Source organism: Rhinopithecus roxellana, chromosome 6, assembly GCF_007565055.1.
Source record: "Rhinopithecus roxellana isolate Shanxi Qingling chromosome 6, ASM756505v1, whole genome shotgun sequence".
In the NCBI taxonomy this organism is placed as follows: domain Eukaryota; kingdom Metazoa; phylum Chordata; class Mammalia; order Primates; family Cercopithecidae; genus Rhinopithecus; species Rhinopithecus roxellana.
The window spans coordinates 103,589,804-103,659,526 of NC_044554.1; the positions used below are offsets into that span (position 1 = coordinate 103,589,804).

The 69,723-nt window shown below is 55.7% G+C and overlaps 2 protein-coding genes across 9 annotated transcripts in view; one reads left to right on the forward strand and one right to left on the reverse strand.

The window, feature by feature from the left end:
• Positions 1-12,260: 12,260 nt before the first annotated feature.
• PLCXD1 (phosphatidylinositol specific phospholipase C X domain containing 1) lies at positions 12,261-54,640 on the forward strand. Of its 8 annotated transcripts, XM_030932856.1 has the most exons (8): positions 12,261-12,652; positions 15,302-16,508; positions 42,050-42,197; positions 45,157-45,293; positions 47,643-47,771; positions 48,625-48,780; positions 50,027-50,210; positions 54,302-54,640. In XM_030932856.1, exons 3-8 carry the CDS (start codon positions 42,071-42,073, stop codon positions 54,538-54,540), a joined length of 972 nt encoding a protein of 323 aa, XP_030788716.1. In that variant the 5' UTR covers positions 12,261-12,652; positions 15,302-16,508; positions 42,050-42,070; the 3' UTR covers positions 54,541-54,640. The 8 variants fall into 8 exon arrangements, with proteins under 8 accessions (XP_030788716.1, XP_030788717.1, XP_030788720.1 ...); XM_030932857.1 differs by lacking the exons at positions 12,261-12,652; positions 15,302-16,508 and adding an exon at positions 28,898-29,055; XM_030932860.1 differs by lacking the exons at positions 12,261-12,652; positions 15,302-16,508 and adding an exon at positions 36,341-36,383.
• A 4,603-nt stretch (positions 54,641-59,243) lies between these two features.
• Positions 59,244-69,723, reverse strand: part of GTPBP6 (GTP binding protein 6 (putative)) — an 11,696-nt gene continuing 1,216 nt past the window's right edge. Inside the window, exons 2-10 of the mRNA XM_010366621.2 lie at positions 68,850-68,987; positions 67,445-67,515; positions 67,114-67,244; positions 66,374-66,441; positions 64,780-64,938; positions 63,076-63,284; positions 61,494-61,642; positions 61,122-61,274; positions 59,244-59,852 (exon numbers count right to left, since the gene is read on the reverse strand). Of these exons, the coding sequence (XP_010364923.2) occupies positions 59,729-59,852; positions 61,122-61,274; positions 61,494-61,642; positions 63,076-63,284; positions 64,780-64,938; positions 66,374-66,441; positions 67,114-67,244; positions 67,445-67,515; positions 68,850-68,987 (1,202 nt within the window). The 3' untranslated portion in view covers positions 59,244-59,728. The remainder of the gene's footprint in view (positions 59,853-61,121; positions 61,275-61,493; positions 61,643-63,075; positions 63,285-64,779; positions 64,939-66,373; positions 66,442-67,113; positions 67,245-67,444; positions 67,516-68,849; positions 68,988-69,723) is intronic.

Consider the following 69,723-nt stretch of genomic DNA (forward strand, 5'->3'; position numbering starts at 1 on the left):
GGTGGTCAGTGTACTGGGCTCTGTGTCTCTGCCCCTACCTGCTGTGTGACGGTGGGCCAGACACCTAATCTCTCTGTGCCTCTGTTTCTTCAATGGCGAACAGGGGCACTAGCAGTCCCCACATCCAGGCACAGTGGCCTGAAGGATAAAGGCAAGGGTGGCATGAGACCTACAGCAAAAGCTCTGAGCAGGGAGAGCAGGGAGCTGCCCAGGGAGTTCCACCACCATCTCTCCTCTGGCCGCCAAGGAAACCGAGGCTCATGGTGACCTGGCCCAGGTCTGTTGGACTCAGGGTCCTTCTCATCCCCAAGATCAGAGGGCTGTCACCAGGGAAGGAGCTGGCCCATAGACACAGCCCAGGAAGCACACAGGGAAGGATGCCCTGGGGACTTCAGTATGTTATTGCAAAAAACCGTTTATTGCTATTTGAACCCTGCTTTCATGCCTCCATTTCCCACAAAATGAGACACGGGAGACACCAGGAGAGGCAGGAGACCATCCTCCTTGCACAAAACCCACTCCCTCGGATGCTGTCCTCAGCAAAGGTGGCTGGGGCCAACCAGTGGTCCCACCCGCAGAGTGGCAGAGGAGGCAGGTTGACCCTGCAGACGTTGAGCACTGTGGTGAAGGTCCTGGCCTTCTGGTAGAAGAAGAGCGACTTCTCGCGGTCCAGGAGGAAGTTGTGGGAGATGGTGGCCGGCTGCGTGTAGGTCTTTAGCTGTGCCCTTCTTGTTGCCCAGGTCCACGGCGGCTGCCAGTGCCAGCTGGTAGTACCCGGCTGCATCAAACGGATCCCGAAGGGGACAGGCCATGCTCAGCAAAAGGGGGACTCTGAGCTTGTCTTCCCAGAGGCTGTTCCTGTCTCCAGGTCATTCCACATGCCAGCCAATGCTGGCTCACCCCATGAGCCCCGAAGCCTGTGACACTGCTGTGGTCTCAGCTGCAGGAGGTGGGGACAACCCCGAATCCCTGGAAGCCTTCCTGACTATCCCTATGCTCCACTCACCCCAAGCCTCTTGCTCCAGTCCCACCCTGTCTGCAGGCAGTGGCTGCTTTCCCCATGGGCTGAGGTCAGGGCAGATCATGCCTGCTCTGAGAGTTCCATGCAGGACCCGTGGCTCCAAGCCACAGCAGGGGCACAGTGTTGAGTGACCCAGGCTCCCCTCTGGCCCCTGTCCATGCTGACCATTTCCAGGCCCTCCACGGGCCAGGCCAGGCACAAAACCATCTCACAGGTGTCCTCCCTGGCAATGTTCCTGGAAATATTGACGGAGTGTGACTCCCCAGACATCCACTCCCATTTTCAACGCATCTTTGGCTCAAACTCACCATCCCTGGGTTGGGATGCTGCCTCCCAGACCTCCACCTTGACCCTCCCATCTCCCCCCCGGCTTCTCCCCAGGCGCCTACTCCACATGGGGGACACCCAAGGGACCTCTCTAAGACCCAGGCCTGGCCTGTCCCTCTTTACCGTCTCAAGATGGCTCCCAGGGCCAAGGACAAAGTCCAAGATACAGCAGTCCATTCCCTCACTGCCCCACCCCACACACGGAGCAGGGGCGTGAGAAGGCCCCGAGTCACCGCCACTGCTCATCCAATGCCCCCCGGCCCAGCCGAACACTGGACTCTGTGCTGGGTGCATGGCTGAGCCTAATATCCTTGCTCCTAGTCAGAGGGACCTGGGACTGAACACTGACCACAAAGGTGGCCCGGGCTGTGGCAGAGGGAAACCCAGGAGCCTGTCGGGGGCCCAGGAGGCCCCTGACTCAGCTGGAGGTGGGAGGCAAGGGCGTCCTGAAGGGGTGGGGGCATCCTAACTAAACAGGAAGGAGCCAGCCAAAGCATGTCTCTGCGTGTACCTGTGCGTGTGCATGTGTACCTGTGTATGTGGTTGTGTGTGCACCTATGCCTGTGTGTGCGCACCTGTGTGTTTGTGTGCCCGTGTGTGTGTCTGTGTGCATTTGCATGTGCCTGTAGTGTGTGCAGCAGCTAGTGAGTGGCAGGCTGAGCCAGGACACACCTAATCCACCCTATTCCAGGGCTCACTCTCACGTGTAGACTAAAGGGGACCGCATTTTAGAGGCAATCAGCAAGGATGCCCATTTACCCCTGCCTCTCTGCCAGCCTTTCAGGCGCCATCCAGCCCAACTTTCTCTCCCACTCCTCTGGGCCCTCAGTCCAGAGCCTCCTATACAAGGAGGAGGGTGTGGCCTTGGAAAGACAGCCGCCCTTGGGGAATTCCGAGGGGGCCTCCCTTTGGGAAGCTGGCCTGGGCTGACAGCATAGTCACGATGAGGCCCAGAGGGCTGTGCACTAGAAGGAGGTGAAGGAGGCCTCTGCCCCTCAACCCCAACCATGGACTTTGGCCTCTCAGGTACTACTCGGCCCTTTCATTCCTCGTGGGCAGGCGGAGTGGGTGGCAGGCTTGACCAAGAGAGATAAAGGCCCACTTCTGGGAGGCCCATCCCCTGGGTCCCAGGCGAGCCCCTGAGCGGTGAGCAGCGTCCCTCTGGGCCTGACACCTGGCACCTCCCTGTCTGGCTGGGACTTGGGAAGTCACAGGGACCGCTTCTGACCACCAGGTGTCGCCAGCACTGGGCGTGGGCCTCCCAGGCAGCCCCAGGCCTGTGGTGAGGGATACGGGGCGGGGTCTTAGGGCTGCCCCAGCTCCTCATGTTGTTCTAAGGCCAAGATCTCGGTCCCTGGACTGGAGCGCCCTGGCCCCTCAGCCCATAAGGAGTACTGACGTGGTGCCAGTGCGATGCTGAGGAGGGGCGGGTGCCTGCTGGGCAGAGGGGTGGAGACACCCTAGGTCTGAGTCTGCCAGTCCCAGCTCTACTACCAGGTTCACGTTCACGTAGTAGAGGGTCTCCTCGTCGAACTCCAGAGGCAAGTTGCGGAGCTACAGGGCCTTGAGGTAGAAGTGCTCCGCCAGCTTGCCATGGTCCAGCAGGTGGTGCAGGGTGGCCAGCAGGTGGTAGGCCACGTGCTCATTCAGCCGGTCCCCTGGGGTGCAGGCCAAAGGGGCAGGTGTGAGGACGTGGCTCCCTGGGGCAGTCAGGGCACAGGCCCCTCAGGAGCAGGTATGCAGACCCCGGGCAGCACCTGGCTTGCCTCCAGGCACCTGTGGTCACCTGGGCAGCTCTGGCCAGTGATTTGTTTTTCTAAGACCACCAGAGCGGGCACAAAAGAACCAGCGACTAGGCAAGGGTAGGAGCAAAACTGCAAGTTTATTTTGGTCACCTAGCTTCAGGGGAAGAAGGTGGGTAGGGAGAGGTCTGTTGGCCTCCAGCAAATGAGGCCAACAGAGTCACCCGTGCAGCTCTCGGACGGAGTTCCAACAGTCCCGACCGCAGTGGGGAAGCTGGGAAGTCCATGCGTGGCGTTCGTCCGGAGCCGCTTTTCTAGGAGTGGGAGGGCAATAGGCGGGGCACGGGCGTGTCGGGGGGCGTTCCGCAGGTGCGACCAGGTAAATCTTGGTCTCTTCAGATTGACATCACCTGGCGCATGCCTAGTTGGTCTGCACCTTCCCGGGTCGCCGGCTGCATTTTCGCGCATGAGCGGGAAAAGTTGGGGGGGATGAAGAACCCGGAAGTGCACCATCTTGCCTCCGTTCATCCAAACAGCCAGTCCCTGCCGGGTTCCCAGACTGACTTTCCCATCTGCAAAGCAGAACTAATACGGCCTGCCCCTGTCTACTGTGAGGCTTTGGCAAAGTCGAACTTGGATGGCCCAGCTCTGCCTACACATAGCCACCTGCCTTTGCTCACTGGTTTTAACCAGGGGAGCCCAAAACCCATGCAGTCCAGGTGCTCCCGGGAACCCCGGCTCCATGCAGCCCACAGACGTGACATCTGACTCCTCCTGGGTGTGTCACGATCAGAGCCCCTTACCTTGGGGAGTCACCGCATGCCTGAGCTCCAGGTCCCCCTACAGATGCACAAACCCACCTAGGCTGTCTCTGATGTCCTCCCCTTTTCAGGGCGAGTGCTGTGGAGCCTGCATTCAATACATTCCCACACAGCTGCACACCTACTGTGTACTGGGCCCCAAGGCACAAGGCGTTGGGGCATGCGGCCCGCCCAGGGTTCCCTGTCTCTGGAGGAGGACAGACGACCTGGCACAGCACCAGGGGATGCCCGGCCTTAAGGGGCAGGCTTCTGGAAGGGGAACTGGGATTTCATCAGCCAGAGAGCCGGGTGGTTGATGAGGGTGGGACGGGCACAAGACAAAGGGAATGTGCCACTCAGCCTGGCACATACAGGGACCGAGATGCCTGGCATGTCTGGAAGGCAGAGGGCACACTGGGTGGCCCTTGTGGTCAGCAGCGGGAAGAGACAGGAAGCACAGCTCAGCACTGCGTGAGAGACCTCGGGCTGTGCCGCATGGCCGGACGGGGAAGCCAGCTAGGCAGATCTGCCTGCCTGGACAGGAGACCAGGAAAATCCAGCAGCTGTTTCAGCTCCTGCCCTACAGACCTGGAGGCTGGGCTCTGGCAAAGTGTGGATCCTGGCAGGGCGGCAGCTCAGGGGACTTACCCAGAGTGATGCTGAGTGCTAGGGCCATGTGGGCAACCTCCAAGCCCTCCTGGGGCTCCTGCAGCATGGCCAGCAGTGCCACCAGCTTGTTGCACAGCTGCAGCTGCGGCTCCGCCTTGCGGTTGCCCATAGTCACTGCCAGGGGCAGGGCCCGGTCCTACCACACAGGCATGTGGGGTCAGGCTTCCCACAGCACCCACCTTGCCCAGCACCTTCCTCAGAGCTCAAATATGTGCTTGGAGCATCCCATGCCCCAGTTACCCCTGCACCTCCGCAGAGCTCTGTGCTCTGGGATAACGCACGGTTCAGACACCCAAGTTGGGTTGAAGAGTCACCCGAGGCCCATCTAGCTACACCCGGCAGCCTCAGACCAGCCTCTCCCACCTGGGCACCGGGGGTCTGGGGGGAGCCAGCACTCCTCTCTGCTCTAAAAACACATTTATCTGTGCCCAGGGCTGAGCCACACCGTGAGATCAGAGGAAGGGAGAAGCTGTCCCCGCTTCGGGGTGCTGGCAGACTTGGGTCCTGGCCCTGGGCCTCCCACTGACATGCTGTGTGCCCTTTGACATGTCCCTGTGCCTCTCTGAGCCTCAGCTTCCTCATCTGGAAGATGGGGACAGGACTTCCCACTCATGGTTGCTTGAGATCATCAGGTGCAAGGGTAGAGCCACTGTCATGTCCAGACCCGAGCGTTTGTCCCGGGCAGGGGCAGAGTCAATATCATTCCCGGTGAGACAACTAGGCAAGGGTAGAGCCATTGCCACGTCCACGGCCCAAGCGTTTGTCCCGGGCAGGGAGCACAGTCAATATCATTCCCGGTGAGACCACTAGGCAAGGATAGGGCCATTGCCACGTCCAGGCCTCAATCGTTTGTCCCAGGCCAGGACACGGTCAATATCATTCCTGGTGAGACCACTGGGAAAGGAAGCATGTGCATGGGTGGCCCTGCCTCCAGGTGGGAGGCCTCTGCCCTGCCACACCTGTGCCTCAGCCCTCCAGGTGCCCCCCTGAGGCCCACCCACATCAGCCCACAGACCAGCTCACCCGGTAGAAGGACATGGCTTTCTCCCGCTCCCAGGCCTCGTTGAAGAAGAGACCCACACCTGGCGAGATGGCCACACCCACCTTCGCCAGCCTCCTTCCTCTCACACACTGCAGGTACACCTGAGCATTTTTCAGACCTGTGCATTAGGGCTGCCCCACCACTGGCATGAGGACAATGAACTGAGGCACTTGAGTGCCAGGAGGTGACTGAGCAGATGCAGCCCAGGAGCCCGACACCTGTGAATCCTACCACCAGGGATATAGCCCTAGCCCCCCCCGCCCCCGCACTCAAACAGTCTCCGTGGCCCCCAGATTGCTGGGAGCCCATCACCTGGTTCCTTTCTGCGTTGCCACATCCCTGCCGCAGCTCAGGGCCGCACATCAACAGTGTTTGTGGGTGGGCCTGGTCCCCTCTTGGCCATGAGCTCTTGATCCTTCTCCTCAGCTCAAGGAGGTATACAGCAGGTGCTCAATAATGAAAGCTTCACCAGGCTCGTGGGCTTCACAATTTGTTCCAGATCACACTGTGTTTGGGAAAGCCTCTGAAAACAGCCGCTATGATAGATTCATTTTGTAAGGAGATGTGCCACGTGTCACTTGGAGCACGTTCTTCTGTGCTCCTACTTCGGGAGAGACCCCTCATGTGGTCCTGCCATCACTCACCCTTCCACCTCCATCCTCCATCCTCCCACAGGGATCAGGAGGACGCCCACTGCACAGAGCTGTGATGAGCATGAACAGAAGATGGCAGGAGCTCACGCCAAGGTGCTGAGCACGGGGCCTATGGAGTCCTTCTTTCTGCTGTGGCTGACATCGTCAAACAAGAGGCTGACACGGCTTCCGGAGAGAACGTCACTCGCTGAGAAACTGAAATGTGTGACCTAGGAGCCTGTGAAGGTCTAAGAACAAACCAACAAACCAAATGGTTTTGTTTGTTTTTCAAACACCATAGCCTATTTTTTCTTTTTTTTAATGCTCTACCTTGGGTATCATTTAGTTTAATTTCAAAGTAAGTCCAATAAATACACAAAATCACAGGACTGAGCATGGAGCATTGTTTCACTTCATATCTTCCAGCCTTTAGGACACATTAAGGAAAGACATGATTCCAGGATTCCCATTAGAAAGACTGCCCTGAGGCACCTGCGGGGGCAGCCAAATTGCAGTTGTTGATGCTGCCCCCAAGCTGCTTGGATGAAGCAGAAGATTCCGGAGGTCTCTTCTCTTCTGTGCCTCACCCAGGAGAGAAGGTGGGGGGAGAAAGGTGAGAGAAGACAGGAAGAACAAGGGGGAGGGAGGGAGATAGGAGGGGAGAGGGAGGGAGAGAGGAGGGGGGAGGGAAGGAGGAGGGGGAGGGAGAGAGGAGGGGAGAGGGAGAGAGGAGGGGAGAGGGAGAGAGGAGGGGGGAGGGAGAGGAGGGGGAGGGAGGGAGGAGGGGCATGTTCCATCCACCAAGGCAGCTACACTGCAGAGAGAATGGAGGGTGTGTTGACTCTCAGGACAGCAAGTTCAAGCTGTTTATAATTGTTAGTATAAACAGTGACCAGCTGAGGACAGGGCTGTAATTGGAGTTGACAACGTTTTATTTTCATAGTTGATATTGGGGACCTGGACCTAAAGCACCGTGCCTTGCCCTTTCGCCAGATGGGCCAATGCCTCTCTATACTTGAATCTATTTGACCAAATACCCGATACTGACTAGGAATTATGACGTGTAGAATACCCCTTACCACAGTAACGTCAAACTCACGTTCTCAATGCAATTTGTTCAGGGACTGGCTTCTAACTCTAGGTGGGAATGTTAAGCTCAGTCCAGTTCAATTCAATAAGCATTTATCAAGAAATTCCTAGACCAAGAGCTGTGTTAGTCACTGGCTATGGGGTGCTGGGGATACGAAGATGTGGAATTAGAACTTGACAAGCTCAAATGCTCTCATTTAATTCCCTAATGCAATTACCTAGCTTCAACCTGATGGCTGTAATGTCTAAATTCACTTCTTCTTCATTCCAGTTCTACATAACAAAGCATCAATAATCACAGAGGAATGATTCCGTGTTGGACTATTCAGTGGACAGAGAAGAGCATTCTGACCGGCGTGAGACCCTGTATCCGTTCCCAGGGAGCCCGTGAGATGGCTGCATGGAGCACATGCGTGAAGATTCAGGAGCAGGAGCGTCAGGTGACGGGAGGGGCATGGAGGCAGCACCAGACAGATGCCTGCCGAGGGGCCGCTGCAGCCGGGCTGGCCGGGAAGGTCACGGGAGCAGGCACAGGCGTCTCCCTCCAGCCGCACTTGGTTTTCATGAGGACGCCTGCAGGGAAGGGGATGACACCGAAATGCTCTGGTGCTGAGGACAGGAAGGGAGGGACGCAGGGCTGAGGGTTGGCCACCACCCCTTGCGTCCCTGCCCCTATGAACGCTGCCAAAATACGCCCCAATGGGGAGAAGTGAGGTGGGTGAAACAGGTGGACAGACTTGGCTTCCATGGAATTCACAGATTCCAGTCATTAAAATTCCCTTCTGAGTTTTCATCTGGAAAACTTTGCAAATGTATTTAGGGACAAGAGGCAGAAGATGAAGCCAACACAGTTGGGCTCAAACCGCCGCCCTTCTCCTTCTCTCTGCACCCAGCACCCGCCCTGAGCCCCTGAGTGCGAGGACCCGGAGCTGCCCAGCTCAAGGGCGCGGCCCCTGACCAGAGGAGGCCAAAGTAGGGTGTTGTTACTGAGGAAAAAGGAAAAAGCTGGCATCTTCTTGGCAACCCCATGACATCCAGCCACTGGTTCTCACCACCCCAGAGATGTCCATCCAGGGCAGACAGTGTCTTCAACCAAGCACCACTGACCCAGAAGTGCAGTAATTAGTACACTTTCACCACAGTCACCCACTCCTTCACCTTTACATCCAAGAAAAACATGTTTGTCAGGCAAATTGATGTCCAGGAGGTGTAAGGAAACCCCAAGCCTGCTTTAAGCCTCAGACTTTTGTGACCATTGAGGGCCGTGCACACAAGAGCAAGGCTGCACCCGAAAGCTCTGCTCCTGCTGGACGTCATGGACAGACCACAGGGCTCAGCCACATGGACCCTTCCAGGACTTCACGAGAGGGACCTCCGTGGTACACGCAATGACGTACACTTCGTTCAGCCTCGAACAGACCACGCCCTCGTTCCAGGGTCGGTGATCCACCTTCTGCCATCAGCCCCCCCACCTCACCGAGGTCTGCATCTGCATCTGTAATAACTTTGCTGTTTTACCCGGGTACTAAAAGGAAACATCGGAATGTTTAAAGGTCTTTAAATATCAACCCTCCGGGTGCAGTTCTTGGCACTTTAATGTGGTCACTCGATGCAGGCCTCACTCACAACTCTGAGGTAGCTCATACCTTTCCTACCTAACCAAGGAAGAAACGGACGCATGGAAGGTGCAGCTCCTAAGGAGCAGATTAGGATTCAAACCAGTGATCTTCGTCACATGCTGAGCTACCTCTCAGGCTGAGATAACGTTCAAAATTAACCAGGTAGAACAGCATTCCATAAATCAGCCAGAAATGGTTCTTGTGGATGGGCCTGTGGTTATTCCCTGAAGAACAAGACCATTCGCCCAAAAATCCACCTGTGTCACACTCAAATGTTTACATATCCAATTATTTTTAAAATAACCCAATCAAGCATGTTCACAGCCATTTAGAGCCATACAGATTGTCTGCTTTGCTGACAATCAACCCAAGACCTCTGTCGACAAAGGGCACAGTGCCAGGTCCAGAGAAGGTGGGACAGAGACACAAACAGGAACCACTCCGTCCCTGGGAGCCTCGCTCTGATGGGCCGGCGAAGACATGGCGCAGACGGTGGGGCACAGGCAGACGGCAGGCCAGGAGAAGGGGCTGCGCTGCCAGGAGGCAGTGCTTTGAGCTCTAATGGATGGAACACTGCTAACCAGTGAAGGCGGAGAGAGGGCACCCGTCTGAGATGAAGAGGCAGCAAAGCACAGCTGGCCTCGGGGAACCGGAAGCCACAGGGACATCAGGCTGGGTGCTGCTGTCTGCTGGCCACCGGCTGGGGGACTGTACTGGGCCTGGAGGGACATCCCTGACACTCCCCACCGGATGCCAGGGGCACCCCCAGCCCCAGGTGAGAACCACGGATCCCATGGCGAATGAGGACAGCCTGTGGGAAGTGAGGCTGGGACAGCTCTGCACAGCTTAATAGGAAAGTTGGGTACTATTTTGTGGGGTTTTGGTCACGCCAATGGCTGGTCAGGGCTGTCCGTCAGGAAGTGATTTGAGGACAGATTAGAGAAGGGGCTGCCAAGGCCAGCGGGGCATTCGCTGCCTGAGTCCAAGGAAAAGGAAATAAAGGCTGGCGATATGACAGTGTGGGGGAGCACAGAGGGAAGGAACTGGTGGAGACACAGGACTGGCTCCGCACAGGGCCACGAGCAGCTACCCGGGGGTCATCCTATTAATTCTCCTCAGGGCCCCAAGAGGCAGCTGTGAGGATCCCTCTCCTGAGGACAGAACTGCTCCAGAGCCACACAGCGAGGATCCACAGAACCAAGACCCAGGCCAGCTCCAAAGCGGGCGATCTTGACCCCTCACCCGTGGTCCTGAGGCAGGAATCAGAGCGCCCTGGACACACAGACCCTCCCAGGAACTGCAGAAAGGGGAAGCAGACGCCCCGGACCAGCGGCAGGACCCAGGGTTTCTGCCCTCCAGGGCACACTGGGACCAGCCACTGCCCAGGTGGACACACGGTGCTTTTAACCCGCGCTGGGGAAAGGAGCCCTAGCTCTCAGGGTAGAGACCGCAGCTCGATCGGGCCGGCCTCCCTGCTGGGCACAGCCTGAGCCACATGACCAAGGCCAAAGAGGATTACCAAGGTACACCTGGCCCAGCTTCCGGCAGCCCCCGACAAGGCCACTACCCTCACTCGAACAGCTGCGTCCATCACCAAGCCCCACCCTCTTTTGCCAGCCCTGCCCCCACAAGGCCCCGCCTCTCGCATGCAAGTCCGGCCCCCAAGGCGCAGCTTGCCTGCAGCCCCGCCCCACTGGCTCCACCCCATCACCTGCAAGCCCCATCCCCAAGGCCCAGCTCACCTGCATCCCCGCCTACTAGGCTACACTCCTCACCTGCAAAGAGCCACCCCTCACTAAGCTCCTCCCATCACTTGCACAGCCCCGCGCAACATAGCAAGCCCTTCCAGGAGCCCCTCTTTTCACCTGCGCAGCCCCGCCCTTCACCAGGCCCCACGCCATCTGCATAGACACGCCTCTCGCCACGCCCCACTTCTCCCCTGCCCACTTTCCCCTCCTATCAACTGTCCACATCCTGCTGCTGGCCGTACCCCGCCCCTTTCGGGAAGCCGGCCGCGCCCCTTTTACCCGTGAGTGCGCTTCTCACCTTGCCCGCCTCCTTCCGCATGTCGGCCCCACCCCTCCCGCCCATCTCCCTCTGTACCGCCCTCCCGCCCGTCCCAGAGCAGTGGAGGCCCGCCCTTTTCATCTACAGCCTATCGCAGAGGGCGTTGCCGTTCGCGCTGACCAATAGGAGTGGTGGCCGTCACGGCAAGCCCCGCCCCGCGCCCTACGTCGGGTTAAGCGGGGTCTCTCGCCAGCCCGGCGCTGATCATACGCCATGTGGCACTGTGGCGCGCGGCGGGGGCTGTGTACGCTGAGGCTGCTGAGTGGCGGGTGAGACGCTGCGCACGGGCGGCTTTGAACTCACTGAGATCTGTAAAAGACTTTTAAAAATTTTGCCAGAATGAAAAAGAAGTTTCCTCCAGTGAGCCTCGAGTACAGCCAGGGAAGGCAGCTACTGAGCCATGCCCATGGCCAGGAACGGGAGAGTCTGAGGTGTCCCTTCTCCTGTGGATGGGGTCACACGTCAGAACCGCACCACGAACCCCTTTCCTGCCCCCTTGGGACCAGGCCGCCACTCCTTCCTTCCCCTCACCTTGGTCCACCTTCTGCCCCACCTGTCCGGATCACAAGGACCCCCAGCTCAGCAGATGGGAACAGGACCAAAAAGAGAAACAGCCCTGTCCCTCCCATAAGTACCTCCCCCAGACCCCCTGCTCCACCCTCCGGACCACAGAGAGACCCCCATGCAAACCACCCCCAGACCCCCGCTCCTCCCCCCGGGACCACCCCCAGACCCCCACTCCTCCCCTCGGGACCACCCCCAGACCCCCGCTCCTCCCCTCGGGACCGCCCCCAGAACCTCGCTCCTCCCCTGGGGACCGCCCCCAGACCCCCGCTCCTCCCCTCGGGGCCACCCCCAGACCCCCGCTCCTCCCCTCGGGGCCACCCCCAGACCCCAGCTCCCCACCATCAGTCAGGCCGGGTAGCGGGGAGAGGCGTCTAGGGAGGGATCAGGCCACTCTCCCAGGAGCGAAGGGAGGAAGACAGAGTCACGGGCCGAACAGAAATCACCCGGGACCCACAGAGACAGCAGCGTCGGAGAGGGACGGAAAAGGGCTAAGAGCAGGCAAAGGTCGTGAGGCTTTCTGCAGCCGGCACGCGGGGAAGGGAGCAGCCGGAGAGCGACGGAGAGCGACGGAGAGAGACGGAGAGCGACGGAGAACGACGGAGAGCGACGGAGAACGACGGAGAGCGAAGAAGACCGACGGAGAGCCACGGAGAGTGACGGAGAGGGACAGAGAGTGACGGAGAACGACGGAGAGTGACGGAGAACGATGGAGAGTGACGGAGAGTGACGGAGAACGACGGAGAGTGACGGAGAACGATGGAGAGTGACGGAGAACGACGGAGAGTGACGAAGGTAGACGATGCCTGACGGAGAAGAGCCGAGCGGAGCTGAAGGGCGGTGGAGAGCGACGGAAAGTGGCGAGAATTGACGGAAAGGGACGGGGACTGACGGACACTGACGAAGCGTCACGGAAATTATCCGAAGGCGACAAAGAGGAAGGCAAACTGGTGAGCTGAAGCAGGCCGAGCCTAATCGGAGATGACGGAAAGTGACGGAGAGGAACGAGGAGTAAAGAGGGGTGACGAAAAGAGCCGAAGCTGTTGAAGGCCAAGAGCTGAGTGAGGGAAGAGAGCAGAGGTGAGCTGCTGCGCTGCGGCGGCCTGTCCCGGAATGCACGGGACCCCGCGGAGTTCCCAGCGGGGCAGGACGCGAGCGAGGGAGGGCGTGGAGGGCCGTGGGTCCGCCTGCCCTGAGGCCGCAGGGTGGTGGGAGGCGCACCGCGGCCCCCTGGCGGCCTCTGCGCGGAGCCGCAGCCAGTCTTCTGCGCCCCTCTGCGGGCCTCGGCGCCCAGCCCGGCCCCTGACGCGCACCTGCTGCCCCAGCCAGCGCCCGGGCCCGCCAGGCTGAGGAGCGGGGAGGCTCGCGGCCCCCGGACCCCAGGCCGCGTCCCCGGAGCCCAGCCGAGCCCGGAGCGGGGCCCTTGTGCGGACCGAGAGGGCGGCGAAGGGGCCCACGGAGCCCGGCCCAGCCCGCACCGCGCTTGCTGCTGCCACCCGTGGCTGCCTTGGCCCAACCCCGTTCCCGCAGCGGCCCAGCCCGGCCCGGGGGACGCCCGACCCTGCGCGAGCTGCGAGGCCTGGACGGGGCTGCACGGCGGGGCGGGGCGGGGCCGGCGCGGCGCGCTTGCTCCTCTCCCTCCCTCTCTTCCGACGACTGTTTCCTCCTGTGGCGCCGTATACAAAACACGGAATTGGCCATGCTGGCCGTTTTCAGGGCGCAGTTCGGTGGGACTGAGCACATTGGCGTGGTGCACTCGGCACCACCGTCTGTCTGCAGAACGTTCGCATCTTTCCATGAACAGCTCTCCACTCTGCCTCCCCCAGCCCGTGACAACCTCCCTTCTACGTTTCGTCTCTCAGTTTGACCTGCTAGGTACTGAGGTCTCCTAGGCACTGAGATCTCCTAGGTACTGAGACCTCGTCGGTACTGAGGTCACCTCGGTGCTGAGACCTCCTAGGTCCTGAGACCTTCTAGGTACTGAGGTCTCCTAGGCACGGAGATCTCCTGGGTACTGAGACCTCATTGGTACTGAGGTCCCCTAGGTACTGAGACTCGTCGGTACTGAGGTCACCTCGGTGCTGAGACCTCCTAGGTACTGAGGTCTCCTAGGCACGGAGATCTCCTAGGTACTGAGACCTCGTTGGTACTGAGGTCCCCTAGGTACTGAGACCTCGTCGGTACTGAGGTCACCTCGGTGCTGAGACCTTCTAGGTGCTGAGACCTCCTAGGTCCTGAGACCTTCTAGGTACTGAGGTCTCCTAGGCACTGAGATCTCCTAGGTACTGAGACCTCGTCGGTACTGAGGTCCCCTAGGTACTGAGACCTCCTCGGTGCTGAGGTCACCTCGGTGCTGAGACCTTCTAGGTGCTGAGACCTCCTAGGTCCTGAGACCTCCTCGGTGCTGAGACCTCCTAGGTACTGAGACCTCCTCGGTGCTGAGGTCGCCTAGGTACTGAGACTTTCCAGGTACTGAGGTCTCCTAGGTACTGAGGCCTTCCCCTGTTGGAGGTGGGAAACTACTCGGTGGTGGAGCAGAACCAAGACCTTCCCCTGAGGGTGGTGGGCTGAGCCGTCTCATCCTTTCTGGGGGTCTTCTATTCATGCCATCCATGAGAGACCCCCGTACTCTTCTGACACATTCCCATGTGGCTGAAGACACTTCGACTCAGTGTCGTCTTTGTTACTGTGACGTTGCGTGTTCAGGGTGTACTGCAGTATTCCGTGTTTCCAGGGTATCCAAGGAAACGTGTAGTGCCTAAGAGCATGAGTGCTGCAAAAAGGGTGGTTTGTTCCAACCCAAGCTTGACCGTTACTGGTTCTCTCCTATGGGTCCAGTTCACTAAACTTCTCTGTGCCTCAATTTCCTTGGCAGAAGAACAGGGACAGTAAATGTACCCGTCTGTGTGAGTGTTCAGGGCTGGGCTTAACTGAAAATTACCTTCCCATAGTCCTGGAGGCTGAAGTCTGAGAGCAAGGTGTCGTCCCTCAGGCTGGTTCCTCCCGAAGCCCCTCTCCTCGGCTTGTGGATGCCATCTGGTGTGTGCTTATAGGGTCTTTTCACTGTGCCCAAGTATCCCTGGCATCTCTTCCCTCTCATGAGAACAGCAGGTTGCTTTAGGGCGCACCCTGACAGCCTCGTTCTAACACTATGAGGCCAAATACACCCTCTTTTCCTGCCTCAGACCCTCTTCCCCTGCCTCAGACCCTCGTCTCCTGCCTCCAGACCCTCTTCCCCTGCCTCAGACCCTTGTCTCCTGCCTCCAGACCCTCGTCTCCTGCCTCAGACCCTCGTCTCCTGCCTCAGACCCGCTTCTCCTGCCTCAGACCATTGGGGAATCAGGAATGAGACGGCCCAGGCCACCCAGTGTGGGGCTGGAGTGGACAGACACTTCTTCCCGGGAGCAGGAATGGGGGGGAACGCGGGCTGCCTGGGAGAGCAAAGGACCTAAACTCAAAGGGCCAGGAAGAGCCCGTCCGGAGCAGGGTCACCGTTCGTCCCCTGCCGGTTTGACTCCTGTTCCCAGTTCATGCCCCCAGTTGATAGATGAATATTTCTCCGAGCGCCTGTGGCCACTGGGAGCTGGATCGATCCTGGTCCCCACAAGTGACAGACGGATATTTCTCCGAGGGGCCTCCTGACATCGGCCTCGCTTTGGAGAACCTGCATTTAGTCAGATGAGAAATTTTTTTTTAAAAAAATCTCTCCGTCCATGTGTTGTTTTCCAGATGACGTCAGCTTGAGGGAGTCATCGTCCCACTGGAAGGTACTTCAGATGCTATTTCCTGGAATCCTTCAGAATAAACCGCAGCACCACCAAGTGCGAACGCAGGCGTCCCTGGGGGACACCTCCCACCGCCCCCCCAACACACCGGAACACAGGCCTCCGTGAAGAACGAGACACGCGACACACCCCACTGCACACACACAGGCACACACACGCACACAAAACCTAGAACACAGTCCTGGAGGGGCAGCTCCCACCGCACCACACACCCACACACACTCCGACACCCAGCCCTTCTTGAAGGATAGCACCCACCCACCGCGTCCTCCAGCTCTGCCTTCCCAAGGCCCAGGCGTGTGGTTTTGGCATTCGTGTTTCTCCGAACCTGTTACTTCTTCTGGCCTGGCCCACCCAGGTCTCCCAGGCAGCCGCTCCGAAGCCCCTGGAAGTCCTCGTGAGTCTCAGGGTGGCCGCCATCTAATGACGAGTGTGGTCTCCACGGATGTTGCTGGAACCTCACGAGGGGGACGGCCACCTCGGGAGGCTCTGCTGTGTGACCACAGGAGGCCGCCGAGCCTTTCTGAGCTGCTAACTCTGCACCTGGGAAGATGGGCGCCTGGAGACTCCTCCCGGGGGCTGAGGGCCGGTGTCTGCCACTGCCTGGGGGATCGCAAGAGGCAACCCTGCGTTCCTTCCCAGTGCTGCCATAGGTTTCCTTGCTTGTGACCAGCTGTGGTGGAGGATTTGAGGCCACAGAAATTGGCCAACACCACTAGGCAGCGTTCGTGTCCTTCAGAGACAGCCTGGCCCCGAAACGGAACGTGGAGTGCCCTGGGCCACCGCAGACATTCAGAGTCCTTGTTCGTGCACCACTTTACTCATTCTCCCAAGTGTCCTGAGAGACAGTAGACGAGACGCAGACACAGGGGAGGACGCCACGTGGAGACAGAAGCAGAGACTGGAGTGACGCGGCCACAAACCCAGGGATGCCTGGAGCCCCCAGGAGCTGCGAGAGGCAGGAAGGAGCCTCCCCCGGAGCCTGTGGAGGGAGCACGGCCCTGAGACTCCTGGACCTCAGACCCCTGGTCTCCAGGACGGGGAGCGGATGAGTCTCTGCGGTCAGTGCACCCTTCTGCCTGGTTTGGGGCCATCTATGGTGGCAGCCCCAGCTCAACCGTCCAGCAGTGTCTGCACCCTGGGACGTGCAGGTAACACCACCGGCCCCAGGAGTGTGTGGGCTGTTTCTGCTGCCCTCTGACCGGCACCATTCTCACCAGCCCGGCTGGGGACGGCTGCCTCCTCTCTCTCCCTGGGGAGGTCCGGGGAAGACCCCGACACACTCGGCCTTCTCCCTGGCCCGCCCCGTGGCTGCGGGGACACTGACGTCCTTACGGGTGCTCAGGAAGCTGGGCCTTCCTCCAGGCGCCCCCGGCGGCGTCTGGGAGGACCGAGGAGCCTCCGCGAGGGGCCAACCCCCGCCCTCCCCAGCAAGAACGCAGACCGTCACCCTGTCCTCAACACGAGGTCCCCAACACGGTGGGAGGGAGGCAGAGGCCCCAAGACCACCTGGGATGGCACAGCTGGCCCCTGCCCCACCCCTGCACCCACTCCCTGCGCCGTGGTCTCTGCTGCTGGGGCCTGAGTGCGGCCGCTGCCCGCCCAGGCTATTCAGGGGTGGGGGGTGAACGTGGCGATTCCACAGACCACCCTGCTCTTCCGACCCTAACCCCGGCCCCCAGCCAGCCTGGCAGATGCGGCCTGACCCTGTAGTGTCCACACCTCATCGCACGGAGCAAACAGGAACCACACAGGGGAGTTGCCTCCCTCCCTACCTGTCCCCAGGTCCCTCAGGTCACCTGGGGGTTTCCAGCTGCCAACACTGCAGTGGGTGTGGTGGGGAGTCCTTGGGGGGAGTCCTGGGGAGGGGGTCCCTAGCGGGGGAGAGGCTGGGAGCCCCCAGGGGAAATGGCGGAGACTCCCACATCCATGGGGCAGGTGTGGGGGTGTCTGTGCGAACCAGCTCACGGAGACCCCCCGGGCTCAGTGCCCTCGGCTCAAAGATGCAGCAGGGAGGCCCCTCTGGTGACGTGAGCCACCCGGGCACCCAGCCGGGCCCCAGTAGGGCTGGGCTTGCCTCTCATCTCCGCAACCTGCCTCCTCTCTCCTGAGCCTCCGTGTGGTCACCTGTGAGGTGGGAGGGGACCTGCCTGGGAGCCGGCAAAGGGCCTCTGGGACCTGCCTTGCAAGGGCTTTGCACACAGGTCACCTGCACACATGGTGGCTTCACGAGAGAGCCTGGGTCGTCATCAGGGGAAGAGACACACAAAGTGTGCTTTGTCCACACAGTGGAATACTACACAGCCATGAACAGGAACCTGGGGACACTGCCCTCAGTGAGGGAAGCCAGACACAAGAGGACAGCATGGGGTTCCATTTCTAGGAACAGGCAATGCTGCAGAAACAGAACCTGGGTTTGTGGTTGGCAGGGGTGCGGAGTGACTGCCTAAGGGGCATAGGGTCTCCTTTGAAGTTATGAGAATGTGCTGCAGCTTGAGAGAGGTGGGGGCAGCTAGAGAGACGTGGAGCAGGTAGAGAGAGGTGGGGGCAGCTAGAGAGAGGTGGGGGCAGCTAGAGAGAAGTGGGGGCTGCGTCTCACAACGCCTGTTTGTGGAACAGAGAGCAGCTCCGTCTGGGAGGCCAATCGGTGTGTTCACTTCTGACCAACCCCTGCTCTGGGAAGGTCCCGAAGATGATTGCCACTTTCTCCAATGTGACCTAAATCCCGCCCTTGGGTCAAAGTAGCCTGGACCATAAACCCTGCCCTTAGCAGGTGCACGTGGCTGCCCCTGAGGCACCTTCCCTGTCCCTGAGGGCCCCCCCCCCCACCCGCATAGCAACGTTTTCCTCCCTGGGGTGAAGCCCTGGGTCTGCGGGGAGCACTGGGATCCACTCTCCTCGCAGATACGGCTTCTTTCCTACATATTTCTGCATATTTCTTTCTAAGAATCTGGATCAGTCAGTTTCTTTCTTCAGCCGTCAGCTTCCTTGGCCTCTGGGGTGTGGTTTGCACAGATCTGCCCCCGGCGGAACCACGTGCTAAATGCTAGTGAACTGGACCCGTTAAAACGGTTAATTGTGGCCGGACGCCGTGGCTCACGCGTGGAATCCCAGCACTTTGGGAGGCCGAGGCAGGCGGATGACGAGGTCAGGAGATCAAGACCATCCTGGCCAACACGGTGAAACCCCGTGTCTACTAAAAATACAAAAGTTAGCCGGGTGTGGTGGTGGGCGCCTGTAGTCCCAGCTACTTGGGAGGCTGAGGCAGGGGAATCGCTTGAACCTGGTATAATGTGAAAAAAAAAAAAAAAAAAAACCTGTACCAGGCACAGCTCACAAGGCCTTCCTTCCGTCTTTAGGCTCAGAACAGCAGCCTCAGGGGGGATAAAATACTAGACTGTATAAGGAGGTCAAACAAGTCAATAGAAAAGTATCTTATAATCTGATTAAAAAATGGCAAAAAGTCATTAAAAAAAAAAAAACCAGATCATGCCTTTTGCAGGAACATGGCTGGAGTTGGAGGCCATTGTCTTCAGCAACACAGGAACAGAAAACCAAATACCCACACGTGCTCACGTGTAAGCGGGAGCTAAATGACGTGAACACAGAGAGGGGAACGGCACACACTGGAGTCGATGGGAGGGTGGAGGGTTAAGGGTGGGCGGAGGGAGAGTCAGGAAGAGTCACTACTGGGTACCAGGCTTAATACCTGGGTGATGAAATCATCCGTACAACAGGAACCCACGGCACAAGTTCACCTCTTTCACCAGCCTGCGCATGTACCCCTGAACTGAAAAGTGAAATATAAAAAAATTAAATTGAAATGTAAAAACGGCCAAAGATATGAATAGACATTTCTCGAAAGAAGATACACAAATGGCAAACGGGTATATGAACAGGTGTTCAATACCATTGACCATCAGAGAAACACACATAAAAACTATAATGAAGTGACCGGGCGCGGTGGCTCACGCCTGTCATCCCAGCACTTTGGGAGGCCGAGATGGGTGGATCACGAGGTCAGGAGATCGAGACCATCCTGGCTAACACGGTGAAACCCTGTCTCTACTAAAAATACAAAAATTAGCCGGATGTGGTGGCGGCACCTGTAGTCCCAGCTACTTGGGAGGCTGAGGCAGGAGAATCGCTTGAACCCAGGAGGCAGAAGCCGCAGTGAGCTGAGATTACAACTGCACTCCAGTCCGGGAGACAGATGAGACTAGGTCTCAAAAAAAAGAAAAAGAAAAGCCAGGCTCGATGGCTCACACCTGGAATCCCAGCACTTTGGGGAGGCTGAGGTGGGTGGATCACCTGAGATCAGGAGTTCGAGACCAGACTGTCCAACATGGTCTCTACTAAAAATACCAAATTAGGAGACCATCCTGGCTAACACGGTGAAACCCCGTCTCTACTAAAAATACAAAAAGTTAGCCGGACGAGGTGGCAGCGCCTGTAGTCCCAGCTACTCAGGAGGCTGAGGCAGGAGAATCTCTTGAATCCAGGAGGCGGAGCTTGCAGGGAGCCGAGATCGCACCACTTGCTCCAGCCTGGGAGACAGAGTGAGCCTCCGTCTCAAAAAAAAAAAAAAAAAAACAATAGCTCATGAAGCCCAGGGATGGGCTTTGGGGTGGGCCGCAGAGTGAGACTGTGTGTGGGTTTCCAAGCAGTTTTCTGGGGCACAGAACGTCTTGGGAATCAGCAGGGAAAATGGTTTTGGGCAAACTCCGGCCCTGACGTGGACCTGGGGTTCCGGGGCCCTCTCTTCTGGGCCAGCCGGGCCCCCTGGCACCTGTGCCCCTCTGGCGACGTGCCCCGGCCTTGGCAAGACGTCTCCGTTCTTCCCACCACCTGCAGGTGGAGCACGGCCTCTGCCTGGGACGAGGACGCGGGAGGCTTCTGTGGAATCTGAGCCGCTCCCTTCCAAGGCCGGCACATGCTATGCTTTGATCTTGGGGTTCCCGCCCGCACCACGGCTGTGACCTTGTGCCCCCCGGAGCTGGGTTTTCTTTATCCTCCCTGGTCTTTCCTGTCACCGCCCCAGGGGCTCCCCTGGCCGGCTGCGTAGACAGAGGGATTTCTCACCACCACAGAGCTGCAATGGGGGCGTTTCCTTATTCCTCAACTCCATCTCCCCAGGGACCCCAGGAGGGGAGTTTTCCGGGACAATTTAGTGGGTCGGGGGTCAGAAAGTGGGCAGTGCTGATCGCTTGGGTCAGAGATGAGATCACAGGGACTCGAAGCTGAGTCAGTTCCTGGGTGGGGACCACAGACCAGAGGAGCCAGTTGGTCCTCTGGGTGGTACCAGCTGCTCCGTCCAGCGCGGGGATATATCTCAGCATGACCGTCGGTTTCACAAGAGGGATGTCTTCCCAGGAGCAATTCGAGGAGGGCCAGAATTTTGGAGCCTCCAGCGGCCTGAGTCCGAACCCATCATTTCCAACCCACGGGCCTGAGTTTGACACCATCGTTTCTAATCCAGGGGCCTGAGTCCGAAACCATCATTTCCAATCCAGGGGCCTGAGTCTGAAATTGTCGTTTCTAATCCAGCAGCCTGAGTCCGAACCCATCGTTTCCAATCCTGGGGTCTGAGTCCGAAACCGTCGTTTCTTTTTTTTTTTTTTTTTTTTTTTGAGGCGGAGTCTCCCTCTGTCACCCAGGCTGGGATACAGTGGCTGGATCTCAGCTCACTGCAAGCTCTGCCTCCCGTGTTCACGCCATTCTCCTGCCTCAGCCTCCCGAGTAGCTGGGACTACAGGCGCCCGCCACCTCGCCCGGCTAGTTTTTTGTATTTTTTAGTAGAGAACGGGTTTCACCGTGTTCGCCAGGACGGTCTCGATCTCCTGACCTCGTGATCCGCCAGTCTCGGCCTCCCAAAGTGCTGGGATTACAGGCTTGAGCCACCGCACCCGGCCTGAAACCGTCGTTTCTAATCCAGGGGCCTGAGTCCGAAACTGTCGTTTCTAATCCAGCGGCTAATTTGTTAGTTCTGTAAACGCAGTCTCGTCTCCGGGCAAGAAGGAGGTTTGCTTTGGAAAAGGGACTGTTATCATCTTTATTTCCAAGCTAAACTACTAGAAAGCAAGTTCCTCCCAAAGACGCTGTGGCCGACACCCAGGAGGGACGAAGGACAGCTGGGAGGTTCGAGGCAAGACGGACTCAGTGAGGTCAGATCTCTTCACTGCCCGAATGGTCTCACGTACGATTTTGGCAGGCCGGGCGCAGTGGCTCACACCTGTCATCCCACAACTCTGGGAGGCTGAGGCGGGGGGCGGGTGGATCACAAGGTCAGGAGTTCGAGACCAGCCTAGCCAATGTGGCGAAAGCCCGTCTCTACTAAAAATACCAAAACTAGCTGAGTGTGGCGGCAGGTGCCTGTGGTCCGAGCCACCCAGGAGGCTGAGACAGGAGAATGGCTTGAACCCGGGAGGCGGAGGGTGCAGTGAGCCAAGATCGTGCCACCGCCCTCCAGCCTGGGGGACAGAACCAGACTCAGTCTCCAAAAAAAGTTGTTTTCGCAAAAGCAGTTTCAAGCCCAGGGAGAACAATCCTTTCCTGTGGGACCTGCCTGGACCGGCCCGCCGGCTCCCTCCCTGCAGGATGCCAGGGGTGGGGGTCTCTGGGGGTTACCATGCGGGCCCCACCTGTTCCTGGGGGCTGCCTACAGAGCAGGGGCAGCCGAGGACCTCAAAGGGGCAGCAGAGACGCCAATTCCTGCTGGGGTCCGTTGAGGTTATCTGTAGTTAATTTTTATCTAAAAGGTGATGCAAGCTTATTTTCAAAATGCAAACAGGCCGGTGAAGTGGCTCACGCCTGTCATCCCAGCACTTGGGGAGGCCGAGGTGTGGGGATCGCTTGAGCCCAGATTGAGAGACCAGCCCGGGCAACACAGCCAGGTCCTGTCTCTCCAAGAAATAATCATTATAAATACATAAAAATAAAAATGCCCCAGTAAAGATGTCTATAAAGTAAAAAAAAAAAAAAAAAAAAAAAAGGAAAAGAATCTCTTTTCTTACCTCCTCTATTCTTCAGAAAAGGGAACCTATTCATACCCAATACTTATTTTTAATCATTCAATTTGCAATTTAATCCCTGAATTTTGCATTCAGTTTGCATGTTTAGTTTTAATTGTTCAATGTGAAATTATATAATATCCACTTACCCGTTTCAAAGTGTGCACTGGAGTGGCGTTTAGTACAGTCACAAGCTTGGCAGCATTTTTTTTTTTTTTTTTTGAGATAGCATCTCTGTGTAGCTCCCTCACTCAGGCTAGAGTGCAGTGGCGTGATCGCGGCTCACCACAGCCTCCACCTCCTAGATTCAAGCGATTCTGCTGCCTCAGCTTCCGGAGTAGCTGGGACTACAGGCATGAGCCACCACGCCCAGCTAATTTTTGCATTTTTAGTAGAGATGGGGTTTCACCGTGTTGGCCAAGATGGTCTCGATCTCCCGACCTCGTGATCCACCCACCTCGGCCTCCCAAAGTGCTGGGATGACAGGCGTGAGCCACCGCGCCTGACCCTGCAACCTGTTTTATCAGCAGGATCTTTGTGGCCTGTATCCGTGTCAACCTCTTATGTGGTCCTATGACTGGGAAGCCCAGCAAAGTAGCCCCAGAAGGAGCAGCTCCTGTTTGAATGCCTCTGACATTAGGAGCTACTGTTTGCACAAGCAAAAAAAATGTAAGCAGCAGATTCTTTCATCAGGGTCCTGTTTGAAGTTCCTCTCTGGGTTATTGTAACTTCTTTTTTTTTTCTTTTCAGACAGAGTCTCGCTCTGTCGCCCAGGCTGGAGTGCAGTGGCGCAATCTCGGCTCACTGCAAGCTCCGCCTCCCGGGTTCACGCCATTCTCCTGCCTCAGCCTCCCCAGTAGCTGGGACTACAGGCGCCCGCCACCACGCCCGGCTAATTTTTTGTATTTTTAGCAGAGAGAGGGTTTCACCGTGTTAGCCAGGATGGTCTCCATCTCCTGACCTTGTGATCTGCCCACCTCAGCCTCCCAAAGTGCTGGGATAACAGGCGTGAGCCACCGTGCCCGGCCAGGTTATCGTAAGTTCTTATTGCCTGGCGCAATGGCTGGCACCTGTAACCCCAGCACTTTCAGAGGCAGAGGCAGGAGGATCGCTTGAGGCCAGGAATTTAGGACCAGCCTGGGCAACAGAACAAGAGCTTGTCTCAAAAAAATGAAGCAAAATATATATATGTATATATGAAGACGAGTAAGATGGAATGCATTTTTACAACAATCGGTACACGGGGGCTCACTCCTGTCATCCCAGCTCTTTGGGAGGCTGAGGCGGGTGGATCATGAGGTCAGGAAATGAAGACCATCCTGGCCAACATGGTGAAACCCCGTCTCTACTAAAAATACAAAAAATTATCTGGGCATGGTGGCGGGCGTCTGTAGTCCCAGCTACTCAGGAGGCTGAGGCGGGAGGATCGCCTGAGCCCTGGAGGTCGAGGCTGCAGTGAGCCGCGCTCACACCTGTGCCCTCCACCTGGTCCAAAGATCGAGACTCCGTCTGTCAAAATTCACAAACCACATACAGAAATGGGGCTGAGACTGAACCACAGCAAAACACAGAGAAACAAGAGTGAACCCAAAGAAAATAGAATTAGAGGCTGGGCGTGGTGGCTCATGCCTGTCATCCCAGCAGTTTGGGAGGCTGAGGTGGGAGGGTCACCTGCGGTCAGGAGTTTGAGACCAGCCCGGCCAACATGGTGAAACCCCGTCTCTACTCAAAATATAAAAATTACCTGGGTGTGGTCAAACCGGGTCTCTACTCAAAATGCAAAAATTAGCCCGGTGGGCAGTGGGCGCCTGTCATCTCAGCAACTCGGGAGGGTGAGGCTAGAGAATTGCTGGAACCCTGGAGGCAGAGATTGCAGTGAGCCGAGATCGCACCATTGCACTCCAGCTTGGGCAGACAACAGTGAGGCTCTGTCTCGAAAGAGAAAAAAGAAAAAATGAAAGTAGGATTAGAACAACACGACTTAGGCAACAAAATAATCAACTAGATAAACCAGCCTAAGCGTTGTGTCCTTCAAATTCCATACATATTGTGAAGCCCAACGATCGGAGAGAGGTCTCAGTCAATTTAGAAAGTTTATTTTACACACGGTGAAACCCCGTCTCTACTCAAAATACAAAAAATTACCCGGGCGAGGTGACGGGCGCCTGTCATCCCAGCTACTCAGGAGGCTGAGGCAGGAGAATGGTGTGAACCCAGGAGGCGGAGCTTGCAGTGAGGCGAGATCGCACCACTGCACTCCAGCCTGGGCCACAGAGCGAGACTCCATCTCAAAAAGAGAAAGAAAGAAAGTTTATTTTGCAAAGGTTAAGGATGTGCCCTGGGTGCTCGGGGCACAGTTTGCTTGTGTACGTTTTAGGAAGACGTGAGACAGGAATCAATACGTGTAAGATGTACCCTGGTTCACTGCGGTAAGGTAACACACAAAAGGTTGCATTATTTTTTCTTCTTTTGAGAAAGAGTCTCGCTCTGTCGCCCAGGCTGGAGTGCAACAGTGGGATCTCGGCTCACTGCAACCTCCGCCTCCCGGGTTCAGGCGATTCTCCTGCCTCAGCCTCCCAAGTAGCTGGCACGGCAGGTGCCCACCACCACGCCCGGCTAATTTTTGTACTTTTAGTCGAGACAGGGTTTCACCATATTGGCCAGGCTGGTCTCAAACTCCTGACCTCAAGTGATCCGCCCTCCTCAGCCTCCAACAGTCAACTGATTGCATTCTTCTGAGTCCTTCATCAGCCTGCCACTATGTAAACAACTGAGCCTGCCTCTCCGAATCTGTATTTTTACATAAACCATAGGAGGGAGGAAGCCATCAGAGATGCTTTTGTCCCGGGGAACCTTCCCGGGGTGACTTTGAAAAGAATGGGAGGCAGGTTGGCCCCAGGTAGTCTCCAGCTTGACTTTTCCCTTTTCAGTTTAGTGATTTTGAGGTTCCAAGATTTATTTTCCTTTCACGGTATGTACGCAGACATATTTATACTTGTGCATGTCCCATCCAGCAAAGCTCACTGTGGAAATATAAATACAGAGTGAGAACACTGATAAGGAGGGAGGAAGGAAAGGAAGGAAGGAAGGAAGGAAGGGAGAGAAAGACAGAAATAAGGAAGGAAGGAAAGAAAAAGGAAAGGAAAGGAGGAAGGAAGGAAGGAAAGAAAGAAAAGAAAGAAAGAAGGAAGGAAGAAAAAGAAGAAAGAAAGAAGGAAAGGAAGGAAGAGAAAGGAAAGCAAAGGAAGGGAGGAAGGAAGGAAAGAGAAAGAAAGAAAAGGAAGAAAGAAAAGAAAGAAACAGAGAAAGAAGGAAGGAAGAGAAAGAAAGACAGAAGGAAAGAAAGAAAGGAAAGAAGGAAGAGAAGGAAGGAAATAAGGAAGGAAAGAAGGAAAGGAAAGGAGGAAGGAAGGAGGAAAGAAAGAGAAAGAAAAAGAAGGAAGAAAGAAAGAGGGAAGGAAGGAAAAGAAAAAAGGAAGGAAGAGAAAGAAGGAAATAAGGAAGGAAGGAAGAAGAAAGAAACAGAAAGAAGGAAGAAAGAAAAGAAACAAAAAGGGAAGGATGAAAAAGAAAGAGAAAGAAAGAAAGAGAAAGAAAGAAAGGAAGGAAGGAAGGAAGGAAGAAAAACAGGACACACACAGAAAGCAGAAGTGTGGCAGAGACACAGCTGCATTGGGTGCAACTTGGCGTTTACCTCGTTTGAACCCGGTTTGAACATTTGGCTGAAATTCAGTGATTGGCACACGAGTAGGTTCTGGTCTGTTTACACCTCCTGTTAACGTCACAGTTCACTATGTACAGAGAAACGTTTAGGCCGAACTTGAAATATGTCAGGAGGCAATCTCAGGAACTGTCAATATTGTAGACAGAAGTCCTTCTTTTTTCCTTTTTCGGTAGAGACAGGATCTTGCTGTGTCACCCGGGCTGGAGGGCAGTGGTGTGATCACAGCTCACTCAGCCTCGACCTCCTGGGCTCAAGTGATCCTCCCTCCTCAGCCTCCTGAGTAGCTGCGGCTACAGGAGGAGGGATGAGGTCTGCGTAGCTGGTACTACAAGTGCACACCACACCACTACGCCCAGCTAATTTATATGTTTTTTGTAGAGACAGGGTCTCGCTATGTTGCCCAGGCTGGTCTGGAACTCCCGAGCTCAGGCCATCTGCCTGCCTCGGCCTCCCAAACGTGCTGGTTTTTCAATCTCTGTTGACTTGATCAGTGGAAAGCGGTAATCTATGTTATTGTTGAGTACTGGTGTGTTGGACCAGGTGTTTCTATCTGTTTTGACTCTTCTCTACAAAGTTGAGTGACTCGCAGGGACAGGTGCACCTGGGTTCGGGGTGACCCCTTGGGCCAGAGGAAACGGGCACTCCTTCTTTTTTTTTTTTTTTTTTTTTTTGTGATGGAGTCTCGCTCTGTCATCCAGGCTGGAGTGCAGTGGTGCGATCTCGGCTCACAGCAACCTCCGCCTCCCGGTTCAAGTCATTCTCCTGCCTCAGCCTCCTGAGTACCTTGGACTACAGGTGCATGCTGCCTCGCCCGGCTTTTTTTTTTTTTTTTTTTTTTTTTGTATTTTAGTACAGACGGGGTTTCACCATGCTGCCCAGGCTGGTCTCGAACTCCTGAGCTGAGCTCAGTCCCAAAGTGCTAGGATTGCAGACGTGAGCCACCGCGCCCAGCCTGGTGATGGTTTTAAAGAAGCCAGCTCAGAACACAGCAGCTTCGGGAATCAAAGATCATGTGGCCTCCGGTCTCGGCTCACGCAGCTGTGCTCTGAGCCCCCCCGCCGTCATGGCCCGGCCTGAGGCCCCGTGAGCCGCCGGCTGCCCTGTGCTGTTGGAAACCTGTGTCCGGGGCTCCCAGGTTTGTGCCTCTGTTCCCGGCGATGACCCACAGGGACCCTCTGTTCGTCACAGTGAAGCCTCCCAGAGACCCTCCCTGCTGGCTCTAAACCACAGCTGAGAATTGCCGGAAACTGGGTGGGATAATGCTCTAGGCCCAGTGAAGGTGGTGGCTGCAGATCCGTCTCTGTCTCCTGCATTCCTGATTGCCCAGTGTGGGTGGAGCCTGCAGGACCCATAAATCATCAAACCTTTAATCTCTGCCTCGGGGGGGCCTTCAGGCCGCAGACCCAGGACTGGTAAATAATCAAAGCTTTATCTCCGCCTGGTGTCTCTCCTAGCCGTGGGAGGGTTGCTCCCCATCCTCAATATTCGAAACTCAACCCCGGCGTCATGTGATTTTCTAGTGGAGAAGAGGGTTTTCCATTCCAGGAAGCACCCAGCAATTGACGGGGGCTCACTCTCGGCCCACGTCACTCAAGCACCATTCACAACCCTGGGCTCGCAGAAAAGAGGCAGCGCTGCGGCTTGGACAACACGTCCCTCAACTCACATGATGTCCCCACCTGGTGTCCAGCCCACACCTGGCCACCCAAGACACAGAGGGAGGAAGGGCCGGGCCCCGTGACTGTGTGAAGAGGCGTGGAAGCCGCCTTCCTGCTCCCTGTCACACCAGGGCACAGGTCATTTTGTGGCTCTCCCACAAAATGACCTGTGGAGAAGGAGGCGGGAAACAGGAGGCTGGTGTCCCCGCAGGGCCTCAGTGAAGGGAGGAGGGCAAGGGAGGAAAGAGGCAGAAGGGAGGAAACAGATGGGCCAAGAGGAAGCCGCAGGGGGCTGTGGGCAGAGATGGGGAGTCTCAGTGAAGAGAGGAAGGAGGAGGGAGAGGAGAGGAGGGAGGAGGAGCAGGGGGAGGAGGGCGGAGTGTGGGGAGCCCCCGGGGCCTGAGTTAGGATGGAAAGAGGCAGAGAGGCCGGTGGCCTGTGGCTCGGCGGCCGACCAGATGTCCCCGTGCCAGGACAGCAGCCCCCCCAAATGTTCCATGCACTCTCTGAGGCCCTGTCCGGGGGTCCAGCCTGGGGTGGGAGATAGTAGGGTGCGTGGGGAGCGCCTGTGGACTGGATGGGAAGCAGTGGGCGGAGGCAGGAACAGGGCCCCGGATGGACCCCTGACCCGGGCTCCTGGTTAGCACCGGAGGGGGGACAGACTCCAGGTGTGGGCAGCGCTGGGAGAACCCACTTCCACCGACGGAGGCTTCACAGGCTGCTCAGGGCCCAGACGAGGCCCACGCGGGCCGGGAGAGGTCGGAACGTGCAGAGGAAGACCCTGGTCGGTTTGCTGGCTGAGGTGCTCAGAGCCTGCAGGCTTCAGTCTGCCAGTCCCATGCACCTGTTCACCTCGACCTGGGGGCTCCAGGGGACCCACCGTGGCCGCGGCCAGTGGCCTGAGTGGGACCCGTCCGTCAGAGACCTCAATGTCCCCTGCAAGAGCCCCTCTGACCACACCTTGGGGACGTCCTTGCTGTCTGTAAACCCCTGACTGGGGGACTCCGGGGACACTGTTGGGTTCCCGGGGGGGATCTACCTGCCCCCAGTCCTGGTCTGTGAGGACCGCGGCCCCTCCCCTGATGCTGGGCAGCGGGGTCCTCGTGGGGGTCCCCGTGGGGGTTCGGGGCGGTGTTTGCTGCCCGGCCGGGTGGGGACAGACGCGTGGCGGGGCGGGACGTCCCTCCTCCTCCGGCAGGAATGTCCGTGCCCGCCAATCGCAGCGGCCTGGGTGTGTTTTAGGAACAGTCCCCCGCAGACACCCGGCGGGAGCTGCCAGGAGCTCTGAGACTCCCGCGGCTGGAAGGTGAGTGTGTCCACCCCGTGCTCTGATGCCAGTTCCCCTGCGGGGGACGTGGGGGCCGGGGACAGTGCCCGCTGCGGGCTGGGAATCAGTGACCCGCCTTTCCATCATTGAAGTTCCTTCTCCTCCTCCTCCCGGAGCCGTAGCCAGGGGCACGGGCTGGGGGACGGTCGCCTGCGATCCGTGGCCTGTAACCCTTGCAGGCCCGGAATTCTCTGCTGGGCCAGAGCCAGTGTGGACACGGCCCGGGACGGTTAGGGAATGAACCTGGGGACCACGGCTTGCTGGATGGTCGGACGTCCTCGCTTGGCCACCGGGGCCTGGATGGGGGGATCGGGGCAGCGGGGACTGTGGGGACGGGGGACGGCGGGAATGCTGGGATCTGAGCACTCCCGTCCTTCGTGGATTCACTCAGCAACTATTCGGCCCGTGCGTTCCAGGTGCGAGTCACGGCCACCAACGCCTCTGGGACGCGATGAGGACTCAGTGGGCGGGGAGGTGTAGGTGTCTCACCGGGCTGGCGGGTCACCGGGCGGCTCGGCCCGTCCGTCACCTGTGCAGTCCCACGGCGATGGCGAAGGCCACAGGGTGGAGAGGACCAGGGTGGAGAGAACCGGGGTGGAGAGGACGTCCTCCAGGAAGGGTCAGTGCTCTGCGGGGCAGCCTCCAGAACCCACTCCCATGTGCTGTCCAGAGGAGATGGCAGACATGGCTGGGACTGGGGGCCACCTGGGGCTCCTTCCTGTTCCACTTTGTCATGTGTGAGGAGGGGTCGGGGGACGTGGGGACAGGAGGGGACGCCCCTCAGTGGTCCGGGGACCTGGGATGTCTGGGGAGGGATCCGGGGACATGGGGACAGGAGGGGATGCCCCTCAGTGGTCCGGGGACCTGGGGTGTCTGGGGAGGGATCGGGGGACGTGGGGACAGGAGGGGACGCCTCTCAGTGGTCCGGGGACCTGGGATGTCTAGGGAGGGATCCGGGGACGTGGGGACAGGAGGGGACGCCCCTCAGTGGTCCGGGGACCTGGGGTGTGATGAAGGCGTCTCTGACGGGAGGGAGGGACTGTGATGGGAGGGAAGGAGGATGGGAGGGAAGGAGGATGACTGCAGTCAGAGTTGGTGGAACCGTTCATGACACAGAGGATGTGACTGTTCACCTTTGGGTCTGGCCTATCTTAGGAGACACCAGTTTCCTCGAGTCTTCTGAACCGAAAAGTATGTGAGACAGGCCTCAGGACATTTCAAAAGTGTGTTTTGCTGGCCGGGCGCGGTGGCTCACGCCTGTCATCCCAGCACTTTGGGAGGCCGAGACGGGCGGATCATGAGGTCAGGAGTTCGAGACCAGCCTGGCCAACATGGTGAAACCCCATGTCTACTAAAAATACAGAAAATTAGCTGGTCGTGGTGGCAGGTGCCTGTCATCCCAGCTACTCAGGATGCTGAGACTGGAGAATGGCTTGAACCCGGGAGGCGGAGGTTGCAGTGAGCCGAGATCTCACCACTGCACTCCAGCCTGGGGGACAGAGCGAGACTCCGTCTCAAAAAAAAGAAAAACAAAGAAAGAAAAAAGAAAAGAAAATTAGTTGGGCCTGGTGGCGGGCACCTGTCATCCCAGCTACTCAGGAGGCTGAGGCAGGAGAGTCGCTTGAACCCGGGAGGCGGAGGTTCCAGGGAGCCAAGATCGCGCCACTGCACTCCAGCCTGGGCTGCAAAGTGAGACTCCATCTCAAAAAACAAAAAAAAAAAAAAAAAAGAAAAGAAAAGAAAAAAGAAAATTAGCCGGGCGAGGTGGCGGCACCTGTAATCCCAGCTACTCGGGAGGCTGAGGCAGGAGAATGGTGTGAACCCGGGAGGCGGAGCTTGCAGTGAGCCGAGATCGTGCCACTGCACTCCAACCTGGGCGACAGAGCGAGACTTCATCCTAAAAAAAAAAAAAAAAAAAAAAAAGTGTTTTTTGCCAAGGTTGAGAACGAGTCTTTGACCACCCAGCCTGAGGAGGTCCTGACGCCCTGGCCCCAGGTGCTCAGAGGACACCTTGGTTTTATGCCTTTTAAGGAGACGTCAGACCTGAATGAGAATGTGTAAGATGAACCTGGGTTCTGTCAAGCGTGTCCGTGTGAACAGACCACCAAACAGGCTTCGTGGGAGCCATAAAAGCAGTTTATTGACTTGGGTGCCGGCCCCTCCACACCTGTGAGGGTTTCTGTGTGTCAGGTGCTGAGAAAACAAATAAGACACAGAGACAAAGTATAGAGAAAGGGGACTGGCGCTGATGGACCCCAGGCAGGCACCGGTCTCTGGGTTCCCTCAGTATTCATTGATCATTATCTTTACCATCTCAGAGAGGGGGATGTGGCAGGACAACAGGGTAACAGTGGGGAGAGGGTCAGCAGGAAAACATGCAAACAAAGATCTCTGTGTCATAAATAAGTTTAAGGGCCTGGGCGCGGTGGCTCAAGCCTGTCATCCCAGCACTTTGGGAGGCCGAGGCGGGCGGATCACGAGGTCAGGAGATCGAGACCATCCTGGTGAACACGGTGAAACCCCGTCTCTACTAAAAAATACAAAAAACTAGCCGGGCGAGGTGGCGGGCGCCTGTAGTCCCAGCCACTCGGGAGGCTGAGGCAGGAGAATGGTGGGAACCCGGGAGGCGGAGCTTGCAGTGAGCTGAGATCCAGCCACTGCACTCCAGCCTGGGCGACAGAGCAAGACTCTGACTCAGAAAAAAATAAAAATATAAATAAATAAATAAATAAATAAATAAGTTTAAGGAAAGGTGCTGTGCCCTGCACGTATACAAACATCTATACAAACATCTCTGGATACAAACATCTATACAAACATCTCGTATACAAACATCTGGAATGCAAACATCTCGTGCATGAAACAGCAGCATTGCGGCTAGCACGTCTCACCTCCAGCCCTAAGGCGGTTTTCTCCTATCTCAGTAAATAGAACACACAATCGGGTTTTACACTGAGACAGTCCATTGCCCAGGGACCAGCAGGAGACTGAGGCCTTCCTGTTTCTCAACTGCAAAGAGGCCTTCCTCTTTCACTAATCCTCCTCAGCACAGATCCTTTATGGGTGTCAGTCTCTCCCTTCCCACGAGGCCGTATCTCAGACTATCCCATGGGGAGAAACCTTGAACAGTACCTGGCCTTCCTAGGCACAGGTCCCTGCGGCCTGGCCTTCCGCAGTGTTTGTGTCCCTGGGTACTTGAGATTAGAGAATGGCGATGACTTTTACCAAGCATACCGCCTTCAAGCACTTGTTTAACAAAGCACATCCTGCATAGCCCTAAATCCATTAAACCTTGAGTCAACACAGCACACGTTTCTGCAAGCACAGGGTTGGGGCTAGGGTTACAGATTAACAGCATCTCAAGGCAGAAAAATTTCTCCGAGGACAGAACAAAGTGGAGTCTCTTATGTCTGCTGCTTTCTACGTAGACACAGTAACAGTCTGATCTCTCTTTCTTTTCCCCACGGTTATCTACTGTTAGCAGAGGAAAGGGTTACAAGGTGCACGGTGGACAGCCCCTAAGACGCATTGTCCAGAAGACGAACGGCACACAGTCAATGGATCAGCGAAGGTAGGGCAGGGACCAGTCAGAATAGTAACATGGTAATTTTAGTTAATCAGTGAAGGCAGGCACTGGCTGTTTTACTTCTGTGTCGTTCTTTTCTTTGACTGCTCCCGACTTCTGGGATCCTGCAGGCCTCCGGGACGTGTATGTGCAGGTCACGGGGGTGATAAAGGCTGAGGTTCGGCTCAGAGGCCTGACGGGTTCAATCTGTGAAGGCAGGACAGCTGGACGGGCAGTGAGGCGCACTTCCAGGTCATAACTAGATTTAAAAATTTTTCTGACTGGCAATTGGTTGAAAGAGTTCTTATCAGGCCGGGTGCGGTGGCTTACACCTGTCATCCCAGCACTTTGGGAGGCCGAGGCGGCAGATCAGCTGAACTTGGGAGTTCGAGACCAGCCTGGCCAACGTGGTGAGACCCACTCACGACTAAAAATATGAAAAATTAGCTGGGAACGGTGGCAGGGGCCTGTAATCCCACCAGTTCTGGAGGCTGAGGCAGGAGAATCACTTGAATCCAGGAGGCGGAGACTGCAGTGAGCTGAGATCGTGCCACTGCATTCCAGCCTGGGCGACAGAGCAAGACCCTGTCTCTCCACACACACACACACACACACACACACACACACACACACACACACACACGTTATTAGTAGAAAGGAATATCTGTATTAAGATAAGAGGGTGTGGAGACGAAGGTTTTTTTGTGTTTGGATGGGAGTCTGGCTCTATCCCCCAGTGCTGGAGTGCACTGGCGCGATCTCGGCTCATTCCAACCTCCGCCTCCCGGGTTCAAGGGATTCTTCTGCCTCAGCCTCCCGAGTGGCTGGGATGACAGGCACCTGCCACCACGCCCGGTTAACTTTTGTGTTTTCAGTAGAGACGGGGTTTCGGCATGTTGCCCAGGCTGGTCTCGAACTCCTGACCTCAGGTGACCCGCCTGCCTCAGCCTCCCAAAGTGTTTGGGATGACAGGCGTAAGCCACCGGGCCCCACCCAGACCTGCATTTTAACCTCCCCTCCACCCTGCAGCCCTGGGACCCTGGGCATCCTCCGGAGGCTCACAGCGGCCCTCCTGGGATGCTCCAGGCAGATCACTGCACAGCTGTGCAGGGGGAGGGGACGCCGTCCTGGGCCTTTTCCAGCTGGCTGCAGAGAAGGGGCCAGCACCGTCCTGGGGACCCAGAGCCCGCCCAGGTGTGGTTGCTTCTCTTGAAGAAAGAGCCTGAGGGCCGGGCGCGGTGGCTCAAGCCTGTAATCCCAGCACTTTGGGAGGCCGAGGCGGGCGGATCACGAGGTCAGGAGATCGAGACCATCCTGGCTAACACTGTGAAACCCCGTCTCTACTAAAAAATACAAAAAACTAGCCGGGCGAGATGGCGGGCGCCTGTAGTCCCAGCTACTGGGAGGCTGAGGCAGGAGAATGGCGGTAACCCCGGGAGGCGGAGCTTGCAGTGAGCTGAGATCCGGCCACTGCACTCCAGCCTGGGCGACAGAGCGAGACTCCGTCTCAAAAAAAAAAAAAAAAAAAAAAAAAAAAAAAAAAAAAAAAAAAAAAAAAAAAGAAAGAGCCTGAGGCTGAGCTGACGTCCCCGAGGCTGATAAAGAATGGGCTCCTCCTCCTGGGCCCTGCAGGCTCCGGGACCCTCCCTCCACCCCTCCCTCCCTCCCTCCCAGTCCCGGCAGCTGGGAAGGCCTGAGCTCATCTAGCTTGCTGGGTCTGGGAGGAAGGGATTTTGGGAAGATGTAAATAAAAACAAAACCTGCAGCCAACTGGGAAGCCCTGCCTGAGTATGGAAGAGAAGGCAGCATGGGCAGCCGCCAGGAGCTGCAGACCCAGAGGATCTCTTCCTTTCCTGCGGCCCAGGGAGAGACCTGCGTTTGGTGCCCAAGGTGGGTCTGCAGTTTCAGCTGAAGTTTGTCTCCTCTTCTCCAGGAGGCAGGGGCTTCTTCCCTTCCTCTGGGTCCCATTTCTTTTATCTTTTCTTTTTTTTTGAGACAGAGTCTCACTCTGTCACCCAGGCTGGGTGACATGGTTCACCATGTTCACCATGTTGGCCAGATTGGTCTCGAACTCCTGACTTCGTGATCCGCCTGCTTCAGCCTCCCAAAGTGCTGGGATGAGGGGCGTGAGTCACCGCGCCCGGCCCCTCCAGGTCTCATTTCTAAGAGGAGGCCCCTGGTCCACCAGGGAACATTGCAGAGATGTGAAACTCAACAGGCTGATTTAGCCCTTACAAATCTTACATACATTGCCAGGCGTGGTGGTGCACGCCTGTCATCCCAGCGACTCCAGAGGCTGAGGCAGGAAAACTGCTTGAACCTGGGAGGCGGAGGTTGCAGTGAGCCGAGATCGCACCATTGCACTCCAGCCTGGGTAATAAGAGTGAAACTCTGTATTTAAAAAAAAAGAAAAAACCCAAAAAGTTATATACAGTTCAGAGGCAGAGAAAGAATTTACAAGCTTTCTAAAATGCCCTTATGAAAAGAGTCTCTTCCCTTTTCAGCATTATATATTTATATTTTATATATTTATATTTATATAATATATATCATATTTATATAATATATATAAAATTATATGTAATATATATTAAATATTATATATTATATAAATATATATTTATGTAATATATTTATATATTTATGTAATATATAATATATTTATGTAATATATATTTATATAATACATATTTATATAATATACAATTAAATCATATAATAAATATATTAAAATTATGATTTATGGCCGGGCGCGGTGGCTCAAGCCTGTAATTCCAGCACTTTGGGAGGCCAAGACGGGCGGATCACGAGGTCAGGAGATCGAGACCATCCTGGCTAACACGGTGAAACCCCGTCTCTACTAAAAAATACAAAAAACTAGCCGGGCGAGGTGGCGGGCGCCTGTAGTCCCAGCTACTCGGGAGGCTGAGGCAGGAGAATGGCGTGAACCTGGGAGGCGGAGCTTGCAGTGAGCTGAGGTCCGGCCACTGCACTCCAGCCCGGGCGACAGAGCGAGACTCCGTCTCAAAAAAAAAAAAAGAAAAAAAGAAAAAACAATTATGATTTATGTATCATATAAATTATATTATATATTTATATAGTATGTATTACATATTATATATATGTTATATATTTATATGTAATAAATATATATTATATATTATATATTTATATATGTGTTTTCTGGGGGGGCAGAGTCTTGCTCTGTCGCCCAGGCTGCAGTGCAGTGGTGATGGGCTCTGGTGGTGGAGGAACACCAGGTTCTTCCTCTCCAGTGGAATTAAATAAGGCGACACGGACACACGTGCAGTGGTTTTAAGGAGCCGAGCGTTTAATAGGCAAGAAGGGAAGGGAGGGCCGGGCAGGTGGCTCAGGCCTGGAATCCCAGCACCGCGGAGGCGGCGGGGAGCCGAGATCGCGCCATTTCACTGCAGCCTGGGCAACAAGAGCGAAATTCCGTCTCAAAAAAAAAAAAAAAAAAGGCAAGAAGGGGGAAAAGGAAAAGGAAGTCGCTCCCCCGGACGGAGACAGACGGACAGGGGGCTCCAAAGTGGAGGGCTGAGGGAGGAGACCAGCCCGGGTAACGCGGCACCTGGAGGAGGCGTGGCTGATTTGCATAGCGCTCAGCGGATTGGTCTGACCAGGCCTGTCATTCACGTAGCCCGCGGAAAAACCTGGCCCGCCCAGCCCAGCTCCCGTAATATGCAAATACAGGGCGCCATGATGTTCTACGCGCCTGGCGGTATGTGGGGGCGGCCATGATGGCGGGAACGTGTTGGGGCGGCCATGATGGCAGGCACAGGTGGGAGCGGCCATGATGGCGGGAACGTGGGGCGGCCAGGATGGCGGGAACGTGTGGGGGCGGCCAGGATGTCAGGCACAGGTGGGAGCGGCCATGATGGCGGGAACGTGGGGCGGCCAGGATGTCAGGAAGGTGTGGGGGCGGCCAGGATGTCAGGCACAGGTGGGGGCGGCCATGATGGCGGGAACGTGTAGGGGCAGCCAGGATGTCAGGCACAGGTGGGGGCGGCCATGATGGCGGGAACGTGGGGCGGCCAGGATGGCGGGAACGTGTGGGGGCGGGCAGGATGGCGGGCACAGGTGGGGGCGGCCAGGATGGCGGGAACGTGTGGGGCGGCCAGGATGTCAGGCACAGGTGGGGCGGCCATGGTGGCGGGAACGTGTGGGGGCGGCCAGGATGGCAGGAACGTGTCGGGGCGGCCAGGATGGTGGGAACGTTTGGGGGCGGGCAGGATGGCAGGCACAGGTGGGAGCGGCCATGATGGCGGGAACGTGGGGCGGCCAGGATGGCGGGCACAGGTGGGGCGAGGGCAAGACGGCAACGGTGGGAATCGGCCTGTTGGCTGTACCCAGCTTCTAACAGCTCGCATTTGCATATTAAAGGTTGCCAAGCCGGGTCTAAGAGCCAGGGCTTTGACGCTAGACAAGAAACGTTTTTTGGAGCTGCGAAAACATCCTCCAAGGACCCCTTTTCCTCTTTCTCTCGTTTTTAAATTGTTTTTGGAGATGGAGGAGTTTCACTCTTGTTGCCCAGGCTGGAGGGCAGGGACCCCATCTTTGCCCACTGCAACCTCCGCCTCCCGTTCAAGCCATTCTCCTACTTCAGCCTCCCGAGTAGCTGGGATTTACAGGCATGCGGCACCACGCCCGGCTGATTTTTTGTATTTTTAGTAGAGATGGGGTTTCATCATGTTGGTCAGGCTGGTCTTGAACTCCCAACCTTAGGTGATCCACCCGCCTTGGCCTCCAAAAGTGCTGGGAATACAGGCGTCAGCCTCCGCCCCTGGCCCCTTTTCGTCTCCATCTGCCTAAAATAATGTCTTAATAACTCTTAACCACAGTGGCGATATCTCGACCCACTGCAACCTCCGCCTCCCAGGTTCAAGCGATTCTCCTGCCTCAGCCTCCCGAGTAGCTGGGATGACAGGCACGCGCCACCATGCCTGGGTAATTTTTGTGTTTTTAGTAGAGATGGGGTTTCACCATGATGGCCAGCTGGTCTTGAACTCCTGAACTCTCGTGATCCACCCACCTTGGCCTCCCAAAGTGCTGGAATTACAGGCGTGAGCCACCACGCCCACCATGCCCAGCTATTTTTTTTAATGAGGTTTAGCTTCAGATCTCGTATTTTCCTTTTTCCGTTCTTTTTTGTTTGTTTGTTTTTGTTTTGAGATGGAATCTTGCTCTGTCACCCAGGCTGGAGTGCAGTGTTGCGATCTCGGCTCACTGCAAGTTCCGCCTCCCGGATTCACGCCATTCTCCTGCCTCAGCCTCCTGAGTAGGTGGTACTACAGGTGCCCGCCACCTCGCCCGGCTAATGTTTTGTATTTTTAGTAGAGATGGGGTTTCACCGTCTTGGCCAGGCTGGTCTTGAACTCCTGACCTTGTGATCCACCCGCCTCAGCCTTCTCAAAGTGCTGGGATGACGTGCCGGCCACCACACCTGGCCTAAGATCCCCTAATTCCGCTGGGCTGTCAGGGCTGGTGCCCTCAGCGGGTCAGGCTTTGACTTGAGCGTGATGTATCCAGGCGTTGATTCCGGTATCTTTCACTGCTGAGAGGGTTCGAGAAGAACAGGGTTAGGGCCCTTCCCAGCTTGGCTTAGCGAAGGAGAGAGATGATGGTTTTCACTAACACCAAATTTCCTGGGTGAGATAAAGGTGGTTTTATCTCCTGGGGTTGCAGCTCTGGTACTTCTGTTAATTTTTGTTGGAAGTGAGCTAGAGAGGTTACATGCTTACCCAGTTGAGAGGTTTTTCTGTCTGAAAACAAATCTCTGAGCACATTGATATGTTTTATCCTCTCCCAAGTGAAAAGCTTTGGTGAAGGATTTTACGAACCTCTGGCCGGGTGCTGAGGCTCACGCCTGTCATCCCAGCACTTTGGGAGGCCGAGGCGGGCGGATCACGAGGTCAGCAGGTGGAGACCATCCTGGCCAACATGATGAAACCTCATCTCTACTAAAACAACAACAACAACAACAACAAAAGATTAGCGGGGCATGGTGGCGGGCGCATGTAGTCCCAACTACTCGGGAGGCTGAGGTGGGAGAATGGCTTAAACCCAGGAGGTGGAGGTTGCAGTGAGCCGAGATCGTGCCACTGCACTCCAGCCTGGACGACAGAGTGAGACTCCATCTCAAAAAACAAAAACAAAAACAAAAACCTTCATTGGCTGGAGGATGGCAAATAGAGTTTGCCATCCTGACTGTAGCCCAACAGCGGAAAAGCATACCCTTGAGAAGGAGTCTTCTCTATTTCTGTAGTGAAATACTGAGGTTTAGTTTCTTTCATGGAGTCCTCCTGGATTCGAAGGGCTGGAAGTGTGTTAGTGCCTTGAGGCTTCCTTGCCTTTGATTTAGCTGCCTGATCAGCTAATCTCTTTCATTTGGGCTGCTGTCTCTCCTGGAAGAAAAACTGAGAATAATGATCTGCTAATTTCCTGGTGAGGTTATCTATCTATCTGTCTGTCTGCCTATCTATCTGTCTGTCTGCCTATTTATCTATCTATCTATCTATCTATCTATCTATCTATCTATCTATCTATCTATCTATCTATCTGTTATCTACCTATCTCTATCATCTATCTATCTATCTAATCTATCCATCTATCTGTTATCTACCTATCTCCATCATCTATTTATCTATCTGTCATCTCTATCTCTATATATCTATGTGTCTCTATATATCTCTCTATCTCTTTATCATCTCTATCTCTCTATATCTATCTGTCTATATCTATCTATCTCTGTATATCTGTCTATCTGTCTATATTTTTGAGACAGAGTTTCACTATTCTTACCCAGGCTGCAGTGCAGTGGTGCATTCTCGGCTCACTGCAACCTCCATCTCCTGGGTTCAAGTGATTCTCCTGCCTCAGCCTCCTGAGTAGCTGGGATGACAGGCGTCCGCCACCAGACCCAGGTAACTTTTGTATTTTTACTAGACATGGAGTTTCATCCCATTGGTCAGGCTGGTCTAGAACTCCCGACCTCAGGTGATCCTCCCGCCTCGGCCTCCCAAAGTGTTGGGATGACAGGCATGAGCCACCGCGCCCTGCCTTCCTGGTGATATTTTATAGGAGATCCATTCGTGGTAAGAAGATGTTTTTCCTTCTGAATGGCAGCATGAGCATGAATAATCAGGAAAGCGTCCTAGGAATCCGCATACATGTTAGCTACATTTCCCTGGCGTAATTTAAGTGCTTTTATAAGAGCTATCAGCTAATTGAGCTCTTATGTGTCTGGAGAGTGACTTGGCTTATCTTGCTTTACTGGCTGTTTGCTGGCTAAGAGCTGCCCCTAGAGGGCAGTCGTCATGGCACATTGTGTGCAGTGGAAACAGTTATTTCCTAGGCTTAACTTGGAGGCTTTTCATGACAGTAGAGCTGTCATGACAGTGGTTTGGAAACATATGTAAATAGGTCCTCCTAACTACAACTAAGATTGAAAAAAAGATTGGATTAGAGTTTTTCCTGAGATGCCCCTTATAGGAAGTGAGAGGCCTGGACGAGGGAGGAGAAAGGAGAGAGGACGGCTCTACTGTTGAGAAGGAGGTCTGCTTTCCTTTCTTCCATTTCCGGAATCGCCCGGGGCCGTGTGCTGTGATGGCATTTTGAGCCACTGGAGCAGGGGGTTTGCATCCACTGACCTCCAACTCTGGGAGCAGTTCTGTCTCCACTGCTTTTCGCCACAGGCTGCACGGGAGCGAGGTGACTCTGTCTTGCTGCCCGGCCATTCCTTTCTAAAATGTCCTGGCCTGCCACACTTTTAGCAACTGCCAGATGCACCTGGGGGGATCCTGGAGTTTGCAAGCCTGCCAAGCTGCTACTAGAGGCTTTGTCTTCTCCTGAGGTTTCTCTTTTTGGGCCTCCTCCTGGTGCCTATTATTATTATTGTTTTTTTTTTTTTTTTTTTTTTGAGATAGAGTCTTGCTCTGTCAGTAGGCTGGAGTGCAGTGGCGTGATCTCGGCTCACTGCCACCTCCACGTCCCGGGTTTAAGCGATTCTCCTGCCTCTGCCTCCTGAATAGCTGGGATGACAGGCGTGTGCCACCATGCCTGGCTAATTTTTGTATTTTTACTAGAGATGGGGTTTCACCATATCGGTGAGGCTGGTCTCGAACTCGTGACCTTGTGATCCGCCCGCCTTGGCCTCCCAAAGTGCTGCCCGGCCACGAAGAGGATTTCTGTTCCCACTAGGGGGCGCTGTTGCCTTAGAAATACCATGTGCCGGGCGCGGTGGCTCACGTCTGTCATCCCAGCACTTTGGGAGGCCGAGGCGGGCGAATCACCTGAGGTTGGGAGTTCAAGACCAGCCTGACCAACATGGAGAAACCCTGTCTCTACTAAAAATACAAAAATTAGCCAGGCGTGGTGGCAGGTGCCTGTCATCCCAGCTGCTTGAGAGTCTGAGGCAGGAGAATCGCTTGAACCCAGGAGGCGGACGTTGCAGTGAGCTGAGATCGCACCACTGCACTCCAGCCTGGGCAAAAAGAGCGAAACTCCATCTCAAAAAAAAAAAGGGAAATACTATGCATCTGCTAGAGAATTAGTATCAAGTAACTTTATTTAGGGGAAAAGGAGGGAACCCTATTCCTGGAAGACTGAGCTGTATCCCTGGGAGAACTCTATTCCTGGAAAACTGCAACAGTGTTTTCCTGAGCTGTATCTCTGGTCGACAGCATTTCCTGATGTGGCCTAACAGGATTACTTCCCTAGGCTGTAAAAATTCCCCTGCATTCGACAGAGAGTGAGAGAAGGAAGGAAAGAAGGAAAGCTTTGCGGTAGGATTAAAGGACAGATCTGAGGGTGAGATTCATCCCATCCTCACCGCTCTGATGAATGAATTCCCAGCCAATGCACCAAAATGCTACAGCTCCGGTGACTGGAGGGACGCCGGGGTCCTTGTTCTCGCGCCAGTTTAGATAAAACGGCGTGGACACACGTCGAGTGGTTTTAAGGAGCGGAGAGTTTATTAGGCCACAAAGAAGGAAGGGAGAAGGCCAGGCGCGGTGGCTCACGCCTGTCATCCCAGCACTTTGGGAGGCCGAGGCAGGTGGATCACGAGGTGCCAAGTAGCTGGGATGACAGGTGCCTGCCACTACGCCTGGCTAATTTTTGTATTTTTAGTAGAGAGGGGGTTTCACCATGTTGACCAGGATGGTCTTGAACTCCTGAGCTCGTGATCCGCCTGCCTCGGCCTCCCAGAGTGCTGGGATGACAGGCGTGAGCCACCGCACCTGGCCCCTCTCTCCCCTTTCTCAGGAAGTCTGATCTCCACCGCACACTCTCCACCACCCCAGACCCTCCCAGGGAAAGCCATGACCCCTGTGTCAGCAGCACAAGTTTAACCATAAAAAACCTCTTTTTCCTATTCTCCTTCTTCAGGTTGCCCAGGGTTCACCTCCGATGGGCGGGCAGGTGAGCACTTCCAGCAGCTTCTCCAACCTGCGCTGCAGAAATGCCAACGAGGACTGGATGTCGGCACTGTGTCCCCGGCTCTGGGATGTGCCCCTCCACCACCTCTCCATCCCAGGTGAGGGCAGGGTGGGGTGGGGCGGGGGCTGTTGCCTCTGCGTTCCCCAGTGGAGATGCTGACTGTAGGAGCAATCCTGGGTGTAGGGAAATCCCACAGATCACACCGACGTGGACACACACATATGTACATAGGCATGGATATGCACAAACATGGACACACATAGGCATGCACACATGTACACGTATGCACAGGCATATATACACACACGTGCACATATGCACACATATGCACATATACACATTTTCACACATACATATGCACACATGCACACACACATGTGCATACTGTGTTGGTCTGTTCTCACCCTGCGAATAAAGACATGTCTGAGACTGGGTAATTTATAAAAGAAAGAGGTTTAATGGACTCACCGTTCCACCGGCCGGGGAGGCCTCACAGTCATGGCAGAAGGTAGATGAGGAGCAGAGTCACATGTTACATGGTGGCAGACAAGAGAGCGTGTGCCGGGGAGCTCCCCTTTCTGAAGCCGGGGAGCTCCCCTTTCTGAAACCATCAGATCTCAGGAGACTTACTGTCACCAGAACAGCATGAGAAAAACCCTCCTTAAGATTCAGTGACGTCCCACCAGGTCCCTCCCATGACACCTAGGAATTGTGGGAGCTACAATTCGAGATTTGGGTGTGGACACCACCAAACCATATCACATACACAGATGCACATGGACACATAGGCACACATGCATGCACACACACATGCATGCAGAGACATACATGCATGCACACATGCACATACACACGCACATGGAAACATACACATGCATGTACACACAAATACACATGCACTCAGGCACGTACACTTAACATTCATGCACATGCACGCACACATGCACACATATACACATATGCATGCACACATGCACACACATGCATGCATGCACATACACTCATGCACACACAGGCACATGCACACATGCATGCATACACACATACATGCATGAACACATGCACATACCCACACACACATGGAAACATACACATGCCTGCATACACAAATACACATATACACACATGCACTCAGGCACGTACACTTACATTCATGCACACGCATGCACACATGCATGCACACACACACCCACACATGCACATGGAAACACACAGATGCATGCACACACACATAAATGCACACATGCATACACCTATAAACACATGCACACACGTATGCACACATGCATATACCCACACATATGCACATGGAAACACACAGATGCATGCACACACATACATGCACACACATGCATACACCTATAAACACATACATGCACACACACACATACATATGCATGCACACATGCACATACCCAAACATGCACATGGAAGCACACACACATATACATGGAGGCCCATGCAGGCACATGTATACATGCACATAAGCACACACATATGCACACATGTATACATGGACAGGCTCACACATACTCATGCACACATGTATACATGGATGTAGGGTCACATAAACACATATGGATGCACATGTGATGTGTCCACACATACTTATGCACATCTATGAACGCACACATGCACAGATGCACCTATACTTGCACACAAGTGTATATCCATATGTAACGCTCCACATATGCACACACAGGCATCCATACACATACATTCATATACATCCATAAACATGTACATACATGCACATAGACACATATGCATGCACATATGTATAGACGCTTGCCCCTGTGCACACGCACAGGTATATGTGCATGTACATGTATATACCTACACATGGACACATGTAGATACAGGCACATACACATGCACGATGTATACGCATTTGTACTTATGTATACACATATATGCATATGCACATATACAGATGTGTGTACACATGTAGATACGTGTATATGTGTATATGAGTATATATATGTGTATATCTGTGCATATGTATGTATAGCTATATGTATACGTGTATATGTGTATGTATACGTGTATGTATATGTATATGCACGTGTATATGTGTGTATATGCGTGTATATGTGTGTATGTATATACATACGTGTATATGTGTATGTATACATGTATATGTGTATATGCATATATGTGTGTGTGCGTATATGTATACTTGTATGTGCGTATATATACTTGTATGCATACGTGTATATATGTGTATGTGTATATGTGCATATATACATGTATGTGTATGTATATGCATGTATATGTGTATATATACATGTATATGTGTATATACATATATACATATGTTTTCAGTTCTATACAGATATATATCTGTACATACACACATTTATGTTATTGATATTTAAATGTTATATTCATAAATATTTTTGCGTATATTTAAATATATGTATCTTAAGAAACAACAGCTACATGTCATAGGCAGAAAATGCAAACATCAGCCATCAGCATAGGCAGAAAATGCAAACGTCAGCCATCAGTCAGACTCCACAAAGGTCTGTGTTTCTTGCAGCTCCCATGACAAGTGACCACACATTAGGAGGTGGCAAACAACAGAAATTTACTTTCTCCCAGTTCTAGCTACAGAAATCTGAAATCAAGATATGGGCAGGACCACACTTCCTCCTGAGGCCCTAGGGGAGGCTCCTTCCTCCCTCTCTCAGCTCCTGGGGGCTCCAGGCATCCCCTGGGCTTGTGGCTGTATCACTCCAGTCTCTGCCTCTGTCGCCACGTGGCCTCCTCCTCTGTGTCTGCGTCTCCTCCTCTGTCTCTTAGATGGACACCTGTCACTGGATTTGGGGCCTGCCCTACTCCCGGATGATCTCATTTCAACCTCATGATATCTGCAGAGACCCGGTTTCCACACAGGTCCCGTTCCCAGGTTCCAGGGGACGTGAGTTTTGGGTGACGACACCCACCCCTCCCGCCATGCCTGGGCCTGTGCTGTAGGCGGACGGCCGAGCGACTCACAGCAGGTGGCAGGGACGGGCCCGATGGTGACATGTCCACGTGTGCTTTGCTCTCAGGGAGCCACGACACCATGACCTACTGCCTGAACAAGAAGTCCCCCATTTCGCACGAGGAGTCCCGGCTGCTGCAGCTGCTGAACAAGGCCTTCCCCTGCATCACGCGCCCCGTGGTGCTGAAATGGTCCGTCACCCAGGTAGGGTCCGCGCCCCGTGGTGCTGACATCGTCCGTCACCCAGGTAGGGTCCGTGTCACCTGGTGCTGACGTGGTCCGTCACTCAGGTAGGGTCTGTGCCCTGCGGTGCTGACATGGTCCGTCGTCACCCAGGTAGGGTCTGTGCCCTGCGGTGCTGACGTGGTCCGTCACCCAGGTAGGGTCCACGTCCCATGGTGCTGACATGGTCCATCACCCAGGTGGATTTGCGCCCCGTGGTGCTGACATGGCCCATCACCCAGGTAGGGTCTGAGTGGTGCCCTGTGGGCTCAAGAGGCAGATGGTGACTGTGGCTTTCCAGCAAAACGCAGCCCCTATCCCAGCCAGGGAGACAGGATGAAAACCAAAACCTGCTGCCCACCTGGAGCCCCCTTCCCAAAGGCAGAAGAGTTCCCCTGAACACTGTTTTTATTTGCTTATTTTATTTTTTAGTTTTTGAGACAGAGTCTCGCTCTGTCACCAGGCTGCAGTGCAGCGGTGCAATCTCGGCTCACTGCAAGCTCCACCTCCTGGGTTCAAGCGATTCTCCTGCCTCAGCCTCCTGCGTAGCTGGGACTAGAGGCATCCGCCACCATGTCCGGCTAATGTTGTGTATTTTTAGTAGAGACAGGGTTTCACTGTGTTAGCCAGGATGGTCTCGATCTCCTGACCTCGTGATCTGCCCGTCCCAGCCTCCCAAAGTGCTGGGATGACAGGCGTGAGCCACTGCGCCCGGCCCAGTGTTTTTATTAAATGATGTAAAGCTAATGCAATGAGCATAGCAGGTGGCCACCTAGAGCCGCAGATGGAGAGGGTCTTGCCCTATTGTATCCCAGCAGAGACAACCCCTTTCATCTGTGCACTCAAGACAGACAAGGACTCATTTCTTGTGTCTTTAGGATGGGAGGTGGCTCTGCAGTTTGCAGTCAGGTGACTGCTCGTTCCTGGGAAACAGGGACACAGGACACTTTCTCCCTAATAATCACATTCATTCATTCCTTTAGAGACAGAGTCTCGCTCTCTCACCCAGGCTGGAGTGCAGTGGTACGATCTAAGCTCATGGCAGCCTTGACCTCCTGGGATCAATGGATCCTCCTTTCTCAGCCTCCCGGGCAGCTGGGATTACAGGTGTACACCACCACACCAGGCTGATTTTTAAAAACTTTTAGTAGAGGCCGGGTGCGGTGGCTCAAGCCTGTAATCCCAGCACTTTGGGAGGCCAAGACGGGTGGATCACGAGGTCAGGAGATCAAGACCATCCTGGCTAACACAGTGAAACCCTGTCTCTACTAAAAATACAAAAATCTAGCCGGGCGAGGTGGCGGGCGCCTGTAGTCCCAGCTACTGGGGAGGCTGAGGCAGGAGAATGGCGTAAGCTTGGGAGGCGGAGCTTGCAGTGAGCTGAGATCCGGCCACTGCACTCCAGCCTGGGTGACAGAGCGACACTCCGTCTTAAAAAAAAAAAAACTTTTAGTAGAGACCGGGCATGGTGGCTCACGCCTGTAATTCCAGCACTTTGGGAGGTTGAGGCAGGCAGATCATGAGGTCAGGAGATCGAGACCATCCTGGCTGACACGCTGAAACCCCGTCTCTACTAAAAATACAAACATTAGCCGGGCGTGCTGGTGGGCGCCTGTAGTCCCAGCTACTCGGGAGGCTGAGGCAGGAGAATCAATTGAACCCGGGAGGTGGAGCTTGCAGTGAGTTGAGATCGCGCCACTCACTCCGGCCTGGGCGACAGAGCAAGACTCCGTCTCAAAAAAAATGAAAAAACAATTTTGCATTTCCTAGTGCTGTTGTGTGTGGAGGGAGGGGAAGTGCTGGTTCCTTTTCCTGCATTTTTCTCTGTCCTCAGTTTTTCCTGGAACACTTTCCCACTTGCCTCACCCCCCAAGCTCCCCGCTGTCTCCATCCCGGCCACCCCCTGTGCTGTCTCGGCACCTCCTGGTGTCCCCCACGCTAGTGATGCTTCCTAGAGACTGTCCTGGGAACTGAAGACCGACCGTAGCAGATTCTGCCCCAACTGCAGCCCCTTCCGGTGACAGCCGGAAAGACGGTGACTGGGGATCTGCAGGGACGTGGGTGAGACCCGTGTCAGGGTGGGGGCAGGTGCATTTCCCCAGGACAGAGTCTTGCAGGCTCTGCTGAAAGAGGCCAGATCCCCAGAGATCAGGTTTTCCCAGTGCAGGTCCCCATGGCTGCAGAGCTCCCAGCACCAACAAACAGCTGTTGTGTCAACGTCCACGTCCCCCTGGACGGCAGGACGTGTGGGTGGACAACCCCGCAGCCCGTTCCTGAGCCCCCAGACGCGGCACTCAGCCAGGCCGACATGACGGCAGCCTCTGTTCACAGGCGCTGGACGTCACGGAGCAGCTGGATGCCGGGGTGCGGTACCTGGACCTGCGGATCGCTCACATGCTGGAAGGCTCGGAGAAGAATCTGCACTTCGTCCACATGGTGTACACAACGGCCCTGGTGGAGGTGCGGCCGGGCTGAGGGGGACGCAACGGGGAGAGCCGGAGGTGGCCAAGCTCCCGTGGGGACGAAACAGCCACATGCAGATCTGGGCAGGAGATGCTTGGCCTTTAATGGGATGGGGACGTCACCTGCAGACCCAGACAGGAGACGCTGACCCCTGGGAATCTGTGACGGGGATTTCTTTGTTGCTTTTTTTTTTTTTTTTTTTTTTTTTTTTTGAGGCGGAGTCTCGCTCTGTCTCCCAGGCTGGGGTGCAGTGGCCAGATCTCGGCTCACTGCAAGCTCCGCCTCCCGGGTTTTACGCCATTCTCCTGCCTCAGCCTCCCGAGTAGCTGGGACTACAGGCGCCCGCCACCTCGCCCGGCTAGCTTTTTTGTATTTTTTAGTAGAGACGGGGTTTCACTGTGTTAGCCAGGATGGTCTCGATCTCCTGACCTCGTGATCCGCCCGTCTCGGCCTCCCAAAGTGCTGGGATTACAGGCTTGAGCCACCGCACCCGGCCGCCTTTTTTTTTTTTTGAGATGGAGTCTTGCTCTGTTGCTCAGGCTGGAATGCAGCGGCCGCGATCTTGGCTCACTGCAACCTCTGCCTCCTGGATTCAAGCGATTCTCCTGCCTCAGCTCCCCGAGGAGCTGGGATTACAGGCGTGTACCACTGTGCCTGGCTAATTTTTCTATTTTTAGTAGAGACGGGGTTTCACTATGTTGGCCAGGCTGGTCTCGAACTCCTGACCTCAGGTGATCTGCCCGCCTCCACCTCCCAAAGTGCTGGGATGACAGGCGTGAGCCGCTGCGCCTGGCCTTCACTGTGTTGTTGGAGTCATGCAGGACTCAGCCTTGCCCCACCCCTTCCCCAGGACACGCTCACGGAAATCTCGGAGTGGCTGGAGCGGCACCCGCGTGAGGTGGTCATCCTGGCCTGCAGGAACTTCGAGGGGCTGAGCGAGGACCTGCACGAGTACCTGGTCGCCTGCATCAAGAATATTTTTGGGGACATGCTGTGTCCTCGTGGGGTGAGGAGGGGGAAGGATGGCCCCATGTCTCTCCCAGGGCAGGGGGATCGTGACCCTCAGACTCCATCTGCTGTGCCCTGGGTGTGGGTGCTGCGATGATCCCTGTAGCAGGTGAAGCCGCTGAACAGGACTCCCTGCTCTCCCACAGTGCGGGGGGTACCCTGGTGAGAACTGCTTCCCGTGACGGGTTTAGAAATGTGTGCAGCGCCAGCCAGGCGAGGTGGCTCACACCTGTCATCCCAGCACTTTGGGAGGCCGGGACGGGCGGATCACGAGGTCAGGAGATCGAAACCAGCCTGGCCAACACGGTGAAACCCCGTCTCTACTAAAAATACAAAAAAAAAACTAGCCGGGCGAGGTGGCGGGCGCCTGTAGTCCCAGCTACTCCGGAGGCTGAGGCAGGAGAATAGCTTGAACCCAGGAGGCGGAGGTTGTGGTGAGCCGAGATCGTGCCATTGCACTCCAGCCTGGGTGACAGAGGCAGACTGTCTCGAAAAAAAAAAAAAAATATATATATATATATATGTATATATATATGTGCGTGTGTGTGTGTATATATATATATATATATATACACACAGACATACACACACACACACACATGGAGCATCTTCCTGGCTCCATGGAGCCCCCACCCCTGGTCAGGGTCCGTGTTGTTTCCCCAGGGCTGCTGGCACACGGGAGCCCAGACAGCAGCCTCAGAACAGCAGAGACACGTGCCTGCCCCGCTCTGTACGTGGGGCCCCCTGTGTGCACGTCTGTTTCTGGCTACAAATGTTCCTTTTTAAACATTTTTAAAATAAAAAAAAATTTTTTTTTGATACTGAGTCTCGCTCTGTCTCCCAGGCTGGAATGCAGTGGCGTGATCTCAGCTCACTGCAGCCTCCGCCTCCCGGGTTCAAGCAATTCTGCCTCAGCCTCCTGAGTCGCTGGGATGACAGGTGCCCACCACCACGCCTGGCTAGTTTTTGTATTTTTAGTAGAGACGGAGTTCCACCATATCAGGCAGGCTGGTCTCAAACTCCTGACTTCAGCTGATCCACCCGCCTCGGCCTCCCAAAATGCTGGGATGACAGGTGTGAGCCACCTCTCCTGGCCAGAATTTCATTTTCGGTTTATACTCACATGTTGGGCTGTCCTACCTCTCCGGTGTCCCCACTTCCCGGCCTTCCTCTCTCCTGGGTGCCCCCCCGTGTCCCCAGCTCTCCTCTCTTCCCCCGCGCCCCTTAACTCTGGTCCCTTGCAGGAGCTCCCGACGCTGCGGCAGCTGTGGTCCCGGGGCCAGCAGGTCATCGTCTCCTATGAGGACGAGAGCTCCCTGGGCCGGCACTGCGAGCTGTGGCCAGGAATCCCTTACTGGTGGGGAAACACGGTGAAGCCCGAGGCCCTCCTCCGATACCTGGAGACCATGAAGAGCTGCGGCCGCCCAGGTACCAGGGCGCGCCTGGTGGGGGTGGATTCCACACGGCCTCCTGGACGCCCTGCCGGAGGCCGGCTACACGTAGACTTGCCTTCACTTTGTTTTTTATTTTTTATTTTATTTTTTTTGAGATGGAGTCTCGCTCTGTCGCCCAGGCTGGAGTGCAGTGGCCGGATCTCATCTCACTGCAAACTCCGCCTCCCGGGTTTACGCCATTCTCCTGCCTCAGCCTCCCGTGTAGCTGGGACTACAGGTGCCCACCACCACACCTGGCTAGTTTTTTGTATTTTTAGTAGAGACGGGGTTTCACCACATTCGCCAGGATGGTCTCGATCTCCTGACCTCGTGATCCGCCCGTCTCGGCCTCCCAAAGTGCTGGGATGACAGGCTTGAGCCACCGTGCCCGGCCATTCACTTTGACGTGAAAACCATTTAAAAGGAATCCAGGAGCTGGGCGTGGTTAAGCCTGCACCTGCAATCCCCACACTTTGGGAGGCCGAGGCGGGCACTGTTTCGTGTATGGCGTGAAGAGATCACCGAACAGGCTTGGTGTTGATTTCACCTGGGTGGAGGCGGGCTGAGTCCAAAAAAGGAGTCAGCGAAGTGTGGTGGGATTACCATTCGTTCTCAGAGGTTTTGGGACAGGCGGTGGATCTCACAAAGGACTTTCTCAAAGGTGGGGAGAATTACGAAGAAAATTCTTAAGGGTGGGTGAGATTATAAAGAACACAGATCAGTTAGGGTGGGGCAGGAACAAATCACAGTGGTGGAACGTCATCCGTTAAGGCGATTTTCACTTCTTTTGTGGATCTTCGGTTGTTTCAGGCCATCGGGATGGATACGTGCAGGTCACAGGGGATACGATGGCTTAGCTTGGGCTCAGAGGCCTGACAGGCAGATCACCTGAGGTCGGGAGTTCGAGACCCGCCTGACCAATGTGATAAAACCCCATGTCTACTTAAAAAGCACCCAGGGCCGGCCAGTCGTGGTGGTTCATGCCTGTCATCCCAGTACTTTGGGAGGCTGAGGCGGGCGGATCACAAGGTCAGGAGATCGAGACCATCCTGGCTAACACAGTGAAACCCCGTCTCTACTAAAAATACAAAAAATTAGCTGGGCGTGGTGGCGGCCACCTGTAGTCCCAGCTACTCGGGAGGCTGAGGCAGGAGAATGGCATGAACCCGGGAGGCGGAGCTTGCAGTGAGCCGAGATTGCACCACTGCACTCCAGCCTGGGCGACAGAGCGAGACTCCGTCTCAAAAAAAAAAAAAAAAAAAAAGCACCCAGGGAGAAAGCATATACACACATTGGCAGGGGGAGGGATCAACAAGGTGTGGTTGATCCACGCTGTGGAATATTATGCAGCCATGAAAAGGAACAAGGCTCTGACAGGCACGAACCTTGAGGACATCATGCTCACTGAGAGAAGACAGACACAAAAGGCCACATAGTGTGTGAATCCGTTTACACGAAATGCCCAGAACAGGCCAATGCAGAGACAGAGGATTAGTGGTTGCCGGGGGCTGGGGAGGGGAAATGAGGACTGACTGCTTCACGGAAACGGGGTCTCCTTTTTGGGGCAATGAGAATGTTTTAGAACTAGGGAGAGCTTGGAGTTGGACAATGTGAACGCACTCTTTATTTTTTTAGTTAATTATAATTTATAGAGAAGGGGCCTCACTGAGTTGCCCAGGCTGGTCTCAAACTCCTGGTGTCAGCCAGGCACGGTGGCTCACACCTGTGATCCCAGCACTTTGGGAGGCCAAGGTGGGTGGATCACCTGAGGTCAGGAGCTGGAGAGCAGCCTGGCCAACATGGCAAAACCCCTTCTCTACTAAAAATACAAAAATTAGCAGGCACAGGCCAGGCACGGTGGCTCACGCCTGTAATTCCAGCACTTTGGGAGGCCAAGGCAGGCGGATGACGAGGTCAGGAGATCGAGACCATCCTGGCTAACACGGTGAAACCCCGTCTCTACTAAAAATACATAAAACTAGCCAGGCGTGGTGGCAGGCACCTGTAGTTCCAGCTACTTGGGAGGCTGAGGCAGGAGAATGGCGTGAACCCAGGAGGCGGAGCTTGCAGTGAGCTGAATTGCACCACTGCACTCCAGCCTGGGAGACAGAGTGAAACTCCATCTCAAAAAAAAAAAAAAAAATTAGCGGGCGCCTGTAATCCCAGCTACTCAGTAGGCTGAGGCCGGAGAAATGCTTTGACCCGGGTGGCCGAGTTTGCGGTGAGCCGTGATCGCATCACTGCACTCCAGCCTGGGCAATAAGAGTGAGACTCCATCTCAAAACAAAACAAAAATACAAAAATTAGCCGGGCGAGGTGGCGGGCGCCTATAGTCCCAGCTACTCAGGAGGCTGAGGCAGGAGAATGGCGTGGACCCGGGAGGTGGAGCTTGCAGTGAGCTGAGATCGTGCCACTGCACTCCAGCCTGGGTGACAGAGCGAGACTCCATCTTGGAAAAAAGAAAAAGGTAACTTTCTAGTATGTGAATTTCAGCACAATTTTTGTAAGAGAGCCACTGAGGGGCTGTGAGGTGCAGGCAGCACTGGCAGGAGCCCGAGGGTTGGAGGGAGGAAGGTCCTCCCCATGGGGATGGTGGCAGGTGCGGCTGTCTCAGTCCTGCTGCATCCCATGGGGTCAGCATAAAACCCAGCTCACCGGCCGGGCAAAGGAGCAGCTTTTGTCAACTTGGTCTCTCGCCCTCACATGTGAACGAGGTTAGACAATTTTTTTTTTTTTTTAAGACGGAGTTTTGCTAGTGTCGTCCAGACTGGAGTGCAGTGGCGCGATCTCGGCTCATTTTAACCTCCGCCTCCCAGGTTCAAGCGATTCTCCTGCCTCAGCCTCCCGAGGAGCTGGGATGACAGGCATGCACCACCACGCCCGGCTAATTTTTTGGTGTGTTTTCACTAGAGAAAGGGTTTCAGCCGGTTGGTCAGGCTGGTGTTGAACTCCTGACCTCACATGATCCCCCGGCCTCAACCTCCCAAAGCGCTGGGGTGACAGGCGTGAGCCTAGAAATAACTGTTAAAAACCACTCAGAGAACTTGGCCATAAACGTCTGTTGACTCTGCTGTCTCTGGCCGTGGAGTCAGTCCAGCTGGTCAACACTGAGGCACTGGAACGGACGTCTGGGGGAGCTTCTGCAAACAGCTTGCAGACCGCATCCCTCTGCCCCCAGAGATTGTGGCTCAGCAGATCTCAGTGGAGACCGAACATTTGCATTTCTAATTATTGCAGAGGCTCCACTTAGAGAATTACTGGTCAATGTCAACCCTCTCTATAAGCCTCCATAACAGATGGCACAGACTTAGTACCTCAGACAACAGCATTCTTTGTGTATCACATGGGGATAAGAACGTGGACATCTCTGGGGCCATTATTCTGTCTCCCACATGGGATTAGGACGTGGACATCTTTGGGGCCATTATTCTATCTCCCACATGGGATTAGGATATGGACATCTTTCGGGTCATTATTCTGTCTTCCACATGGGATTAGGAGATGGACATCTTTGGGGCCATTCTCTCTTCCACATGGGATTAGGATGTGGACATCTTTGGGGCCATTATTCTGTCTCCCAGATGGGATTAGGACGTGGACATCTTTGGGGTTGTGCACCACCCACCACGTGTTTGTTTGTTTTTCTGGGGGGATGGAGTTTCGCTCGTTGCCCAGGCTGGAGCGCAGTGGTGCAATCTTGGCTCACTGCAACCTGTGCCTCCCAGGTCCAAGCAATTCTCCTGCCTCAGCCTCCTGAGTAGCTGGGATAACAGGCACCTGCCACCATGCCCAGCTAATTCTGTATTTTTAGTAGAGATGAGGGTTCTCCGTGTTGGCCAGGCTGGTCTCGAACTCCTGACCTCAGGTGATCCGCCCGCCTCGGCCTCCCAGAGTGCTGGGATGACAGGCATGAGCCACCGTGCCCAGCACCACCCACCACCAAAGTTCCCCTGATTTCCTTGTTGGCCGTGATGCTTTCCAACTCGAATTCCTGAGATCTGAACCTCCAACCATGTGACTAGGAGGGATCAACAGGCAGGCGAGGCATCTGACGGTGTAAACGTGTTCCCCACCGCCCTGTTGCAGGAGGGTTGTTCGTGGCCGGCACCAACCTCACGGAGAACCTGCAGTACGTTCTGGCACACCCGTCCAAGTCCCTGGAGAAGATGACGCTGCCCAACCTTCCCCGGCTGAGCGCGTGGGTCCGAGAGCAGCGCCCGGGGCCGGGCTCACGGTGCACCAACGTCATCGCGGGCGACTTCATCGGAGCCGACAGCTTCGTCGGGGACGTCATCGCTCTCAACCAGAAGCTGCTTTGGTGCTGACGTGGGGGTTCAGGACGCGGGGGCTGAAGTTTCACCCCCAACTTTCCAAGTATCGTGACTTTGTTAGGGCCAAATATTGGGGATCATAGGACCGATAATATGTTTTCTTTCTCTTTCTTTTTTTTTTCTAATAGAGATGGGGTGGTCGGGCACAGTGGCTCACGCCTGTCATCCCAGCACTTTGGGAGGCTGAGGCTGGTGGACCACAGGTTCAAAAGTTCAAGACCAGCCTGACCAACATGGTGAAACCCTGTCTCTACTAAAAAGACAAAAATTAGCTGGACATGGTGGCAGGTGCCTGTCATCCCAGCTACTCGGGAGGCTGAGGCAGGAGAATCGCTGGAACCCGGGAGGCGGAGATTGCATTGAGCGGACATCCTGCCACCACCGCACCCCAGCCTGGGTCACAGAGCGAGACTCTTATCTCAAAAAAAAAAAAAAAAAAAAAAATAGAGGTGGGCTCTCGCTCTGTTGGCCCAGTTGTTCTGGAACTCCTGACCTCAAGTGATCCTCCCACCTCAGCCTCCCAAAGTGCTGGGATGACAGGCAGGAACCACCACGGCAGCCCGAAATATGTGTTTTTTTATTTCTGTATTCTCCTTGCTGTGGCATCTGGACCCCTGACAGATCCAGGGAAACACTTCCCTCCCACAGCTCACTAATTCCGAACAGGAGAACAACTCACCTAGGGGCCAGCCTGCTCTGTGCAAGCCAGCCAGCCCCTCGGCTGCTCTCACACCAAAGCCTAATACATGTATGTGTGTATATGTGTGTGCGTGTGTATATATATATATGTGTATATATATGTCTGTGTGTATATATATATTGTGTATATGTATATACATATATGTGTATTATATATGTGTGTGTATATATATATTTTTGAGACAGAGTTTCGCTCTTGTCGCCCAGGTTGCCGTGCAGTGGTGCCATCTTGGTTCACTGCAACCTCTGCCTCCCAGGTTCAAACGATGCTCCTGCCTCAGCCTCCTGAGTAGCTGGGATTACAGGCACCTGCCACCACGTCCAGCTAATTTTTGTATTTTTAGTAGAGATGGGGTTTTACCATGTTGGTCAGGCTGGTCTCGAACTCCTGACCTCAGGTGATCCACCTGCCTCGGCCTCCCAAAGTGCTGGGATGACAGGCGTGAGCCACTGTGCCTGGCCGCCAGTATTTCTTTAGATTGTTTTTACGGACAGGGTCTTGCCCTGTCACCCAGGCTGGAGTGCAGTGACGCAGTCACAGCTCACTCAGCCTCAACCTCCGGGGCTCAAGTGATCCTCTCGCCTCAGCCTCCCGAGTAGCTGGGACTCCAGGGGCACACCCCCACGCCCGGCTAATTTTTGTATTTTTGGTAGATACGGGATTTCGCCATTTGCACAGTCTGGTCTGAAATTCCTGGGCTCCAGTGATCCTCCCACCTTAGCTTGCAGAGTAGCCGGGATCACAGGCATGCACCACCATGCCCAGCTAATGTTATTTTTTTGGTAGAGACGTGGTCTGGCTATGTTGTCCAGGATTAGGTCTCAAACTCCTAGGCTCACGTGATTCTCCAACCTCAACCTTAGACATAACTAGGACCTCAGGTGTCAGCCACCACACCCAGTTTTTTTTTTTTTTTTTTTTGTAGAGATGGGGTCTGGCTCTGTTTCTCAAGCCGGAGTGCAGAAGCGGCAGAATCATAGCTCCGTGTAACCTTCAACACCTGGGCTGAAGCAGTCTTCCCGCCTCAGCTTCCCCGGTCACTGGGACTAGAGAGTACACCACCACGCCCAGCTAATTATTACTATGTTTGAGACGGAGTCTCGCTCAGTCGCCCAGGCTGCAGTGCCGTGGTGCGATCTCGGCTCACTGCGAGCTCCCCCTCCCGGGTTCAAGCGATTCTTGTGCCTCAGCCTCCTGAGTAGCTGGGACTACAGGTGCCCGCTACCACGCCTGGCTAATTGTTGTATTTTTGGTAGAGACGAGGTTTCACCGTGTTGCCCAGGCTGGTCTCGAACTCCTGACCTCAGGTGATCTATCTGCATTGGCTTCCCAAAATGCTGGGATTACAGACATGAGCCACTGCGCCCGGCCTCAAGCCAGTATTTCCCGCCCTAAATCATTCCTGGCTGGGTCCCAGCCCAGTAGAGCCTGCCCCACAGCCCAGGGTCCAGCAGAAGTGTTCAAAAGTTGTCAACCCTGAGCCATTCCGCAACCCTGCTGCCCCATTCTGTGGAAGCCCCTTAAAGGCTGTGGCCCGGGCTGTTCCCTCATTCATTCCTGCCTCCCAACCCAAACCCAGGCATCCCCTTGTGCCCTGCGTGGCATGGCGGCCTCTTCTCTCAGGAAGGGTCAGGAGTAATTTCTTCTTTCCATGGTCTCTCTGTGCTAGCCCCAGTCACCTCCGCGAAGTAAAGTCCTGTGGGTACAAGGGAGAGAACCTCCCCACCGAAGGCGCCCCGACTCCGTTGTGAGAGACTCGCTGGTTTCAGCGCAGGCTTCTTTCTGCCTCTGAAGCCTGAAGGCTCCTAGTTTCAGACACCGATCCTGGAAATACTTTTGTTTTTTGAGATGGAGTTTCTCTCTTGTCATTCAGGCTGGAGTGCAATGGCACAATCTCAGCTCACTGCAACTTCTGCCTCCAGGGTTCAAGTGATTCTCCTGCTTCAGCCTCCCGAGTAGCTGAGATGACAGGCATGTGCCACCGTGCCTGATTAATTTTGTATTTGTATTTATTTTTTGAGACGGAGTTTCACCCTTGTTACACATTGTGCAGTGCAGTCGTGCAATCCCGGCTCACTTCAACCTCCACCTCCTGGCTTCCAGCAATTTTTCTGCCTCAGCCTCCCAAGTAGCTGGGACTACAGGCGTGCGCTGCCACACCTAGCTAATTTTTTTGTATTTTTAGTAGAGACAGGGTTTTACCATGTTGGCCAGGCTGGTCTTGAACTCCTGGCCTCAAGTGATCTGCCCGCCTTGGCCTCCCAGAGTTGGTGGGATGACGGGCGTGAGCCACTGCGCCTGGCCTATACGTCATTTTTTACATGTCGCTCGTTGGAGCTGCTGGTTCAAGTTCTCAGCCACGGTGGACACCAGCCACCATTTTTCTTTCCCTTTCCCGAGGAGGTCTCCTGTTTATTTCACGCTGTAACAGCAGACGTCAGAATTTCTCAGGATGGTCCTCAAGAGGGTTATCCAGTCCATGCTGGAATAGGTTCTCTTTGGGACCTAATGACTCATTTTCCAAAAACCCGCTTCTGCTTTTGGTACCCGGTTGCCACGGGGAAATGGTGAAATGAAGGTGCCCCAGATCCAGAAAGACGCACTCCTGGGGCGCACGCAGCGGCGGCCTCAGCCCCACGACTCTGCTGGATCAGGGCTCGGGAAGGGCCTGCGGACATGCAGAAGTTGCAGGGAACCTCTCTGACTTCCACCGGCCCCGAATCCCCATCGGGAAACCCTGGGGTCTGTCGGGAGCGTTTCCATACAATCCCCAAATTCATACAGATCGTTTAAATCAAGGAAGACAAAGTCAAATTTTTGTATGACTTTAGTCACCATCAGTGCAGCCAAGACAGATTTGGCAGCTTTCAGGATGGCAGGCGGGAGGCGTCTTAAGAAAATGTTCATTCAGGCCGGATGTGGTGGCTCACGCCTGTTATCCCAGCACTGTGGGAGGCCGAGGCGGGCGGATTACAAGGTCAGGAGTTCGAGACCAGCCTGGCCAACAGGGTGAAACCCCATCTCTACTAAAATACAAAAATTAGCCAGGCATGGAGGCAGGTGTCTGTAGTCACAGCTACTCAGGAGGCTGAGGCAGGAGAATCGCTAGAACCTGGGAGGCAAAGGTTGCGGTGAGCTGAGATCGTGCCACTGCACTCCAGCCTGGGTGACAGTCCGAGACTCCAAGTCAAAACCAAAAAAAAAAAAAAAAGGAAAAGTTAATTCATTGGGCACCTTTTTCAGGTCAGAGGTTTTAAAAAATCAAGTTGTGAGGCTGAGTATGGTGGCCGGGCAAGGTGGCTCACGCCTGTAATCCCAGCACTTTGGGAGGCCGAGGCGGGCAAATCACAAGGTCAGGAGTTCAAGACCAGCCTGCCCAACATGGTGAAATCCTGTCTCTACTAAAAACAAAAAATTAGCTAGGTATGGTGACGTGCACCTGTAATCCCAGCTACTCAGGAGGCTGAGGCAGGAGAATCATTGGAACTCAGGAGGCGGAGGTTGCAGTGAGCTGAGATCGCACCACTGCACTCCAGCCTGGGCGACAGTCCAAGACTCTTGTCTCCAAAAAAAACAATGTTAATTCAGGCCGGGCGCGGTGGCTCATGCCTGTAATTCCAGCACTCTGGGAGGCCGAGGCGGGTGGATCACAAGGTCAAGAGTTCAAGACCAGCCTGACCAACATGGTGAAACCCCATCTCTACTAAAAATACAAAAATTAGCCGGGCGTGGAGGCAGGTGCCTGTAATCCCAGCTACTCGGGAGGCTGAGGCAGGAGAATCGCTTGAACCCGGGAGGCAGAGGCTGTAGTGAGCCAAGATCGCGCCACTGCACTCCAGCCTGGGCGACAGAGCGAGGTTGTCTCAAAACAAAACACACTAGGCGTTTTGTTTTCCTGTTGGAGACGGCGAATGTACGTGTAACGGCTGGACGGCCTGGCCACACGCAGGTGAAATCTCTGCATCTCTTAGCGGATGATCTGTGACACACGTCCTGGTGTGAAGTTTCTTCTTTAATAAAACTGTTTTCTTTCCCTTACACTTTTGTGGAACGGTTCTCTGTGCTGCCGGGAAACCTGATTTTCAGTCATTGCCCCGACGTCACCATGGGACACGAGACCGTGTGTGAACACAGCCGGGTGGAGGGGCCATTCGGTGCCCACCAGGGCCACGGCTCATGGCAGGTGCAGGAGGAACTGGAAACGCCGCTCACGGAAGTCAAAACAAAGATTTAATGTCCTGCTACGGAAACATTCTGAGGGGAGCCAGTTTGTGGCAGGCACCGAGGGCCCGCTGGAATCGTGTGGAGTGGACGCTCGGGCGAGACCTGCTTTGGGGCAGCCGTGGCCGTGACACCAGCCCGCGCGTTCATCCCAGCAAATGGCTGGCAACAAGGTGGGCCCAGAGCCAGACAGGGGGCACCCGGCTGCACCCGACACACAACAGCAACGCCACAGCTCCCCAGGCCTCCACGGGGGTCCGTTCATCCTGGAAAGAGCTTCCGGAATTTGCCGTAGGCCGAGTCGCTGATGATGACCGTCACGTCGGCCGCCCCGTCCTCAGGGATCACGTCCACGTCCTGAACTGTGGCCTCCTTATACAGCCAGCTGCGGACAGACGCGCGTTGTACAGAAACAAGCAGAACCCGTAAGTATTTGCTTAGTTTCACAGTAAATAATGATGCTAAAAAGAGCTTAGCCCAAACTATTCATTCATCAGATCGTTCTGTTTCCCTTTTTTTTTCTTTGTGAGACAGAGTCTCGCTGTGTCGCCCAGGCTGGAGTGCAGCAGCGCAATCTCGGCTCACTGCAACCTCCGCCTCCCAGGTTCACACCATTCTCCCGCCTCAGCCTCCTGAGTAGCTGGGACTACAGGTGCTGCCACCTCGCCTGGCTCATTTTTTGTATTTTTAGTAGAGACGGGGTTTCATCGTGTTAGCCAGGATGGTCTCGATCTCCTGACCTCGTGATCCGCCCGCCTCAGCCTCCCAAAGTGCTGGGATGACAGGTATGAGCCACTGTGCTTGTTTTTTTTTTTTCTTTTTTTTTTAAGATAGGGTCTCAACTGTAGTCCAGGCTGGAGTGCAGTGGTGCGATCATGGCTCACTGCAGTCTCAACCTCCTGGGCTCAAGCCATCCTCCCACCTCAGCCTCCCAAGTAGGTGGGACGACAGGTGTGTGCCTCCATCAGCTGCTATTTTTTTTTTGAGACGGAGTCTCCGTCTGTCGCCCAGGCTGCAGGGCAGTGATGCAGTCTCAGCTCACTGCAACCTTGGCCTTCTGGGTTCCAGCAACTCTCCTGCCTCAGCCTCCTGAGCAGCTGGGATGAAAGGTGCCCACCACCAGGCCTGGCTAATTTTTGTATTTTTAGTGGAAACAGGGTTTCACATAGTGGGCCAGGCTGGTTTCTTGAACTCCTGACCTCAGGTGGTCAACCTGCATCTGCGTCAGCGTCAGCCTCCCGAAGTGTTGGGATTTTACAGGCGTGAGCCACCGCGCCTGGCGTAATTGTTTATTCTCTGTAGAGATGGGATCTCACCGTGCTGCCCAGGCTGGCCTCAAACTCCTCAGCCCAAGCAATCCTCCCGCCTTGGCCTCCCAAAGTCTTGGGGTTACAGGCCTGTGCCACTGCATCCAGCTGGAGCTTGCTTGCTTATCGGCAGGGAGACCTACATCCCTCGCCTGTCAGCACCGGTTAGGCACCTGTTGTATGCAGTCACACACATCCATTTGATGCAAACCCGTTCATCGCGTCTGGACAGCCTAAAGCTCTCGGGGGACCCCACAGCTCTTTTTGTACCCACCAAAAGCCCATCTCAGAGGCAGAGACAGACATCCACAGCACCATCCCGTCTCCTGCCCCGGCTGGCCGCTCACCTGAGCTGGGCCCCGGCGAGCCTCACGCGGAGAGTGAGGATCTGTCTCCCAGTCGCCTTCAAAACGGCCGCATTGAGCTCAGCCTTCAGCTCCCGGAGCCCGTGGCCCAGCAGGGCAGACACGGGCACGGCGTTCGGTTCTGTGGGGCTGTACCTGCCAAGGTGGGGATGCCACAGGCCCTGCTCAGCCTCAGGGCAGCTGGACGAAATCAGGGTCCTGCCCAGGAATGCCCTGCCCACGGGGTACAGCCTGGGGCCACTCCCTGTATCTCGGCTGCCACCGCTGCGGTTCATAGGAGATGGGGCATCGCACCACCCGGCTCCAGTGCATGCAGGGGAAGGAGACGCTTGCGGGCACCAGGGCCGCACTCACCCGGGCACGAGGTCCACCTTGTTGTGAACCTCCACCATGGAGTCCAGGAGCCGGGCGGGCAGCTGCAGGCTGTGCAGTGTGGACAGAACGCTGCGTTTCTGGAGCTCCGCCTCGGGGTGGCTGACGTCCCTCACGTGCATGATGAGATCCTGCGGGCCGGGCCGTGCGGTCAGAGCTGCGAAGCTCCTGGTGTCTGACCCCAAGCTTGCAGACCGGCCCGGAAGAGAGGCTGGCACGAGCTCCCAACGACAGGCTGGGAGTGGGAGGTACCCCTGTGTGCAGGGCGCTTGGACACCCCAGGACCAGCCTTCCACGCCGCAGGCAGCAGCTCTGCACCCCCAGACCCACGCACGAGGGGGTGCCGTGTGTGACAACACCACCACCCGCCCACCCGGTGGGTCTCCAGAGCTTTGGGCAGCTTCATCCCCGTCAGATCTTTCGTCTTTAAAGGATGCTTTTTCTCGCATTTCAAATCTCTTACGGGCAGGTTCCTGATACAAAATATGAAAATCACAGGGAAGAAAACAGCCGTGTCTACTACCACGTATACGGCTGGAGTATCCACGTCTCCTTTCTGGTGGTTTGGAGGCACTTAAGACAAATAATACTTTTCCTGCAACCCCAGCACTTTGGGAGGTGTCTTGAGGCAAGAAGTTGGAGACCAGCCTGGGCAAGAGAGCAAGACGGTTTCTACACGAAGCACAAAAATGAGCCAGGCCCAGTTGTGCGTGCCTGTGGTCTCAGCTACTCAGGAGGCTGAGGTGGGGGATCGCTTCAGCCCAGGGGGATGAGGCTTCCTGTTTCTACACGGGCTCACGGCGGCAAGAACACGGCCCTGAGTGTTGGTGAGGCTGGAGCAACCGCTCAGCCTCTGCCCCGGGGCATGGCAGGCTTGGGGGACACTCAGTCTGAGCCCCAGGAGGCAGGTGTTGTTCTGGTCCCGAGTTCTGTGGGTGTCCGAGCGCCGGGTCCCTGGCTGTGTGTTTCTGAACGCCCAGCCCTTCGCTGTGTGGGTGTCTGAGCGCCCGGCCCCTGGGCTGAGTGGGTGTCCTAGCACCCGGCCCCTGGCTGTGTGTGTTTCTGAACACCCACCCCTTCGCTGTGTGGGTGTCTGAGCGCCCAACCCCCAGGCCAAGTGGGTGTCCAAGAGTCCAGCTCCTGGACCAAGTGGGTGTCCGAGCGCCCAGCCCCTGGCTGACTGGGTGTCCGAGCACCTGGCCTGTAGCTGTGTGGGTGTCCGAGCGCCCAGCCCCTGGCTGTGTGTGTTTCCGAGCGCCCAGCCCTTTGCTGTGTAGGTATCTGGCGCCCGGACCCTAGGCCGAGTGGGTGTCCGAGCACCCGGCCTGTAGCTGTGTGAGTGTCCCAGCGCCCGGCCCCTGGCTGACTGGGTGTCCTAGTGCCCAGCCCTTCGCTGTGTGGGTGTCTGAGCACCCGGCCCCTGGACCGAGTGGGTGTCTGAGCACCCGGCCTGTAGCTGTGTGAGTGTCCCAGCGCCCGGCCCCTGGCTGACTGGGTGTCCTAGTGCCCGGCCTATGGCTGTGTGGGTGTCTGAGCGCCCGGCCCCTGGTGTTCCCGCACTCACCGAGTGGGCCACGTCTTCCAGGGTGGCGGAGAAGGACTCGATGAGGCCGTGCGGCAGCTGGGAGAGGAAGCCGATGGTGTCCACATACAGGACGGTCATGCGTGAGGGCAGCGCGCCCGCGTGGGCCGTGACGTCCAGTGTGGCAAACAGCTGGTCCCGCGGCTGGATGGCGGCATCGCCCGTCAGCGCCTTGATCAGCGTGGTCTTTCCTAGGAGGGCGTGGAGGTCAGGGCGCCGCAGAGACCCTCGTGTCCCAACTCCTGGTGTGGCACCCGGGCCCTCCGAATGGAGACCACGACACCCTCTTTGGTGGCCGCACCCCGGGCTGCACGGTCCCCGAGCCCCTCGGGCACCCCCGGGCCGGATACGACGCGTGGGACGAAGCCACCGTCGCTGCTCTCGGGCCAATGCAGCAGGGCCGCAGTGTGGACACGGGAGCTGGTGGTGCAGACAGTGTGTGAAGGCGTGGATGGGAGTGGGATCGTCTGTGTCGATCTGGCAATGGCGTAGATGGTGGGATGGTAGAGAGGGGGTGGTGGTGCTGCTGTGGCTGGGAGGATGGTGTAGACGGAAGGGAGGTGATGGTGTAGACAGGTGGACTGTGTACATGGGGTGGTGGTATAGACGGGGCAGTGGTGATGGTGTAAATGGGAGACAGTGTAGACGAAGGGAACACTGTGGTGTAGACGGGTGGATTGTGTAGAAGGCACGGTGGTATAGATGGGGCAGGGGTGATGGTGTAGACAGGAGGATGGTGCAGACGGAGGGAATGTTGTGGTGTAGACGGGTGGATTGTGTAGACGGGATGGTGGTATAGATGGGGCAGGGGTGATGGTGTAGACAGGAGGATGGTGTAGACGGAGGGAATGTTGTGGTGTAGACGGGTGGACTGTGTAGACGGTGGTGGTATAGATGGGGCAGTGGTGATGGTATAGACAGGAGGACGGTGTAGACGAAGGGAACGCTGTGGTGTAGACGGGTGGATTGTGTAGACGGGATGGCGGTACAGATGGGGCAGGAGTGATGGTGCAGACAGGAGGACGGTGTAGACAGAGGGGAGGTGATGGTGTAGACAGGAGGACAGTGTAGATGAAGGGAATGCAGTGGTGTAGACGGGTGGATTGTGTAGACGGGGTGGTGGTATAGCCGGAGCAGTGGTGATGGTGTAAACGGGAGGACGGTGTAGACAGAGGGGAGGTGATAGTGCAGACAGAAGGACAGTGTAGATGAAGGGGACACTGTGGTGTAGACGGGTGGATGGTGTAGATGGGTGGTGGTATAGACGGGACAGTGGTGATGGTATAGACAGGAAAATGGTGTAGACAGATGGGAGGTGATGGTGTAGACAGGAGGACGGTGTAGACAGAAGGGAGGTGATGGTGTAGACAGGAAGACGGTGTAGACGAAGGGGATGCTGTGGTGTAGATGGGTGGACTGTGTAGACGAGTGGTGGTACAGACGGGGCAGTAGTGACTGTGTAGACAGGAGGACGGTGTAGACGGAGGGAAGCCTGTGGTGTAGATGGGGTGGTAAAGCTCTAGATAGGAGGACGGGGTAGACGGTGTCCTCACCATGGCCCTGGTATACCCACCAGAGAGACCACGGGGAGCCCCTCTCCTGGGCAAGTTCTCGCCGCAGCTGGTGCACCGCACACGGACACTAGGGGAACCCCTTCCCTGGGCCAGTCCTCCCTGCAGGGCTCACCGCAGTTGGTGTACCCCACCACGGAGACCACGGGGAACTCCTGCCTCATCCGCTGCTGCCGGAGGAGGTGCCTCTTCTTACGAAGCCTGTCCAGGGCCTTCCGGATCTTGGCCTCCTTCTCTCTCAGGAGACGCTGCTGCACCTGCATGAAGGACTCTCCTAAAAGCAGCCAAGACGGACAGGCGGTGAGCCACGCAAGAGCGGGGGGTGCCACCAAGGGTCCGCGAGGGCCCGGGGCCTGCTCCTGCTCCGGCGTCTGGGGGCCCGCCTGCCTTCCCCAGCAGCGGCCCCAACGCTGCCCCGTTCCATGAGAAAGGGCTGTGCTCAGCGGACGGGATCTCGCCTCCGGGCGTCCACCCTGTGAGGTCGACGAGGGCTTCCCGTGACTCGGGGAGAAAGGAAAGGCCTGAGCACTACGGAGGCCTCCGACCGGGGCCTGGCCTGGGACGTCACTGGGAGCGGGGCTCAGGGACGCCCCTTCCACATCCGAAGTCCCAGAACCTGGGAATGGGACCTGATTTGGAAATATGCTCTTTGTGGGATCTCAAGATACCATCCTAGGTTAGGGTGGGCCCTAAGGCAATGACCTGTGTCCTTCTAAGAGGGAGAGACTGGAGTGATGCGGCCACAAGCCCAGGGATGCCGGGAGCCCCCAGGAGCTGGGAGAGGCAGGAAGGAGCTTCCCCTAGCGCCTCCGGAGGGAACTGGGTACAATTGTAGTGGATGGAACTGTGGTTGTCCCAAAAGCTCTGTCCACATCCTAATTCCCAGAACCGGTGAATGGGACCTTATTTGGAAATAGGATGTTGGTCCCAAATGAAGGATCTAGAGATGAGACGATCCTGGATTACGGCAGGTCATAAATGCAATGAAAGGTGTCCTAAGAGACAGAAGAGGAGACACAGACACAGAGGAGGAGGCCACGTGGAGACAGAGGCAGAGACCGGAGTGATGCGGCCACAAGCCCAGGGATGCCAGGAGCCCCCAGGAGCTGGGAGAGGCAGGAAGGAGCCTCCCCACTGGGTACAATTGTAGTGGACGGAACTATGGTCCTCCCAAAAGCTCTGTCCACATTCTAATTCCCGGTGAATGGGACCTTATTTGGAAATAGGGTGTTGGTCCTAAGTGAAGGATCTAGAAATGAGATGATCCTGGAGTAGGGTGGGCCATAAATGCAACCACAGGTGTCCTTGTAAGAGACAGAAGAGGAGACACAGACAGAGGAGGAGGCCACGTGGAGACGGAGGCAGAGACTAGAGTGATGCGGCCACAAGCCCAGAGACGCCGGGAGCCCCCAGGAGCTGGGAGAGGCGGAAGGAGCCTCTGGAGGGAGTGCAGCCCTGTCCTCACCTTAGATCTCAGACTTTTGGTCTCCAGGATGGGAGAGCATAAATTTCTGCTGTTTAAATCCCCGGTTTGTGACTCCCTGTTTGGGCCAAAACCTCAAAGAACCACCATCTTCTCCTATCTCCTCAAATGCTACCAGGAGACGAGACCCCAGCCGGCCCCCACCCTGTCAGCATCTTCCAGGGCTGAGGGTGGCTGCCGCGGATGCCCCCATTCCCAGGACGCCCTGGGACGCGGCCCGAGTTACCTGACCCCATGATGTAGCGCGAGCCGGGTCCCCGGTGCAGGTGGGCAACGTCCTGTTTCAGGTTCGACCTGGCGTGGGAAGGAGAGTGCCTCGCTCTCTGCGGACGCTGTCTCCCTCCCAGCAGGGGTCGAGGCCAAGGTGAAGGGGGCACTGAGCTGGGGCCTCCGGGCGGAAGGGAGGAGCTGGTGCTGGGGACCCCGCTCTGCATGTAGCTCAGATACTGTGAGTAACATATGTCCCAGGCCGAGGGGACCTACCTCACGGGGAGCTGGGCGGGGGTGGCGGCGGTCGGGGAAAAGGAGCCCATCAGGCCTTGAAGACAGTGACCCCACGGCACTTTTCTTTCTTTTTATTTATTTATTTTTTTGAGACGGAGTCTCGCTCTGTCGCCCAGGCTGGAGTGCAGCGGCGTGCTCTCAGCTCACTGCAAGCTCCGCCTCCCGGGTTTACGCCATTCTCCTGCCTCACCCTCCCGAGTAGCTGGGACTACAGGCGCCCACCACCACGCCCGGCTAGTTTTTTATATATTTTTTTAGTAGATACGGGGTTTCACTGTGTTAGCCAGGATGGTCTCGATCTCCTGACCTCGTGATCCACCCGTCTCGGCCTCCCAAAGTGCTGGGATAACAGGCATGAGCCACCACGCCCGGCCCCCCATGATGCATTTCTTCCTCACGTACCCCCAGAACGACCTACAAGTGAGTACAGAACGGAGGGGCCCGCATACCCTGTCACGATACCTGTGCAGCGGGATCTCCGCCAGGGCCACCTGAAGCCGGGCCTCCTTCGTGCGGGCGTTGCAGCGGAAAATGTGCAGGACAACTGTGAAGCGGTCAAACACCTCCACGCCCCAGGCGGCTTCCAGTTCTTTCTACAAAAGGAGAGAGAGCAACTGAGAAGCCACAGGGGAAGGCCAGGCGCTGGTGGCCAACTCGAGAGGAAGGAGGACGTCTGTCATGCCTTAACCCCACCGTGTCCTCATCTGTCCCCCGCCTGGCGGGACACGGTGACGTCCACTCTTTCATCACGGGGAATACGGGGACAAACACAGCAAGCCACGTTCTGTGGTACCTTGGTTGGGGCTGCCATCCTCTCCACGTTCAGGAAGATGCACGTGATGTCTGGAGACCCTCGGATCTTTTCTACCAGAAAGAGGGGGTCCCGTCAGAGGCTGGCCGTCCAGGTCCCTGGACTGCAGGATGAGCCCACGATGTCCTTTGGAGTGCCCAGGTCACAGGCATCCCCGACTTCCTGAGCACGAGACCCAGGATCCAGGAAGTCGGTGTGGGAGAGGGTGTGTCTCGGGGTGTGTGCCTTACACACATACACATGCAGACGGTGAAGACATCCCGGCAGGGACACACCCACACAGTAGACACATCCCGGCCAGGACACACACACATCCACACACAGTAAACACATCCCAACAGGGACAGACACTGACATGCACAGACACACAGATAAACACACACACACACAGAGACACACACACAGACACATGGTAAACACATCCCAACAGGGACAGACACGTGCACAGACACACAGATAAACAGACACACACACACAGACACACACAGTAAACACATCCCAACAGGGACAGACACAGAGACACACACACAAAAACACACAGTAAACACATCCCAAGAGGAACACAGACACACATGCAGAGACACACACACACAGAGACACACACACAGAGACACACACACAAAGACACACACACAGTAAACACATCTCAACCAGGACAGACACTGACACACACACAGACACACACATAGACACACGCACAGTAAACACATCCCGGCCAGGACACACATACACACACAGTAAACACATCCCAACAGGGACACACACAGACACATGCACAGTGGACACATCCCAGTGTGGACACACGGATGGTGAACACATTCTGGTGCGACACACACAGAGACGTGTGAACACATCCCGGCCGGGATGACATGCATCTGAGTCAGGCAGGGAAGCGGACCCCCATCTTGGCAAGAGACCCAGGGAAGGCGACCCCCCACCTCGGCAAGTGAGTAGCGTCTTCCCCACTCTGCACTGTAAGCCGGATGGTCAAAAACCTGGAAAGCGCAAGGATCCCGTGCAGGACCCCAGCCTTAGAGACTGCGCGGGGGGCCACCTAGAAGGAGGATTTGGCTGGAGGCTGCAGGGGCAGGTGGGGTTACAGCCAGTCCACTGCCCACCCTGTTTGTTGGACTCTAAAAACTGCCCTGACCTAACCTTGACCAGTTTAAATCTCTCCAGGGCCGGGTGTGAGTCTCGACACAGGTGCAGCCTCAGCGTCCTCCGACTCCTACTGGTGTGTGCTCCCAGCTCACCTGGGCACCCCAAGCGGCCGTTTCCCCTCTGGCCCAGCGAGACCCCCGACTTTCAGTCTGTCTGGGTCGACTGTTCTCGGCAGCAGCGGACAGGAAAGGAGGTTTGGGGAAGGAGCAGGTCTGCACGGACCCACCTGTCAGGTGTTGGAAGTTTCCTTTGCCGAAGACGAGCTTCCTGTCCGGTGATTTGGTGGATACGACCATTGTCTGCACCACGGACCAGCCGTCCAGCGTGTGCACCAGTGCTGTGGCCTCCGCCACCTGCCACTCCGCTGCGGGGACACAAAGACCACCGTGAGAGATGCTTCCCTTCGGGGTAGGCCCGGGGCCCCCATCCACACCCGCCCAGGGAGGCCTCCTCCTGTCCTTGAGACAATGGCCCCTGAGAACGCACCCCCAGCCGGCGTTTGTCCCCAGATATGACTCCGTGCCCCGTAGGTCCTCTAAGTAGGAATCTGACGGGGGAAGGACGCTGGAGCCACGGCGGGACACGAGGGCGACCCTGCCTTACGTGGAATTTGGGCTCCTGGAGGGCGCAGCAGGGAACCGGGGAGCTGGGGGTGCTCAGGGATTACTGAGGAACCACGGGCAGGTTTTGGGAAGAGAGAGGCAAGAGGTCTGCGTGCTGTTCTGAGCACTTTGGGGCTTCCCCTGTTCCAAGGATTGACCATTTTGGAAAACACCCGTAAAGGAAAACCATTCATCGACTACAGGGACTTCCAAGGGAAAAAAATCAACATTTTTGAGACTCTGGCACATGCAGCGACTTACTCATTTGCATTTCCTCCTAGGGGAGTTGGCGGGGGGTGGGGGGGGACTGCACACGGATTGGTCCCCTGGACACCCTCCCTCCCCTGACCCCAAACACACCATGCCTACCTCTAACCCAGGGCAAGAGAAACGGGGGTCCTATCAGCGAGAACCACCCCACCCCACTCCACCCCATGGGCTCCATCCCACCGGCTCGACCCCACCCCACAAGATCCTTCCCACCCCACGTGCTCCTCC

Excerpts from the sequence above, each read along its gene's own strand:
- PLCXD1 (XM_010366620.2), top strand. The coding sequence starts at position 36,456 with ATGATGGCGGGAACGTGGGGCGGCCAGGATGGCGGGAACGTGTGGGGG. Across the intron at positions 47,772-48,624 it reads ACACAACGGCCCTGGTGGAG|GACACGCTCACGGAAATCTC; the intron begins GTGCGGCCGGGC and ends CCCCTTCCCCAG. Across the intron at positions 48,781-50,026 it reads ACATGCTGTGTCCTCGTGGG|GAGCTCCCGACGCTGCGGCA; the intron begins GTGAGGAGGGGG and ends GGTCCCTTGCAG.